The sequence below is a fragment of the Dasypus novemcinctus genome, chromosome 27 (genome assembly GCF_030445035.2).
Source record: "Dasypus novemcinctus isolate mDasNov1 chromosome 27, mDasNov1.1.hap2, whole genome shotgun sequence".
Classification (NCBI taxonomy): Eukaryota; Metazoa; Chordata; class Mammalia; order Cingulata; family Dasypodidae; genus Dasypus; species Dasypus novemcinctus.
The window spans coordinates 43,995,082-44,066,685 of NC_080699.1; the positions used below are offsets into that span (position 1 = coordinate 43,995,082).

Sequence of the window (71,604 nt, forward strand, 5' to 3'; positions counted from 1 at the left end):
ACAAATCCCCTTAATAAATTCAAAGAGATGGCTAAAGAGATTAAGGATATTAAGAAGACACTGGATGAGCACAAAGAAGAATTTGAAAGCATACATAGAAATACAGCAGATCTTATGGCAATGAAAGGTGCAATAAATGAAATTTCAAAACATTGGAATCATATAATAACAGATTTGAGGAGGCAGAAGAAAGGATTGGTAAGTTTGAATATCTGGCCTCTGAAAGTGAACATACAAAAAAACAGATGAAGAAAAGAATGGAAAAAATTGAACAAGGTCTCAGGGAACTAAATGACAGCAAGAGACATGCAAACTTACATGTCATGGGTGTCCCAGAAGGAAAAGAGAAAGGAAGAGGGGCAGAAGGAATATTTGAAGAAATAATGGTAGAAAATTTCCCAACCCTATTGAAGAACATATATATCCATGCCCAAGAAGCACAATGTACTCCCATCCAAAAAAGTCTGGACACACCTACTCTGAGAGACATACTTATCAGAATGTCAAATGCCAAAGACAAAGAGACAATTATGGCAGCAGCAAGAGAAAAGCAATGCATAACATATAAGGGATACCCAATAAGATTAAATGCTAATTTCTCACCAGAAACCATGGAGGCAAGAAGACAGTGGTCTGATATATTAAAGATACTACAAGAGAAAAATTTCCAGCCAAGAATCTTATATCCAGCAAGACTATCTTTCAAAAATGAGGGCAAGATTAGAATATTCACAGATAAACAGAAACTGAAAGAATTTCTAAGCAAGAAACCAGATTTTCAGGAAATACTAAAGGGTATGCTAGAGCCTGCAAAGAAAAGACAGAAGAGAGAGACCTGGAAGAGAGTCTAGAAATGAAGATTATATCAATAAAAATAACTAAAAGTGTCAAAAGAATGGTGAAAATAAAATATGGCAGATAAAACTCAAATAGGAATAAACTTAACCAATGATGTAAAGTGCTTGTATTCAGAAAACTGTGGCTCAATATTAAAAGAAATCAAAAAAGTCATAAATACCTAGAAGAACATTCCATGCTCATGGATTGGAAGATTGTCATTAAGATGTCAATTCTACTCAAATTGATATACAGATTCAATGCAATCCCAATAAAAATTCCACCAGCATTAAAGAAAAAATTGAAAATATGATCACCAAATTTATCTGGAAGGGCAAGGGGTCCTGAATAGCCAGAAACATCATAAAAAGGAAAAGAAAACCCTCATCTCCAGACTTTAAATCATTTAGCCTAGCTATAGTGGTAAAAACAGCATGGTACTGGCCTAAAGACAGACACAATAGACCAATGGAACCAAATTTGTGATTCAGAAACAGACCCTCACGTGTATGGTCAAGTGATTTTTGACTAACCTTCAAACTCACACAGCTCAGGCAGAATAATCCATTCAACAAATAGTGCCGAAAGAATTGAATATCCATAGCTGAAAGAAGGAAAGAGAACCCTTATCTCATGCCTTACCCAAGAAATTAACTCAAAATGGATAAAAAAAACTAGAAATAAAAGCAAGAACCATAAAACGTCTAGAAGAAATTGTAGAAAAACATCTTCAAAACCTGATGGTAGGTGGTGGATTCTTAAAGGAGATAAGAGGAGGACTGAATGGACTACAGATGTTTAATGTATGTAGAAGTTTTAATTAACTTTACTGTAAAAGTGTGCAAATGTATAGAGTGGATGGTAACACACAGTGAGTAACAGCTAGTTTATAAATGGGAATGTGACTGAAAATGGTAGTCTATGTATGTAAATGCCAATTGACAGAATGCTAGAGAATAATCTAGGAACTGGATAGCACAGTAAACCAAGAGGTGAATGAGAATTGTTGTTGATGTTACAGATGCAAGAGTGTCCTTTGTGAGCTAGAGCAAATGTACATCACTACTGCAGGGTATTAGGAGTGTGGAGAAGCATGGGAAAAATACAGCTGGAGTGACCTATGGACTGTGGTTAATAGTAATAATATAATATTCTTACATCTATGTGAAAGATATACTGTGTTGAAAATGAGGCAGTATGGAAAATGTGAGCCAAATGTACACTATGGACATGGTAACAATCAGATGATATTATCTTATCTGTAGCAAATGTTCCTCCACATGTGGTGTGTTGATGGAGGGGTGTTGTTTGGGAATTCTGCATATGTGCATGATTGTTTTATAAGTTTACAACTTCTGTCGTAAAAAATATATTTAAAAAATAATAATAGGGTGGGTTGGGGGGAAAGCACACCAAATGTAAGATAAGGACTATGATTAGTACTAAGATTTTGACAATATTCTTTCATAATTTGTAATGAATGTCTCATGACAATGCAAGGTGCTGATGGAGGGTTGATGTATGGGAGCCCTATATGTAATGCATGTTTGCTCTTTAAGGTCACAACTTTTACTATGCACTTAATTGTTTATGTATTTTCATATATAAATGATATAAAAATAATAATAGGCTTGCTTGGGGGAAAAATACTTTGGTTAGTGGTAAGATTTTTCACAATGCTCTTTAATCATTAGTTAAAAAGGTTTAACAACAGTTCAAGTTATTAGTGGCAGGGTGAGTTATGAGAGTTCTGTATAATGTTATATATGTTTGTTTAGTAAGTTCACAACTATTATTATACACTTATTGCTTATGTATGTTTATGTATGAGGGATATACTTCAATAAATTAATTTTTTTAAAAAAGCATGGTTGGGGAAAAACACAACAAATGTAAGATACGGACTATAGTTAGTAGTAATATTTTGAAGATGCTCATGCATAGTTTGTAATAAATGTATCACAGCAATGCAAGGTATTGATGGAGGGGTGATGTATGGGACCTCTGTATGATGTTATGCATGTTTGTTTTGTAAGTTCACAATGTTTACTATACACTTGTTTATGTATGTTCATGTATGAATGATATACTTGAATAAAAATATTTTTTTAAAAAAGATAAGCAATCCAATTAAAAACTAGGCAAAAAACTTGAATAGACATTTTTAAAGAGGAAATACAAATGGCCTAAAGCATGTGAAAAAAGTTCAATGTCACCAGATATTAGTGAAATACAGATCAAAACTACAATGAGATATTTCACACCTTATAGAATGACCACTATTAAAGAAAAACAAAACAGAAAACTATAAATGCTGGAGAGGATGTGGAGAAATAGGAACACTCCTTCACTGTTGGTGGGAATGTGGAAAGATGCAGCCTCTGTGGAAGACAGTTTGGTGGTACCTTAAGAAGCTAAATATAGAACAGCCTTACAATCCAGCAATCATGTTACAAGTCTGTCAAAGGGATGCTGACGCAAATACCAGAAATCCATTTGGTTTTTATAAAATACATTTATTTGGGGTAAAAGCTTAGTTACAAGGCCCTAAGATTCCAACTCAAGGTTACTTCCTTACCAAACTCTATTGCCACATGTTGAAGCAAGATGGCGGGTGATGTCTGCAAGGGTTCAGCCTTCCTCTTCCCTCATAAAGCTCCGTAGGTCCAGTTTCTTCCAGTCTCAGCTGTAGGATGGCATAAGGCTCATCTCTCTTCCCAGGGCTTCTTTCTGTGCTCAGCTGCTCTGGTGTCTTCACAAGGTTAGTTGTAAACTATCAAGCAAATGACTCATTTCTCTTCCTGGGACCTCAGGATCGAAGTCTTCTTCTGTGTCTGAGGAGCACTCTATTCAAGAGTGTATCTTATTCTGTGTTTCTATTTCTGTGTATCCACCTCTGTGTGACAGTCTGTTTTATCAGCCCACCAGTGGGTGGGGACTCAACCCTGCACACCCTCATGATGTGGTCAAATCAAAGTCCTCATCTTGATTTAATCAAGTAAATGTAAAGTCGTTGAATTTACATCAATCAAAGGGTATCATGCCCAGAGAAATAGACCAGTTTACAAACATAATCAATATCTCTTTTTGGAATTCATAATCTCAAACTGCCACATTGGGTATATTTAGAAGAACTGAAAGCAAGAACATAAACTGGCATTTGCACAAGTTCATTGCAGCATTGTTCACAATTTCTAAAGTATGGAAACAGCCCAAGTGTCCATCAACCAATGAATAAATAACCAAAATGTGGTATATACACACAATGGGATGCTTTTCAGCTGTAAGAAGAAATGAAACCAGAATACATATGATAGTATGGGTTAACCTTGAGACCATTATGTTGAGTGAAATAAACCATACACAGAAGGACAAATATTGTACGATTTCACTAATTGGAACCAAATATGATGAATAAATTCACAAGGTAAACTCTAGAGTATAGGTTACTAGGAGATAGAATATTGGTTGAGAATAGGAGCTGGTGCTTAACGTATGCAAATTTTTAATAAGGTTATTGTAAAAGTGTGGAAATGAATAAAGTCAATGGTAACACATTATGGTGAATATAACTAACTGCTGATTTTTAAATGAGATTGTGGCTGAAAAGGGTAGTCTGTGGACATAAATAATCTAGGCCCTATAACATAGTGATTTCAGTGATGGTTAAAGACTGTCGTTAATAGTATAAATATAAGAATATTCTTCTTTTACAAAGTTTTAAGCATATGATAAAACATGGGAAAATTTCAACTAATGTAACTTATGGACGATAGTTAACAGTAATATTGTAGTTGGGCAACAGTGGCAAAGAAGATATTATATCAATTCTAAGGGACAATAAGGGGGTATAAGGGATATGGGATTTTTCCTTTGGGAGTAATGAAAACTTTCTAAAAATTGACTGAGATGATGACAGCACAGCTCTGTTATGAAAAAGAAAGCCACCGAGTATACACTTTGAGCAGATTGTACAAAGCATGGGACTGTATAACACAGGAAATCCAATGCTGGAAGATGGACTGTGGTTAACAGGAACAATATGAAAATGTTCTTTCAAGAACTATAACAAATATATCATACTAATTCAGGGTGTTTTAGGGGGAAAATCCACCAAATGTAAGATATGAGCTATAGTTAGTAGTAATATTTTGACAATGCTTTTTCATAGTTTGTAACAAATGTTTCACAGCAATGCAAGGTGTTGGTGGCAGGGTGATATCTGAGAGCTTGTATTATATTATGCATGTTTGCTTTTTTAAGTTCACAATCTACTATATACTTACTGTTTATGTATATTCATGTATGAGTTATATATTTCAATAAAATTTTTAAATTAAAAACGTATGAGATGCAACTAAAGTCATACTTGGAGATAAAAATAGAGCATTAAAATGAATTTACTGGCAAAGAAAAATGGAGAATACTTAAATATCAAGAAGGTAGAAAATTAGTAAGGAATATCCAAATAAAGTTTTTTTTAAAAAGAGGAAAAACTAAAAACAAATTAATAAAACAGAAAACAAAGAATTAGTAAGAAAGTTCAGCAAGTTTGTTACAGATATAATCAATTTATAAAAATCAACTCTGTTTTTATATACTACCAGAGATAGTTTGAAAATCATATCTTTAAATTTTAAAAGATCTACAAAATGGTAACTAAATATTAATACTATAGAGGAAAATTACAATAAAAGATATACATTCCTGAAAAAAAGAATAAAATTTTATTGAAAGACCTCAAAAAATATATAAATAAATAGAGAAGGCATGTGCGTAAGTGGGGAGACAATGTTATAAAACTGTCAATTCTCCTCAATTTGATCAATAAATTTTGTGTAATTCCAATTAAAGTCTGTCAAGAATATTCAAGAACCATGACAAACTGGTCAAATTCTAAAATGTGTATAGAAAATCAAAATAGCAAAAATTAACAAAACTTTGTGAAAAAGAACAGTAGTGACAATCATTATAACAGATATTGAGATATTATAAAGCTCTAGTTGATATAATGTGGCATTGCTGCAGAAATAGAGACAGAGAACAAAATAGAGGGCCCCGAGACAGAAGCTTGAATATGATGAGATGTAGTTAAGTGACAGAGAGGATTATATAAGTCAGCAGAGAAGGCCTGGGATAATGAATAAACGATGCTGGCACAACCAGGGGCTCATGTGGGAAAAAAAAAAAAAAAAGCAGAACTATATACCCCACTCTATGCCAGAAATATATTCCATATGGATTGAAAATCTAAATGTGAAAAGCAAATCTTTAAAAACCTTCAGAAGAAAATGCAAGTGAAGGTTAGGGAAGGATTTCTGAAGACACAAAAAGCACAAGCCATAAAGAAAATGGCTTAATAATTTCACAACATTCAAACTGATTAATGTATGAACATCAAAATTTATCATATACAAATTGAAAAGATAAATCAAGTAAGGAAAAGATATATGCAAGACATAAACAACAAAGAATTTATATCTAAAATTATGGAAAATACAGTTAAAATAAGCAAAAACAAATAACTTTGTAGAAAAAAATGGCTACTGGAAAACAGTGGAAATGGCCATTATACATATGAAAATATGCCTTACTTACCAGTAACAAAAAAGTGTAAATGACAATAGGGATATATACCATTTCCATGCATCTAACATCAGGGGTTAAACAGCCTGATGATAGCAAGTATTGATGAGAATATGGAACAATTAGTACTTTCAGCAACACAAAATTAGTAAAACCACTTTGGAAAACAATTTGGCTAAATCCAGTTGAGTTGAAGATGTAAATAACCTTAACATCTAGGAATTACAACACTTGGTATAGTCCCTAGGGAAATGTAGGTATGCATCAGTAGATATGTATGCATTATAACATTTTTTTATAATTGAAAAAATAAGGCAAAAAAACAATCTGAGAAGCGGATATGGCTCAAGCAGTTAAGCACCCACCTTCCACATGGGAGGTCCCGAGTTCAGTTCTCCAGTGCCTCCTGAAAAAACAAAAACAAACAACAAGCAAAACAAATGAAAAAAACAATTCAGGGAAGCCGATGTGGCTCAGTGGTTGAGCGCTGACTTCCCAGATACAGGGTCCCAGGTTCAATCCCCAGCCCTAGTACCTAAAAAAAAAAAAAAAAAGCCCTGAAAGCCCACAAATAGAAGAATGGATAAATTGTGATATATGCATGCAACATAATACTCTACAATAGTGAAAATGAAAAAGCTAGACCTACAGATACCCAACATGGATAAATATAATGTTGAGTGAAAAAAAAATCATAGATTTTTTTGCAGACTAAAATTAATTATGTAAAACCTAATACCAATAAAAACAATACTTTATAAAGTCAAAGGAACATTAAAAATAGTAAAATTATATTTTATAAACAACAAACTTAGAGCACTTTCTACCTCCGAGGGAAAGAAGGAAGAGAATGAAGCTGGGCAGAAGCATAGGAGACTTCAGATTACATGGCAGAGGGAAATTTCAAGGATCGATAATCTAATTAGTGAGTGCACAGATGTTCACTCCATGATTCTCTTTACTTGTCTGTGTACTCTGAAACATTTCATAAATAGGTTTCTAATTTTTAAATAAAAAGGTAGAAATAAAGAGTGGAAGCTTCATCTCCAGCTAGATCCTACATGAAGAGGTAAAATTCCCTTTTCTACAGGAAGAGGGAGGAAATGAGAGCTCTCTAATCCACTGAAATGGAGTGTGGTGGACTGCACAATTGGGGGCGCCCCCAAATAGTCTCTCATCTCTTCTTTTTGGCTATCTATTTCCTTTTTCTATCGCTTCACTTTGGATCTCCTACTCATTGTATTCTCATGGGGTCTCAAAGCACCTCAGTCCCAAGTTTATGTGAAACTTTCCAGTAGAAGCACTTAAATGGGCCATTTCTGTGTCTTATTTTCAGATTCTTGAGAGAGAGAATTTTACTGACCACTGCTAAACCCATGAGTGGCATCAGGTGTCCACTTGTAATGCACTCAGCTGTGGCTGGGGCAAAAGAAGTGATATAATCAATAAGCATCTCTTTAAGGGCCTTGTGGGCAGGACAGGCTCTCAAGAAAGGCTTGGATAAAGCAAACACATTTCCCCATACAGTCTATCGACCTGGTCGAAGTGTGTAGGAAGGCACATGGAATCAGGGCTCAGAAATGAACGGGCACGAGGCTGCAACACTCTTGCATTATCCTCCCCACACTACTTTTGGTGACCACCTGAAGATGTGAAAAAAGTAATAATTCCTCACACCAGATTCTTTGCAGAGATAACAGATTCAATGAGTGTGTGAGAGCCACATGGAAAGGTAGCGTTGTATGGAGTGGCAAAGCTCAGATTCTGTAAGAAGAGGTCTTACATGCAATGAACTGACATTGAAACCGACCATCATGGTAGCCAGGACTGAAACTGACTCTGTCTCTACTCTCAACCCATTGCTCTAGAATTCTCTACTCAATAAACAGCTCCACTATTCTTCCTGTTGTCCCTGCCGGACACCTGGGCATAGCCCTCTCCCTCTCCTCTTGTCCACTTCATCACAACACCCTGTCAATTTGCACCCACTTCTTTCCACCCATCCCTTGATCCCCCACCTGTTTCAACCAGATGGGTGTACCTCCAAAAAAAGCAACTCTCCACAATGTAGGCAAAGGAATCCCTAAAAATTATAAATCCAACTCATTTATTTATTCAATAAACGCTCATTACATTTCCACCACGTGTCAGCGACAGCAATAGCACTAGATATAGAGAAGTTAAAAAATCAGGATGGCCCTTGCCTATTAGTGACAGAGGGTGACAGGCATTTTAAAATGAGCATTAAAATAATTCTAATTACAAGTTGCCTAAGTGCTCCAGGGAAACCTAATTTAAATTGAGGTGTTAAATAAAGGCTCTCGAAGGAGGAGTGACTTTCAACCTGCAACCTGAGCAAATCACAGTCCCCTTATTAAACCCTTACTTCCCTTCCCATTTTTTTGGACAAAGGTAATCCATCACAAAGCTAGACATAATTCAGCTTCTGATTTCATTCCTGTCCAACTTCATCTTCATTTTCTCCCGAGCTTTCCACTCCACATCCACCCTGGCCACCTTTTTATTCCTTGAAATGCCCTTTCTTCACCTGCATCAGGACCATCCCGTGTCTAGGAAAGATCTTGCTGTCACCAGCTTTCTTTTAGCTTCCTTTACCTGCCCAGCACCCTTCAGGTGTCAGCCACATCACTTGCTCCAAGAAGCCATGCCTGGATGCCCCTGAGTGCAGGGTCTGTTCCATACATTGATTCTTCCTTACACCCAGTGTGCTTGTAACCTCGGTCAGGACTCTAAGAGTCATAGGCGCAGGACACTTCTGTCTCCTTTCTCTATGGCTTATTAAAGGTGCTTAGTAAAGAACGTCTGAATGCCTAAATTAAGGGGAAAATGGAAAGGACAAATGAGTTTATATGGCTGTGAGTCTCTAAAAAAGAGTCTGGAGGTTGTCAGAAGGATTGCCCTTGTGCACACCTGAGCAGAGTCTCAGAGACAGATAAAGTAGATACAACCCCAGGTATTGGTCCTTTTGAGGGCTAAAGAGACCCACAGGTTCTATGGTCATGGCAGATGGGGTTCACTGCCATGCCAGTTGACCCTTCTTTGGAGCTGGTGTTTCTGCATGATGGAGCTGGACTCAGATGGGATCTCTTTTCACAAGACTTTCATGCTACTTTACTGGAATTATAGTTGGTGCTGGGGCTTAAGATATATCTAGGGGATTTGAATCTCTGGACTGACAATATGATAGCCAGGCCCTGACCTCAACAGACTTCAGCTCCTACACTCTGATTTATTGGACTTACTCCACTCAGCTAACATGGAGTTGAAGAATGTCAACCACCACACCATGGAGCCTAGAGTGCCTACAACTGAAAGCAGGAGGATTGCATCCAGTATTCATGTGGACTCTAAGCCCCCTCTTGACATAGATGTGGAATGGACACAACCAAGCCAAGGTCCACAGGAAGGAGGAATACAGTAAGGATCAGAGTGGACTTAATGATATTCTATTCATGAACTATTGTGGTTAATAATCGAGAAAATGTGGCATTGATGTGGAAAAAGTGGTCATGGTGGCTGTTGGGTGCAGGGAAGGGGAGGAAGAGAAGAGATGTGGAGGCATTCTCGGGACTTGGAGTTGTCCTGGGTGGTACTCCAGGGACAATTGCCGGATGTTGTACGTCCTCCCATGGCCCACTGGATGGAACAAGGGAAAGTGTGGGCTATGGTATGGAATACGTCACATGGGGTGCAGCAATGCCCGGAGATGTACTCACCAGACGCAAAGTATGTGACATGATGATGGGGGAGAGTGTTATTGGGGGGGGAGTGGTGGGGTGGGAGCAGTGGGGGCGAATGGGGACCTCATATATTTTTAACGTAATATCTTTTTTAAAAAATGAATAAATTGAATAGAATTTGGAAAAAAAAAAAAAGAACTTCTAAATGAACAAACGAATGAATGTCTTGGCTTTGTAGAGACTCAGATCCTTGGGACTGGAAAGACCTCAGAAGTCATCTCCCAAGAAGTTGTACATAGCACAGAGCAGAGGAACCTGGCACTGGTCTCCCCGGCTCCTCAAAGGGCAAGGACAGCAGCTTATCATCCTGGTGTCTCCTCCCTCTATAGTACCAGTAACTGGGTTTTGATTCCAGAAGGTTCCAGAAGGATCATTATCTCCATGTACAGCCTAGAAACTCCATGAGGCAGAGCCAGCAGCTCTTGCCTTTACGCACAGATGTATTCATCCAAGCTCTTCCAGTTTAACAGCTTCATCTGCACAGATTCATTGAGGGTTATCCCAGACTCATCCCCGTCCTGCCCTGCATGTCAACCCACAGCACCCAAGATTCCCTCTCTGCAACGTTCCATTTTCTTACAAGAATCCACTCTACAGGCCGCTGGCCAAATGCCTGGCAAGCCCTGGGCTTCTTGGCACTGTGATCTCCATTACAGGGGATTACCAAGAGGCCCACGTACCCTCCCTGGCTTGGCCGGTAAGCCCCAGAAAGGGAGTTGGCTTCGTTTCCTCATCTTTAGGGCAGCCTCCAGCTTCTTTGTCCCCCACTCTTGGCAGCAGCCTGTGCCTTTGGGAGAAAGACAAGCAACTGTAGAGTGATATGAAAATCATCCCCACCCCCACATTTGTGAGCCTTGCAGGACTTGGACAGAGTCCCACAACAAATTCCACCAGCCCTTCCACCACTTGCTGGCTCCAGTTGAGACCCATCTCAGACAGTAGAGACCAGTGAATAAGGCACACACCTGATGAGCCCCAAGAGGCCCCAGCTCCACGGAGAAGCACCCAGAGGAAGGAGGAGCCGGGGAGAGAAGGAGATGGGCCAAGGCCTGGGACAGCTGCCACACTGAGCCTGCTTTTCACAGAGGCCTCTGCCGGCTCGAGAAGGACCGCCAGCTAAAAGGCAAATTTATACCCCAAGCAAGAGATCCTCCTGGATGCTGGGCTCCATTTCTGAGCTTTTAAATGCTGAAAATATCCAGCTTCTCAGACATCCCTAAATCTCCCTGGCTTGTCAGATTAATAAAAGATATTTGCACCTGGATGTTGTGATACTGGTATTTCACCCCATCTCTTATCCATAGAAACCTAACTGTAAAGGATTCGATCCTCTGATGAGACAATGAAATTTCAAAGGGCCCATAAAGAGAGGCTGAAGAAAGCCTTCTGCACACAGTCCTTTGTGCTCTGCAAAGACAATAATGCGTGTATTATTGTGTCTCGCCAGCAATAGAAGAACACAGAGAAAACCAAAAGGACAGGAGACAGAGCAATCTTGAGTTGCTGCAGGAGTAATTCCATAGGCCGACTAACCAGGGCAAAATTCCCATTGTTTGGCCGAATCCTTCTTAATATTGATAGTTAAACATCGTCCTCTCCAGGTGTCTCACCTTATGCACCCACTCACAGTCCCTGGTATCATCTAACCCAGTATTTCTCTAGCACGGCCCCACCAAATCCTTTTATTTCAAAATAACTATCAAAATAGTCAGGATTTGGATACCGTTAAGGGATTTCTCTGTCTCCAGGATGTCACAGTCTAACAGCCTAACCATCGTAAATCCAAGGGGATTTAGCAAATGGAAGGGTGGCTCCCCCCCCCATCACCACCAAAGTACAGGGTGAGAATGCTGTCCATCCTAGTCTTTGAGCATAGTCTTCGGGAGCTTGGTTTGGTTTGGAGTTGCCATCAATCCCGTGTTGGAGAAACAAAACCTCAGGACCCTGAATTTTAATTCAGGCTCTCCAGTCTTGAGCCTGAGACAAAAGCATTTACCTCCTTAGAGCCTTGTTCCCTGGAGTAGGCCTGGGGTAGGGGTGGCAACCATATCTACTTCTTTGCTTTGTTTTGAGACCGATAACAGTTGTCATTATCAATGACGGCTGTGATTTGTGAGAGCTGCTACAATTCATCCTAACGCCCCTGTGATATCCAAAAGATCTCAGAACTCCATCCTGCTCAGGGAAGGCAGATACATCGCTAGAACCGACAAAGTTACAAGAACATGAGAGCCAAATGTGCTAAGCCCTGGTGGTGAATGAAGCGAGATCTTCATGAATTATACAAGATGCCTCCTGTGTAAACAGATATCACTTAATGTAACAAAGTCATTTCTGAATCGTGCTTCAGTGACTTTGAGCCATGGATTCTTACTTAACTGCAACTTTAATTTCTGAAATAAATCCCCCATATCCCACAAAGAAGACTGAAGGCTCATCCTTGCCTCCCCTTGAGGATGGTCATCTCAGAGAATGGCTATTGAGGCTCCTAGAGAATCGGACAGGGCAGCTACAGCCATGCATTCTAATGACAGAGATGTTTCCCAAAATCAGTACGACTGATGAGGTCAAACTCATTTTCACCCTTCTGGGTCCCTTCTCCTGTACTCACCCCAGGATGCAGCTGTGTTTGGGCTAACATTTCTGCAGGGGGGAGAGAACATTGCTGCGAGGCAATAAGAGGATGATAATTAAAACAAACAATAAAGAGAAAATTTCATCAGCATTTTCAAAATATGAGTTTTCCACTAACAGCTTCTTACAAGGAGCTGGTTACAAATAGGGTAACAGACAACTATTCTGGCTGTCTGGTTCAAAAGTATAATTCCTTTGTGTTCTAAATACACAAAAACATGCTTACTGAGGGTACCTGAGATCTTAACTCCTGCATCAACGTTGCTGGATCTTTTTAAACTATTTTTATTTGTTTGGTTTTCTCAATTTCCTTTTCAGATGTATTATATATATAAAATCTTCTGATCTTTTCTGATTACCAGAGTTATATATATCCTTAATTTTTAAAAGGTTGAGGTTTAGAAATTACCTATTCCCCCCCCTTCCTGGGAAAACCATCATTTATATGTTGGCTTACATTCTGTATTCTTTGTCTATACATTGTTGTCATGAATTTAAGATCATAATGTTAAACCTATCTTTTCAATGCAATGAACATTCATGTTGCTTCTGTCACAGTCAATAGTAGTTTGCAATAAATGAAAACCACTAAAAGCTAGGTTAAGCCAAAGGGAATTTATTAAATGAATGAGGAATTACTCAGAGAACCCAAAAGAGGACAGCTGGGTCAAGAAGGGCCAGCCCCTGCCTCCGTCCTCTGCATGGTACATTTTCTCTGCTGACTTGCTTCCCTGCCTGTGTGTGCAGTAGCTAGCAACGGCTACCCAGTGCACCAGGATAATGGGACATCACTCATCCCTGATGCCCAACATCCCCGTACTAAGCTCCCAATTCCAAATGCCCCAGTAGGGGAAGTGGCTGACTCCGTATTTTATCTGTACACCCTTGAAGTAATCAGTCATAGCCAGTGAGTGAGAGGACAGGGGATCAGTGTGCCTGTCCATTAGAGAAACTGCTCTTATTAACAAATATTATTCAGTCTTTCTTCAAAGGATATGCCAGAAAAGTAGCTCATATTAGTCAGGGTCTGCAAAAGCCCCGAAACCTGTCCACCCTTGATCAGAGAGGATGGAGAGGGTGGGGGTCAGAAAGGGCACTCACTACCCCTTACCATCATTCGGACACCTGGTGTCCTTCCACCTGGGACTCCCCTAGCTCACAGGGCCTCGGGGTCCTTACTGAACCTTCTGAATGCAGTGGCAGACAGTGATGGCAGGGTCATACAGGAAGTTTTGGAGGCAAGCCTGGAGGTGGTCCATCCTTCCAGCCATAGCACAAGTCCCATGGCCTCATGTCATTATACGGAAGGCAGGAAAACGTAGCCTTAACGTGCCATGGGCCCACAGAGAGGGGCGGGCTCTGCCAAGCTCCAGCCAGTTTGTGCCACAGCCCACCTTCCTGTTCGCCAATTGTGCATCACCACTCTTCCTCCCAGGCGTGGAACACGTAGACCCTGCTCGAAGGGAGACAGCAGGTCCGGACCTGTCCCTGCATTCACAACCCTTTCCGTGTGGTCTGGGTGGGGCTCATTGTTGTCCAAGGATGATGAAATAAAAGGATGAGGTTTCTGCCACCCATGAGCCCAACTTACAATAATGGAACTGGGATGAGGAACTATGATGGCTAAAATAAGCATAATAAACACTCCCATTTGGAAAGTAAAAAAGGAGTGGGGGGACTAGATGTAGCTCAAGTGATTAAGAGCCCACTCCCTGGGAAGCGGACTTGGCCCAGTGGACAGGGCATCCGCCTACCACATGGGAGGTCCGCGGTTCAAACCCCGGGCCTCCTTGACCCGTGTGGAGCTGGCTCACATGCAGTGCTGATGCGCGCCAGGAGTGCCGTGCCACGCAAGGGTGTCCCCACATAGGGGAGCCCCACGTGCAAGGAGTGCACCCCATAAGGAGAGCTGCCCAGTGTGAAAGAAAGTGCAGCCTGCCCAGGAATGGCGCCACACACACAGAGAGCTGATGCAGCAAGATGACGCAACAAAAAGAAACACAGATTCCCATACCGCTAACAAAAGAAGTGGACAAAGAAGAACACGCAGCAAATGGACACAGAGAACAGACGAGAAATAAATAAAATAAATCTTTAAAACAAAAAAAATTGAGAGCCCACTCCCCATGTAAGGGACCCTGGGGATTGGAGACCAGTCTGAAGCATCATGACGTTCCTGCTTTTCCCGGGGAGTGAAGCCCTTGGTCAGGCTCTGATCCTGTCCTCTAGGAGGAACTCCCATGTCCACTACCATCCAGGAACCCCACTCTGCTCACTGGGAAGTTTTTTCCTGGTCCAGTATCCTTCTTGGTTCCATATTAAGTGGATGTAGGGCTTCATGCTTCCTTGCGGCCTTGGTGACAGTACAACATCCCCTGCTGATTCCTGTCCAAAAGTGGATTTAAGGATCATGGGTTTCACTGATTTGTTTGTTCCGTACAATTACCAAAACCCACATCCAGTGTTCTTTCCTAGACATAGTTCTACACTATGCTTTATTTCTTTGTTTCCTCCCTCCCAATCATTGTTCCCTTTTTCTCAACCTAATGATTGCTATATGAAAGGATAAAATTGGGTGTGACAGCCATACCCCAGTCTAACTTTTTGATAGAGGACCACGTTGCTTTGTTCAACTGAAAAAGTTTTAATAATTCCCTGTCTCTCACAAACTTTCTCAGTTGTATCTTTTCCTGTTTAGGAATTGATCAGCTCTTCCAACTGTTTTCCAGAAGACTATTTTCAAAATAAACCCAGCCTCGTGTGCTCTCCCAACTAAAGGCTCTAATTCCCTTCCTTCTGAGCTGGGTTGGCATTGTTGAATTGATGCTAAGGAGTGGCATGAGAGTATGGGCCATGATGTGGACCATTGACTATGAGGTGCAGAGGTGCCCAAAGATGTACTTACCAAATCCAATGGATGTGTCATGATGATGGGAACGAGTGTTGCTGGGGGGGGGGGGGGAGAGGTGGGGTGGGGGGGTGGGGTTGAATGGGACCTCACATATATATTTTTAATGTAATATTATTACAAAGTCAATAAAAAAAAAAAGGAGTGGCATGAGGCAGAAATGACAGTATAGGGCTCTGAGGCTGTGTCATAAAAGCCATACAGCTTCTGCTGTGAGGAAGCCCATGATAACCCTTACAGGGACTGAATGGAAAGGCCCAGAGACCCTCAGCCAAGAGCCAACATCAACAGGCAGGCATGTGAGCCCTCCAGATGACTCCAGTCTCCAGTTTCATATCTTTCAGAAGAGCCCCAAACATTGTGGAGCAGAAACAAGATGTCCTTGACATACAGAACATATGGGCATAGACTCATATGCCCAGACTGATACCTCTAATAATTGATACCTCTGTACTGATACCTCTGTAATTTGTTACAAGAGCTAATAGCTGGGATATGTATGATGCCCCAAATTCATGGATTCTTGCAAATCGACGAATTCTTTCCTAACCACCTTTGTTTCCTTGCAATAACTTGTCAAAGGCAAATGATAGAAGGCTGCCTTGCCTAACACACACACACAGCTAATATTCTCTTTCCCAAACTCTTCTCCTGACTTAATATTTCAGTAGGTAAATCGTCTACCTTCCAAGTTATCTCTGTAGAGTTTTATCAAATATTTGCTGTGTAAAACAGGGCTCCAGGGCTTCCAGCAACAAATTTGTGTTTCTTCAGCACCTGACTGTCAAGTCTATGCCCCATGTTTTAGACTTTTATGGAGGCATTCACTTCTGGGACCAATTCTTATATTATTCAGGGTAGGCTAACTGCTGTAATAAAGATATGCCAAAGGTGCCATAACAAATCATGAATCCCATAACTCAGTGGCTCAGCACTTTCAAGACATATTGATTGCTCATATCACAAGCTGATGCCTTTTTATGGTGGGAGAGGGGCCACCGCTCCTATCTAGTTCCTTCTCTACCACCAGTACTCAGCACCCTCCCTTGGGTCCCCTGCATCCTTCCAGCACAAAGAGCAAGGAGGACCATCCAGGTGGTCCCACAATCTAGAAAGAGCCACACCACTTCTGCCTGCATTCCATCAGGACACACCTCAGTCATATTTGCCCCCCTTAACTATTAGGAAAGCTAATGTGGTCCAGGCATGCTTCCAGGAAGAAGGAATGGGTTTGGTGAGTTTCCATGGCACCCAGAGAGAGGGAGAAAGTTCAGACCCAGCAGTCATGCTGCATCTATGTAGGGCCTTCCAGACCCCCTTACCAGAGTCCCTGCTCTACAAGGACCAGGCCTTATCAGCGGTGCCTTCTTAGGGACTTGCTAGAGACTCACCCAGGCTGCCCTGTGGTCAGCAGAGTTGTGGCCCCCACAGATGCCCACGTCTCACCCCTGGAAGCTGTGACTGTGCTATCTTACCTAGCAAAAGGACTTCGCAGAGGTGATTAGGGTGAGAACCTGGAGATGGGGAATTGTCCAGGGGCCCAGTTTATTCACATGGGTCCTTAAATTCAGATAAATCTTCCCAGCCACAATCAGAGAAGAATCTGAGAGTTCTAAGTTGCTGGCTTTGAAGATGGAGGAAGGAACCATGAGTCAAGGAATGTGGCTGGACTTTAGAAGCTCTAAAAAGCAAGGAAATGAATTCTTCCCTATTTCCTCCAGGAGAAACACAACCCTGATGACACCCTGATTGGATGACTATGCTCAAAAACATTGACAGCAAGGAGGTGAGTGTAGGAAGGGTAGGGTTTCTAATTTTCTCAGAATGTTCTAAGTAACCAACATGTTACCTTCCTATCTATAAACAAGATCTCATCCAGTCATCAAAATGTACACACTTTGGGTAAAGAGAAAGAATAATTTAGAGAGAAGGAAAGAGGTGAAATTTGAAGGCACAGCCATGGAACTGAATAATATTAAGTTTTGGAAATGAAGCTTATGGTGGCTAAAGGTTTATTTTAAAGCACATGGATGGGAAGAGATCAGAAAGACACCGGAGGCAGTATTGTGGATGGTCAGTGTTGAAGGTCTAGGCAACCTTGTTTGGCAAAGCTCTGGAGCACAGTTCCCTGAGCAGTCAGCAGAGGCAAATGAAACTAGCCCTCAGGCAGCACTTCCCTCTCAGAGACAGCAGCCCTGGCAGCCCCCTGTTCCCTTTGTGGGGCTTTTCTCCAATTTGGGGGCAACGTCTCCTCCAGCCAGCTCACCAGCAGGGCCAACTGTGTCTTCCCACAGCAAAAGAAGCTTCCCGACTCTTCCAAGTTCTTGGGATGTCTTCCAACAGCTCCCTGAGTCCTGGAACAACCTATCCAGAATCTCTGGGGAATTCTTGACATAGCCCAGCAGGGATTCCCTCTGATGAACCATAAAAATTGATTAGCATAATTGGATTAGACACACTGTGATGTCATTATACTCTACTCCGATGTCTTCTGCCTTCATTAACAAAACGCACACGGAATGTAATTGTTAAGTCCTTGTGTCCTGGCCTTGAATTGGTTCCTTGTGTAGAGAAGTAAGAGGGAGAGAGAATGTGATTAGTTGGCTACTTTCTCTCTTCTAACACTTGCCTTTCCTTCCATCTGCCGCTCTGCACCTGGGCTCACCACCCCTGCACCAAGGGGAGCCTGCTGGGCACTGGCTGCCCTGCACCAGGGGAACCTGCACGTCAAGTTGGAATGAAAGCTAGTCCTGTTGGTCAGGGTGGTTCATGGAAAGGCCATCAGGGGCCAAAAGAAAGACTAGCCTAGACAGCATCAGGTAAGTCAAGTCCAGGTAGGCAAGCTTATTAAGATTCAGAGCCCTAGAGAAGTGGGAAATTGAGACAGTAAATGTGAATAAATATTTCAATATCAAGAAAAGTTAGAACAAAGGGACTGTCTTAGTTTCGTAGGGTTGTCATAACCAAGTCCTATTAACGGGGTGAGTTGAATAAACTGAAATTTATCATCTCACAGTTCTGGAGGCCAGAAATCTGAAATCAAGTGTCAGCACTGAAGGGTCTAGAGGGGATCAGTTCCATGTCCTTCTCCCAGCTTCTGGGCATGTCTTGCTGGCAATCCATGGTGCTCTCTGCTTCAACTGTCACATGGCATTCTCCCCTCTGTCTCTCTCTGTGTCCAAATTTCCTCTGCTTATAATGACGCCACTCATATTGGACTAAGGGCTCACCCTACTCCAGTATGACCTCATTTGAACTCACCAACTTCCATCTGTAACTACCTGATTTCCAAATCAGGTCACATTCTGAGGTCCGTGGGGTTAGGACTTCAATGTGTCTTCTTGAATGACCCAACTCATCCCATATCAGGAACCTTGGAAAATATCCCACTCTTTCCATTTTACTGAGGATATTAATGGACCTTTTTTACTTCAATGACCCTTTCAGCATCAACTCTATTCCAACCCTGGAAAGCCACAAATTTCTGAACCATCTTCAAATATTCTCCCTAGAAGAAAATGCCTTTATTTCATGAATAAAGAAACTGAGGCAAGAGGCTTGATGAGATGGATGACTAGGGTCATCCAGATGGTTGGTAGTGGAAGCCAGAGGCCAAACTGTCTTCACAATCATGCAGGTAACATCAGGTGACCAGGGAGAAGAAATGGGAGCAAACCTCAGGTTTTTAGAGCAAAGGCCATCCTCCTCTTTTTACCTCTGGAGACTCATTTACATTTCTGCAGTGTGGTCAAACTTATAATACATCAACAGCAAGAAGGCATAAAGAAAAGGCAGATGTTTCTTTTGTGTGAATTAGTGTTAACAACAAGTAAAAGTTAACATTGATCGAGCACCCCAGCAAGTCATGCCACCCTTCTCAGCATTTTTTTCTTGTATTTCTAGTAGTCAATCCCCATAATGATCCTGTGTGGTAAGTACTGTCAGTGCCCCCATTTTACAGTGAAGAAACCAAAGAACAGGTAGATGACACTGCCCTCAGGTCACAGGGTTCATGATCACTAAGCTGGGATTCAGACCTGATCAGGGAACTTTCTAAGCCCATCTGCTTCACAACACCCATCCAGCCCTCAGATCCAATCTTACAGGTAGGACCTGCACACATTCAAGTCACGCTTCGACAGGTGTTACTGAGTGCATGCCCCATGCCCAGCACTCTCCCAGGCACTGAGAGTCCTTCAGGAAACAAAGCAGGCAGAATCCCTCTTTATAAGCATATATTGTAGTGCTGAGAGACCGACAATAAATGGGAAAATTAGTAAATTATATCCTCTGCCAGCAGGTGGAAAGGAAAAGAGAGATGGGGGAAATAGAGCAGGAGCACAGAGATCAGAAATGCTGGAGTGGTATCACTTTAAACAGAGTGTTCAGGGAAGGCCTCACCTAGGAAACTGATATCTGAACTTGAGAAGGAAGGCAGCGGGCACCTGGTTTGGAGGTGTTTCATGACAAAGCACTCTCCTCCCAAAGGTGGAAGACCCTGACTTCACAGAATCCCTATGTGTGGTAGCTAAAAGAGACACAAGATACCTCGTAGTACCAGACACATATTAACTAATAGGTATCCCGCATATGCTAATTTCCTCTCCTTTTCCTCTTAAGGCACATTGGCATTCTTTCCAGGTAGAACATTTGAAGAGAGTTCCGAAATTTAGAGCATCAAAGGGTTGGAGAAGAGATGACACAGAAAAGGGCTTTGTTAAGATCCATTAATAATTCTCAGTTAAACAGAGGGACGCAGACTTTTAGCAAAGATCACATTAAGGATGCTGCCTTTCCTTCCAAGTCTGTTTTCCAGTGGATGGTTAAAATGAGAGAAAGAGAGAGAAAGCCATGGGGGAAAAGAAGAAGAAAAAATTAAGCATACTTGAGAACAACATCTAGGAAAGAACCTTGGTGCTGTCATCAGCCCTTCAGAACTCATTAGAAGCCAATAGTTTAAGTCTACTAAGTATTTAAGGGAATGGAATACCAAGGAAACCCTTAGATGGCTAAAATATCCTGTCAGAAAGAAACTCATGGCAGTAGGAAGCAGCCTATGGAAGTTGGGAAGCACAAGGAGGACATTCTCTCCAGTGCACTGTAACAAGGGCCAGGGAAGACAGTGGACAAAAAGAATCTCCCAAGGATGGAGCCAGGAGCTTTGAAGAGCAAAGGAACATGGACATTTCTCCCAGAGAACAGAGCAGGGTCTAATCAAGGAGTGTCCCCCACTTCTGAGGTTGAACATTCTCAAATACACACCTTACAAGATTCCATCATTTTTACGGACCACAGGCCACGACATGTCTACCATCTAGCTCTGTCCAAATAGGTGTTTTTATTGCAGTTGTCCTGTCCTCCTGATAGCTGGAAAATGTGCTTATTGAAATGTCTTCACCTAAGCAGCTTTGAAAATTCTAAAACTAATTGTACTGGTTTTCTATTAGCCTAATTTTAGAAGTTTCCTCTTTGCACTTAGTTCCCTGAAGGGTATTAACCAGACCTTTGCAGTTTTGCTTACAGGAATAAGATAATGTCTCAAAGCAAAACCAAACAGAATGGTGTAAATCTATAACTTTTCCCAGAGACAGAAAGTTTGATAAACTTGAGCAGTAGTCTATGAAAGGAGCCATGAAGGCCTTGCACTTGCCTGACTATATCTAAACAGGTTTATTAGCCACTGAAATCAAGGACAAGTTGGATGTGCTTGAGACAACATAGGATTGAGAATCTGCACGTACCTGCCTCACAAGACCCCTGGCATCATTTGGTTTTGTTGTGGGTTTTTTAACTTGTTTTTCTTCTCAAACTACCTTTTTTTTTTTCTTTACCCTATAAAAAACCCTAGCTCCCATTTTCACTTTGAACTGGTTTTGGAAAGATTCTCCCAGTTCCTTGCTTGTACACTCACAATAAATCACCTTCTCACTAAAAGACATGTTTGTCCCTTGTAGTGTGGGATCAGGTGAGCCTGTCTATTGGAAATAGCCATCCTTATAGTAACACCCAGTCCCCCATTGCATACTGGGGTTCAGAGGGGTGTGGAGACAACTCATCTTTCTAGTTCATTGGTTGCCAGACCTTGAAGAGCCACATGGTGACTTGATAGAGAAGATTGCATCTTTTGAAGCCAGAGGGTGCATGTTTTAGCACAGAAGAAAGAGCACCAACAGATATTTGGCAAGCAGAGTGTGACCTGGGGCAGCTGTTCACCAACATCTGGTTCACTGTTCTCTTCTTTCTGGAAAAGATAAAATATTTCTATGGGTTGAATTGTGCCCACCAAAAAGAGATGTTGAAGTTCTAACCACCAATATCTCAGAATGTGATCCTATTTGGATATAGAGTCATTGCAAATGGAATTAGTTAAGTGGAAACGAGGTCATACTGGAGAAGGGTGAGCCCTTCAACCAACACAAGTGGTGCTCTTATTTTTTTTCCCCCTCATGGAATCATTTTTTTCTCTTTAATTTTAAATGTTACATTCAAAAAAATATAAGAGGTCCCTATATACCTCCCACCCCCTTCACACCACTCCTCCCACATCAACAACCTCTTTGGACACAGATTTCAAACAGACACAGGGAAAAAAGCCATCTGATGACTGAAGGACAGACTGAAGCACAAGGACTGCTGGAAACCACTGGAAACCAGAAACTAGGAAGAGGCAAGGAAGGATCCTTCCCTACAAAGTTTGGACTCCACGTCTCCAGAACTCTGAAGCAAGAAACTTCCATCTCTTTAAGCCACCCCATTTGTGGTGCTGGGTTACAGCCCCCAGGAAACTAAGACCCCACTCTTCCTCATCTCCCTTAGGTTTAAATGTGGCCACTGCATGAGCTCCTACAATGAAGCACAAGCAGAAGTAGTCAAGGGTGCCTTTCCCAGGCCAAAGCTTTGAAGAAGTACTTGTGACTTCTCCTCACTCTTGTCCTCTACCATTTGGATGAAGAGGCAGCAAATCCTGAGGGTGTCACAGAACTCCCTGGTGGAACTCATGTTCCTGAATCATCATGGGATGGAAAGCCATCTCCATGTCAGACTATTACATGAGCAGGAAATGGACTTCTAATGTATTAATACTAAGCTACTGGAACTGGGGAGTGTTTTGTTATAGCAACTAGTGCTTGCACTCCTAATATGTGTCTATCCAGTTCAAGTAGGGGTACCAAGAGCTCTTCTGCCAAGAGATACCATGGGTCATGAGTTAGGCCTGGATTAGAGTTGGATCTAGAACCAGCTATGCCTGAACAAGTCATATGACTTCCCTTAAGGCAGATAAGCCTTTCGTCGGTGGTTTTCAGACTGTTTTCCCTAGAACCTAGGGTTCCGCAGCAGAGCCTGAGGACTAAGTGGATATAGCCCCAGATGGCATCGTCCACCAATAAATAGAATTGCCCTGCTTTATTTGTTACCTATCTTTGGACTTCCAAGTAAGACTTCTGTCTGAAGAAATAAGAAGATACGAGCATGCTAATAAAACTGAAGTCTGGAGCTGCAGCCCTGGGTGCCCCTGGAGGCCTCTGCTTCTGCCTTGGGCATTTGAATGTGGCACCTCTCCCAAGCCCACGAACAGCGTGCTCCACCCGTTACTCAGAGCTCAGAATCAGAATGCCAAGCACCTTCCCAGAAGACCCGATGGGAACTCCACAGAAAGACACGTCCCAGTTCAGAAAGTCCATGTGGGTCAGGTGCCCCGATGCTGCCAGGGTGGTATTCCTTTTAATCCCCATGAAAACCCTATGAGGCGGGCATCACCTTCCCTCTGACACAGACAATAAACTGAGGCCAGGAGAGATTTAGCACTTCCTGGGCATCCCACTGCTGGTAGGTGGCGCAGCCTGAGGTCCAGCCCAGAGCCAAGGCCTTTCCACTGGGACCCACCTGGGCGAGCTGGTGAGACCCGGTACTGCCTCGCTGTCCCTTCAGGTCATCGTCGTGCACTGCCCTGCGGCCTTGGAACAGGCAAGAGCATCCTTCCCACAGTTAGGCAGGGCTGGCCTGGGAGCAGGGGACATGGTGGGGCAGGAAGGGCCCTTTGAGTCTGCAGAGAGGCTGCCCTCAGAGGCCCTCTCTCCCTGGTCAGCAGTGGAGGCATCAGGCAGGCCACTGCCCCTTCGACCGCAGCTCTGCCTGCCCGGAACAGTGTTGGCAACTCCACCTCTTACAGACCATAGACATCCCGTTCAGCGGGATTCAGAGAGAATGGGCATTTCCACATCTTGGTATGCAGCCATTTCAAACATTATCCAAGGAATCTGGGTAAACCTCCCTCTCTGCCTCTCTCTCTGTCTCTCTCTGTCTCTCTGTCTCTCTGCCTCTCTCTCTGTCTCTCTCTGTCTCTCTGTCTCTCTGCCTCTCTCTCTGTCTCTCTCTGTCTCTGTCTCTGTCTCTCTTCTCTGTCTCTCACTGTGTGTCTATCTCTCTCTGTCTCTCTCTCTGTCTCTCTCTGTCTCTGTCTCTGTCTCTCTTCTCTGTCTCTCACTGTGTGTCTATCTCTGTCTCTCTCTGTGTCTCTCTCTGTCTCTGTCTCTCTGTCTCTCTCTCTGTCTCTCTGTGTCTCTCTGTCTCCCTCTCTCTCTCATCATGTCAGCCTAAACCCCTTCCGATAACAGTCTGTCTAAGTGCTCAGGCAATGTAAACTAATTATAGTAGTAAATTTCCTAGATAAAGAAAATAAAAAAATCATTTCAAAGTCAAATAAAAATTACTTTTATTATCCTCTGTTTTACATTGCCCATGCCCTGTTCTCTTTCAACAGCAATTACAAATCAAGATTTAACTGAGCAGTAATGCCTGATGTTAATGAAGAGCTTTACAGCTGATGAAACACATTCACCTCCCAGATTTTTTGTGAGATGTGCAGCTATGGATAAGTGGACAGGGCAGCTGTTGTTACCCCCATTTAACTGATAAGGAAGCTGAGGGTGAAAAGTAGCTGGAGAGAAAAAAAAAAAAAAAAGGACTATTTCCCAGGGCCCTGCTGGGCCCCAGGCTCAGTGGACAAAGTCTCAGGTTGGTAAGGGGTTCCCAGGCTAGACCAAGGGTTTTCCACCCTGCCCAGCTGGAAAGCTGGCCCAGGCTGGCTGTTCTCTGGGCTCTTTTTAACCCCCCTCTCACTTCCCACTTAGCTGATTGAAAGTGAAATTAGAGGTATTCATTTTAGTAACTTTAATAAAGATCAATTCTGTGCCCATTCCCATTTGACAAGCTGGAAAAATGATAACACAGAAAAGTAAGTGACTTTTTTCCTAAGACTTGTCAATGAATTATCCCAAGGGCAGAGAGTCACATAGTCTTGAAAGGACATTTTATTTGTCTCCCACTTCCCTCCAAACTAGCCCTCAGCCTTCTCTACAAATCCAGGCACCTCCTCACCCCACTCCCCTCACCTGTTCTGAGCGTGCACTGCCCACCCCTGCTCCCCACACATCCCTGCCCACAGTCACGCCCACCTCCCAAGTCTGGAGGAAGATTTTTTTTTAAAGCTTTAGCAGCAAAAACAGAGGCTCACTCTTCATTTGAATGGCAGCAGGTGGCATGAAGACGAATTTCGGAATCTGGGGCCAAAGATTGAACTTAGAAGTGAGCTTGTGTTGGAATATTAATGTCAAAGGTGAGAATGAAGGGGACGAGGCAGAGGAAGCCAGAGAGAAGAGAGCTGTCTGCTTCTGTCAGGCACCAACTCTAGAGCAATAGAGATATGGTGGGAGTTCAATTTCTGTTTGCTCGAGCCAGGGAGAAAAATCTAATTAAATATGGTGTCTGAGTTTGGAGAAGCTGGGATGGGGCTGGAATATAAAGTATGGCAGCTACCCATAGATCAGAGGGCAATATTAATAAACCCACAGAAAGGGACAGCAAGATCTGCTGGTGGTATTGATAAAATGCAAAGCAAAGACAAAGCAGGCTGAGAATATTGCATGATAATGATGATAAAAGCTCACGAGGGAGGCAGCCCCAGAGCCAGGACCCCCTACTGCTCTCCACGGAAGCTGGGGTCCCTGCCCCCTCTTCTCTTTCTCCTCCTTCTCACCCTGAATCTGAGCATCACTTTCACTTCCCCAGAGCATGCCAACTCAGCATCAATGAGATTGTCTGGGATGGTCCAAAGCCAGGCAGGCAATGAAGAATGATCAAGAGGAATAAGTGAGCCCCCATTTCAGCAGAGACCATGAGAGTAAGAAATAGTGTATACCCCAGAGCTCCTTTCTCTGAGATCTCCAGGGATGGGCTAGTTGCCCGTTTGGCTCAAGTAGAGACAAATCTAGCTTGGAGACCGAGGGCTGCCTTAAAGTGACCTCTACGGAAATGTTCTTTGCAGGCTTCCCATAATCTCTTGGGCACTTGCAGAAGCAGGAGCCATAAGGACTTACAGTTTTCAAAGAATACCAGGAACTCCTTGGACATGCTAGTGTATAGACCGATAGGGTTTCAGGGTGAAATTTAAATTAATTGAACCCCCTGCCAGAAATTCCTGGCAGCTAGCTGCCAGACTTCCTAAGAACTGCTTCTGTGTAAGAGGGCGCCTTTCCTGGAGGATGGAATTCTCGTCCCCTGCTCTCCTCTCCAATGTCGGACGAGACTCCTCTCAGGGGCTGCTGCCAGGCTCGTGGATCTATGTTGAACTATGTTGTTCTTTTGTCATCTACACTGAATTGCCATCAGCTGTTTTGTTATGCCTTATTTTCCTGAGCTTTCTGTGTTAGAGCTAACATCTGCCTGGACTTTATTTGGCAATTTTTGATTAGGAAAGTGGTAGGTTTACATAGATATCATGCATAAAATAAGGTTCCCATATACTACCCTATGATTAACACCTAGCATTAGTGTCATGTATTTGTCATAATTGATGGAAGAACATTTTTATAATTAACTATTCACTATAGCCCATGGTTTACTTTAGGGTTCACTCTTAATTTTGTATTGTCCTATAGGTCTTTTTAAAATTTTTATTCTAGTACAAATATACAATCTAGAATTTCCCCTTTTAACCACATTCAACTATGCAGTCAGTAATTGGTATTGTGTATTCATCAATATTGTATATAAAGTTGCATTTTTTCCAGGAATTACTTGCATGGCCATAACAACATAAGAGCAAATGCCATTATTCTAAATAGGTCCGTTTCAACTCCACACCTTAACATCTTCCCTCCACTTCCCCACATCACGCCTCCACAAACACCTAGCCCCTTCTTTCCAGGGACTCAATTTCAAATCTGAAGGTTTGAGCTAACATCCCTTCTCCATCACTCTCTAGTAGTGTGTTTTAGCTTTTCTGACTTTCTGAGCCTCAATTTCCTTTTCTGTAAGGTGAAAGTATTTGCATTTCCATCCACTCTGGACTGGATGTGAGGATTAAGCAGAATAATCCACGAGAAGAGCATCCTCAAGGTTGGAAACTATTATCTGGCCACTAGCCTGGAGAAATGGGAGTTCACTCAACAATTAGGAAAAGGCCTAATTATTGTAACAGCAGCTTGCATTTGTGTTATGCATCCGAGCTTTAAGTGGCCCTTTATCAAGCATTTCATTTGATCTTGACAATATCGTATGAAGTTTGCGGCATAGCTTACAGTCCTCGCTTTGTAGAGACAGCCAAGAAACTTTGCAAGATGCAAAACTGATCATGACACTCTGCTGCTGCCTTAAACCTTTACAGCTGGAAAGCCAACTCCTAACCAGGCACCCTGCTGGCTTCCCCTGGGCCATTTGCCCTCTCTCTCCGTGTTCCAGGTGTCCTTTCACTTCATCAAAGGTGCCACGCTCTTTCTATTTCAGGGTCTTTTTTCCTTCTGCCTGGACCACTCTTTCCAGCACGCCTTGTGCCCCATCACCCGTTTACTCCTCGGTATCCTTTGTGCCTCCACATGGGTGGTGGTTCCTCCAAGACCCTAATCTAGACAAGGTCTATAATTGCAAGAACCCAGAGTTCCCTGTTCTTCTTTTTGATGGCCCAAATTCACTGGAAATGCACCTTCTCTGTCACCCTCCCACCCATCCCCCCACATACACACAGCCTTTGCTTGAGGACCTATGAGCATAAAAACCCTGCACTGTGGATTATAAGTGTTAGAAAAATGTCAAATGAAAGAGTGAAGGGCTGAGGGCATGCATGCTGCTTGGCCTTGCCAACAAATATCTGAGCAGGGACTTGAACTGAGCTTGTCTTGCTCTAGACTTTTTTTTTTTAAGGTTTTTAAAATTGCATTTTTTTCCAAATTTTTAATTGTGCAATATAGAAAACTGACAAACACAAGAAGCAAAGAACACGAAGGCGTCCAGAATCACAAGCAGTTTAGTTCAACATAACCGTCTAGGTTCTGTGTGGATATACACACAACTGAGCATACATTTTTATCTGGTCAAGATCTCACAGAATGTATCATGCTTTTTCACACATCATGGATACTTACCAATTCAAAGTCCCAAAGCCATGATGTATAACCAAGAATACATGACACATCTCAGGAGAGGGAGGAAATATATTCCTTTCTCAGGGACAAAAATATCCTAAGACAAAAATGGCAACAGGCCTCTATAGGTATTGGCAGAGTTACAAATACTGTGCTCCCGTAATAATGCTCAATTTAAAATGAGACAGAGAGCAATAGAGTACAATAAATATAATGCTTCTGAGAAAATTCATTATCAGATCTATACTGAATTATTAGCAAGAACGTTTCTATTGAACTAAATCTTGATGCATGTCTTTCCTAAATCACATGGGGTCTACGGCTGGACCAGTAGAGCATTACCTACAAGAGCCACTGGCTCTCCAAACAAAGCAAAGCCCATCATCTGAGTGGAGGTGGGAACTCGTTCCTATGTCTAGAATTACACACCAGAAATGGTTCTGCTTCCCTCAGGCAGTGACTCGGCTTTCAAGCCTCTTTCCCACCTATGGGCTGTGGATCTGCACCTGCCTGGGCTGGACCCGAGCTCCACCTCCACTTGGTGTGTGGCCTCGTCCAAGCTCTCTCAGTTCAGCCTGCAACTTCCAACCCCTCTCTCCTTGCTCACTTGGCTCGAGCCCCAACAGCTGTCTCTTGCAAGCCCACACGGTGCACGTCCTCCCTTCATTTGAGCCCCTCCTCAGGTGTCACCCCCTCAGCAAGGCTGTCCACGACCACCCAGAAGAAAAGAGCAACTCCCAGCCTTTCCCTCTCTCCTTTCTGTTTCACTGTTCATCGAAGCGTTTAGTACTACCATTCTATATTCTATCCATCTATTTGACTTTCTATCTATATATCTACCTACCTAATCTATTTATCTCTCTGTCTATTGCTATCATCTATCATTTACAGCTATCACCCATCACCTATATCTATCATCTATGATCCCTCTATCTTTTCATCTATCCATCTGTGAAGTTGCTTGTTGTCTACCCTCTCTCCCTACTACAATGTAAAAGCAGGAGCTTCCCTTATTCACTGCTGTAATGTCAGATCCTAGAAGAGTGCCCAGGAAATGACAGATGCTCAACACATGGCTGCAGGAATTACTACTGTTATTCTATTTGATCCTCACAACAACCTCAGATGCTGAGAGGCAGTATGTTTAATGGTTAGGCACACAGGTTAGGAGCCAGGTAATCTAAGCCAAATTCTTGGTCCCTCCGTTTATGACCTATATGATCTGGTAACAGTTTCTTAACCTTTCCATGCTCAGCAACGACTTCTCTAAAGAGTGGTAAGGATAGCACCAACCTCAGAAGGTGGTTCTGAGAATTAAATGAGAAAATCGAGCCCTTCGTCAATGCTAAGTAAATGTTAGCTATTATATTATTATAATTATAGTGATCATCATGAGCCCTATGAGTTAGGTCCAACAAATATAATGACCCTTAAAAGTTCCTTTAAAAAGATTTATAAAAATTAATAGACTGGTGGCGGATGTGGCCCAGTGGATAGGGCTTCCATCTACCACATGGGAGGTCTGCAGTTCAAACCCCGGGCCTCCTTGACCCGTGTGCAGCTGGCCCACGCGCAGTGCTGATGCGCGCAAGGAGTGCCGTGCCGCACAGGGAATGTCCCCCGCGTAGGGGAGCCCCTCGCTCAAGGAGTGCGCCCCGTAAGGAGAGCCGCCCAGCATGAAAGAAAGCGCAGCCTGCCCAGGAATGGCACCACACACACGGAGAGCTAACACAACAAGATGACGCAACAAAAAGAAACACAGATTCCCATGCTGCGGACAACAACAGGAGTGGACAAAGAAGACCCAGCAAATAGACACAGAGAACAGACAACCAGGGTAGGGGGTGGGGAGAGGGGAGAGAAATAAATAAATCTTTGTTTTTTAAAAATTAATAGACTGAAGTCGCAAATTAGGTGTCTGCCCCAGCTGGAACTGGAATCCAGTTCTGCTCATGGTTAATTAACATCCGCATGGCTGGCACAGCACCCTTTAATTTCCCTTTGGCAGAGGCTGATTAAAGGGAAGTGGAATGTAGAGCCTCCGAATGGGACAGTGAGCAGACACCACTCCTAAGCTGTTCCCACTGCACAGAACAGCCACTGCCCAGCCATATAAAGTCCCTCCTCCCAGTCCCAGCAGCAGACAGGTGGCTGCCTGCCCAGCAGCCATTTCCCCTTTTTCCTTGAAGCAGCATCCCACTGCCCCAGGATGCATCATCGCTGGTCCAGGCTGATCACGGAAACCGCAACTTTCCTTTCCCACTTCTGACCAGTGAGCTGAAAAGGGACTCTGCTGAGGCCTCCAGGGGAATATTTTCTCCTAGATGAAAAGAAACAACTGCCCCAAGATAAGATCTTTTCCCCTTCTCCCTCTACCTCTGTGCATGGGCTGCCATGGTATTTCGTGCAGCACCTGGGGCTGAGCAGCTGGCTTGCTGCCTCAGCCCGCACACCTGAGGAGGCAGAGTGGGCATTCTAAAGATTCAGGAAGCAGGAAAAGAGTCCAGCCCCCCCTGTCATCGCTGGACCACCAGCCAAACCTGGAAGCTGAGATGTGAGATGGTCGTGTTCCTTGCTTGTTAAGAACTGTTCTTCGTGTGACGTTATGAGCCACCGAAGCATCCCAACTGATCCTCTCCCTCCTTGGAAGCCTCATTCTTCCTCCAGCATCATCCTTTGTGGTTTACCTGGTTTTCTGTCTGTTCTTTGTCATGCCAACCTGCACTGGCACAGACGCAGGGACTGAGTCAATTTTAGTGATTTGCATGTCTCCCAACAACTGTTTGCCACAACCAAGTTGGCTCAACATCTCCTGGAATAAAAAGTCTCTAAGGCTCTCTCCTTGTCATCATCACTCACCCTTCCCCATAAACTGGCATTCGGCGAGGACCCTTCCCAGGGGCCCTCATTTGCTCATCTGTAAATGCCCATGTGTGCCTCTTCCTGGAGGTGCAGTCGTAAACAAGTTACTCATAGTTCTTGTCCCTAGGGCATGGTTTTATACTGTGCTCTACAGTTTATAGAGCCTATCCTGAGTCTTTACTTCACACAATCTGCCACTCATGCTATACGACAGGCAGGGAATCAAATGTTCATACACACATATATAAATATATTAACTACAGATATATACACATGAACTATACATATATGAGCTATATGTACATGAAATATTTGTAAAATACATATTTTTATATCTGTGTGTTTTAATGAAGCTCAGAGATACTAAGCAACTTGTCCTTGATTATACAACTAGGAAGTAACAGAGCTGAGACTCCAAGTTTGACCTACTTTCTACCATATCAAAACCTAACTCTTGGGGAGCAGATGTAGCTCAGTGGTTGAGTCCCTGGCTTCCATGTACAAGGTTCCAGGTTCAATCCCCCACACTCCTGAAAAAATAAAAAATAAAAACCTAACTCTGAGTAGGTACATTTTATTTTTTTCCTTTTTTAGTTTTTTTATTCTTTAATTGTATTTTTAATGAAAAATTTTTTATCTTTTAAAAATGCATTCTTATAATTATGACCCAATGTACAACCTTGGAAACATGCCAATTTCCAAATACCTCATTGCTCTTTCCTGTTTCTTCAACAGTGGTGCTGTGAAGCATGAAAGGAAACATGAAGCAAAAGTCAGTTTTTAACATGGTAGCTAACTTCTGTTAGAATTTTTAATTTTCCCTGGCTTTGGCAGAATTTAAAAAACATAGACATCTTAGTCAAGGAAGTAGACAAAACAGATTTTTATCTGCATTATTTTAAGTATCCTTTCTTTTCCTTTTAATCTAAGTACAACATCTTTTAGAAAACGTTTAGGGTATCCCTAGACTATATTAGGGATTTTTATTTTATATTTTTTGAAGATACATTCATCACAAAAATGATACATTAAAAAATATGAGGTTCCCATATACCTCACACTCCTCCTCCCCCCCCACTCCTCCCACATCAACAAATGCTTTCATCATTGTGGCACATTCATTTCATTTAGTGAATACATTTTGGAGCACTGCCGCACAGCATGGATAATAGTTTTCATAGTAATTTACACTCTCCCCAGTCCATTCAGTGGGTTATGGCAGAATATGTAAAGTCCAGCATCTGTCCCTGCAATATCACTTAGGACAACTCCAAGTCCCAGAAATGCCCCCACATCACATCTCTTCTTCCCTCTCCCTGCCCTCAGCAACTACCATGGCCCCTTTCTCCAGATCAATGCTACAATTTCTTCCATTACTAGTCACTATATTTCTATAGTAGAATACCAGTAAGTCCACTCTAATACATATTTTATTCCTCCATCCCGTGTACCCTAGGATGGTGATGTTTCCTCCACCTCTATATTGAGAGGGGGCTTAGATCTCACATGATTGATGGATACGATTCTCCTGCTTGCAGTTGTAGACACTCTTGGTTCCCTGGTATGGTGGTTGACCATCTTCACCTCCCTGTTAGTTGACCTGGGTAAGTCCAATGAACCAGAGAGTATGAGTTGTAACTCTGCTGAGGCTCAGGCCCAGCTGGCACATGGCCAGTCCAGAGTTCAAGTCTCCTGAGTATACAACAACCCCAGCGCCAAACACAGGTTCAGTAAAAGTGACAAAAGAAGCATGTGTAGAAAGGTCACATCTGAGTCCAATTCCATCACACTCAGGAACACAAATTCCAAAGTAGGGCCCAATGACAATGCACTGAACTCCACAGCCATCTGCTATGACCGTAGAACCTGCATGTCTCCATAGCCCTGAGGAGCACCAGTACCTGGGGTTGAATCTACTTTGGCTGTCTCTGGGATTCTGCTGAGGTATGCGTTAAATGCAACCCCTCTGATGGCCTCCTCATTTTTGAAGACTCTTAGCCATATAAACTCATTTGTCTTTATAATTTCCCCCTTTTATTCAAGGTCTCTTTCTAGTTGCATCACCAGTTAGTGATTGGTAGTAATCCCTCAGTGCCAGGAAGACTCATCCCCAGGAGTCATGTCCTGCTAGGTCCTGCTAGGGGAAAGGTAGTGCATTTACGTGCTGAGTTTTGCTTAGAGAGTGGCCACATTTGAGCAAGATGGTGGCTCTCAGGAGGTAACTCTTAGGCACCCTGCAGCTCTAGGCCTAGTTGAAATTTCAGGCACACAGGCTCATAAGCATAGTCATCAGTATCAGGGGCTCATTATTGGAGTATCCTTCTTCACTGTTCTTTGCCCTTGCTCTTGGGGGATTGTTGCTATTCCATTGGGGAATGTGACAGAGCTCCCCTGGCTGGGAACTCAGCACTCCCTCAGTTGTCGTTCGTAACTGTAACTACTATGAAAATACCCAATGAATATCTGAACATTTTTATATACCCTATATACATGCTCTGGAGAACTCCCTCCCAACCATGTGACCCCCATCAAAAACACCCACACCAGTGTCCCTCTGCTGCTATAGTTGAACCCCGCTGTGCTTCGAAACTTCTTCAAAAATGAAACCTAATAAATGGCCAAAATCAACTGGTAGGAAAATGAAATAGTGATGATAGGTTTAATGACTAGAAATAGAATAAGTACTAATTTAGAAAATCTAAAATAAAGTAAAAAATAAATTGGGGTATTAAAAAATGAAAATATCATAAAACTTTGTTTTTGACGTTTTGCCTTTCACCACTAGAATAGGTGTTGCCCTGTATGTACAGTGGCAAGGCAATTTCTTTCATTCCTTGCTCAGTGTCTACATTTTAGGATGACCACAATACAAAAAGGGCTGCAGTGGTCAAAGACAGCAGCAATTGGCTCCTGCAGTGACCATGGAAGCCATCTCCCTACAGTCATTGCTCAGGCCCCAGCAGCATGGCAGGAAAACTTAGGGCTGGGAGAGTAGGCGGGAGCTCCACCTTACTGAAGCAGCCATGACCAAGTGGCCACCTTACCATGCAACCTTGTAGGAGGACCTTCCTCAAGGGATTCTTTCTCCCCTTTTGTCAATCACAGCTGCAGAAGTGGTAGCTGCACTAACATCGCTCTCTTTGTGCTATTCTCATGATGAGTGTGTGAGGGTTTACTCCTAGCAACAGAGGAAGCATCTGTAATGCTGACTATGAGATTTGTCAAAGGCAAGTAGGAAGGTAGGTAGGTAGATAGAGCGGCAGGTCTGAATTACCCCAGAAAAACATGTTCTTCATCTGAATCCCATTCTTGGGAGTGTGAACCCATCGTAAATAGGGCCTCTTAAAGATGTTATTAAAATGTGTTTTTAATCTGAACCCCATTCTTGTGTGTGTGAAACCATTTTAAATAGGGCCTCCTGAAGACATTCTTGTCACCTGGGTGACACCTCAGTTATGGACTTGCCCTGACCTCAAAACCATGAACCAATAAATTCCCATTGTTTAAGCTCATTTATAATATTTGTTTTAGCAGCTGGGAAACTAAGAACAATAGAGATAACATAGATAAATAGATCACTGATAGATGGACAGATAGATGTAGAGATAGATATGATAGGTGATGATAGAAAGATAGAACTAGATGATAGAGATAGATGGGTCAATGGAGATGATAGACAGATGTGATATATGATGATAATAGAATGATAAAGATAGATGAAATGTAGAGATAGATAGATGGAGATAGATGATTGATGATGATGATGACAGATATGATAGAGATAGATTGGTAGGTAGATATAGATAGATGTGTTCTGTGATGATAATAGAAAAATAGAGATAGATAGAGATAGATCAATGGAGATAGATGATAGATGATGATGATGATGAAGATAGATCTGATAGAGATAGGTAGATGATGACAGATGATGACGATAGAATGACAGAGAGAGAGAGATAGCAGAGACCCCAAGAGTAGGAAGTCTGTGACAGCTGCTTTAGGCTTGTCCTTTCTCCCAATCTTCTTGTTCCCTTGAAGTCCATTTTGTGCTCAGTAATAGGGATAACAGCAATCCCAAGCATATGGTCCCTGGAGCTGTTAATCGCTATAGGAATCACCCCTAGAGTAATCTTTGAAGAGATGCTTCCTGCAGCCAGGGTTGCGTTCAGAGGCACCTTGTCCCACCCATGACGCAGTTCCTTCCCAGGAAGGACACACACAACTTGCCGCAGGAGCTTGGGTGTTGATCAAGCGTGGGAAGGGGAGGCCAAGAAAAGACATAAGTATTAGGAAGACACATACGGGGTTACATTAGCCTGAGTCCGAGAACACAATGAATTTCAAAGAGGTGGTTTGGCTACACTGAATCAGTTCAAATGTATTCAGCACCCACTAAGGATGAACAAGACATGGATCTTGCCCTAAAGCATCTTCTAGTGAGTTTGACAGACCCACACAAGAAAAAAAGAAAAAACATTTAAAAGCACAATGTGAAAAGAAAATATGTTAAAGAAAGACACAGAAAGTAAGCTGTGGAAATGAAAATTATTCCTGCTGGAGAGCTGGGACCAAGAGGAAAAGAGGAAAACCTGCCCAGAGGCTGTGGCTTTGCAGCCAGGCCTTAAAGGTGAATGGGAGTTCAAGCAGAGGACGGGGCAGGAAGTTCCAGCCTGAACAGGCATGAGCTGTGAGAAAGGGATAGCCCCAGGAGAGGCCCAGGAATGTGTCAGAGAAACCAGTCTGCACCTACCTGAGATGTAGGTGTGGCCTGCAGGAGGTGGGGCACGGACAGGTGAGTCTGGAGAGGCTTCTTCATCTAAAATAACTCTAGCAAGTAGAGAAATGCACAAACGTTCCAAAAAGGATTGCATACGTGCCATCCCCACTGCTAGTTGCTTACAGAGTAAGGAAATCTATCAGTTATCCAAACTGAATTTCCTTTCAATTGACATTTATGTCTCTAGACTACCCCTTTCAGCCATAATCACTCTTATAAATCAATAGTTTAGTGATACTATAATGTGTTACCATCAACTCTATTCATGTCCATATTTTTACAATAAACCTTATTAAAGCTTCTACATACAGTAAGCATCAGCTCCCATTCTCAACCTATGTTCCACATCCTAGGTGGGCTGATGTATGGGCACCCGTATGCCATGCATGATTGTTTTGGAGGCTCACAACTTCTACTATACACTTATTGTTTATGTATGTTCAAGTATGACTGATATACTTCAATAAGATCAATTTTAATGAGAAAAGCCTAAGTTTCCTTGAGACTCCAAGGTTGGAACTGGAAGGAATCTCAGGTTTCAGGGCTTGGCAGGAAAGGCTGCTAAAAGGAAAAGCATGCATTGTCCATCAGGTATTTAAGTTTCTTCATTGACAACATTCTCTCCGAGCCTCTTCCCTTCTCCTTCAAAGCAGATGGTGGATGCCTAAATTGAAATGTATTTATTCTGATGAAAAAGTCTAAGAGTTGGAGGAAAGAAAAATCTATCCTCCCTTCAGAGATGTGTGTTTACGGGGCTCTTAGCAAGTATGCAGCCTGCTGCTAGGAGCTATAGGAACCATTTCTCTGTCTCTTAAGAAGAGCCTGCCATACAGATCATCTCATTCCTGTCTTGCTATGAGCTCAGAGAGGTGAAGCAACTTGCCCAAGGCCACATAGCCAAGCTTGAGCTATTCAACACAACCTATCCATACCTCCTATTGCAGGCTCTGGTGACTTTCAAGCTCAGCCACCCATGACCTGCTGCTCAAACCCAACAGAGTGATGCAAGGCAAGGCAGAGCTCCAAGGACTGGACAGAGCGAAGGAAAATGGCACTTCCAGGACCTGGCCAGGCCCCAGAGCAGAGCAGAGGGGAGTAGAAGTGTCAGTCAGGGAAGCAGATGTGGCTCTATGGATAGTGTCCACTTACCATATGGGAGGTCCAGGGTTTGAACCCAGGGTCTCCTGGCCTGTCTGGTGAGCTGGCCCATGCACACTGCTGCTGTGCACAAGGAGTGCCATGCCATGCAAGGGTGTCTCCACATAAGGGAGCCCCACACGCAAGGAGTGCACCCCGCAAGGAGAGCCACCCCTCGTGAAAAAAGCGCAGCCCACCTAGGAGTGGCGCCGCAGGCATGGAGAGCCGACACAGCAAGATGATGCAACAAAAAGAGACGCAGATTTCTGGTGCCACCTACAACAAGAATGCAGATGGACGCAGAAGAACACACAGCGAATGGACACCGAGAGCAGACAACGCGGGGGCGGTGGGGGGATAAATAAATAAATAAATCTTAAAAAAGAAAAAAGGAAGTGTCAGTCAGATCCTACCCTTCCTCCCTGTTCCAGCCCCTCCCACCAAGGTGGCCAAGACCAGGTTAGGGTGAGGGGGTCAACAATCTCATCTTCGGGGGGGGGGGGGGGGGCGGTAAACTGGAGTCCAGACACCTTAAATGACTCCCCCAAGACCTGTCTCTTCTCTTTAGAGAAAAGGGGCGTGGGTGGGGCTGGAGTTAGTTAACCCCCATGGGACGTGGCTCTGCCCCTGGCGCCACCCAGAGACAGCACACATAGCTCACCTAGTGTCCCAGCAGCACTGCGAGAAGGCTGTCACTCACCACGGTGAAAGGGAACTCGGCAGAGCCAAGGGCACAGAGCTCGGAGAAGGCAGCGCACCGCCGGACCCTCTGCTGCCTCCAGCTGCCCAGAGGGTTGGTCAAGATCCTGACAAAAGGATCTAAAGCTGTCCCAATGCAAGGCATAGCGTGCCTCTCTCTTCTTTCTCTCCACATGGCATTACTTGACCCTGGTGCAGGATGCCCAGGTCACAGGACGCCCCCACATCCTGCCCCCACTCCTCCCAGGCATGTTTCTGCAAGGCACACGTGGAAGCCATCCTGTCCAGAGTCCAGGGAAGGGCCAAGCCCAGGCTGGAGAGAGGGTCTCTCCCCCAAGGGCAGCAAAACCAACCCGGTCCAGGGAAGACGGAAAACGCTGATGGGGAAGGGAAGGGAGGGGGTTAGATGAGTTGAACGAGAGTGTGGGGTACCTGCTACACCAAATTACCTGCAGGCTCCCTTCCCTCTCTGCCTCTCTCCCTCTTTAACTTTTTGGGCCAAACCAGAAACAGGACACCCAGACGTGGCCTCAGGTGTAACTGGCAGGAGGTGCTCCCACATGCCAGGTGAGCAGGTGAGTGGGGCTGCTGAAGGCAGCAGAAAGTTCTCTCAAGAGCTGACCCTGCACTGCCAAGGTCTTTTCTTCACAAAGGCGGCATTTCTTCGTCCCTGCACACCTCACTACGTAGCCTGCAGACTCTCAGTCTCTGAACCACCTGGAAGGAAGTATAAAAGGGCAGGCTCCTGGGCTCCGTCCCAAGCCTCCCAGTCAAAAGGCGTGGCTGGTGGCCCGGGCCTCCCCAGCAGAGCCTTCCCGGGAAGGTGCACGCCCGGGAATGCCGAGGGGCCCGGCTTGGCGCCCTGGGCTGCACTCAGAGGACGCAGCCCGTGGGTCTCCACAGAGTTGCCGAAGTCCCAGGCCCGATTCCCAGCTGCCCAGGCAGGCCCTGCGTGCCCGCCCACCTCCGCCCGCCCCTCACGGAGCTGCTAGCCGGCTGGGGAAGCCCGAAGGCGTGCAGGGAAGCAACGCCCCTCTGCGGGGTGGCCTCTGCCCGGCCTCTGGTCCCCACAAAGGCCTGCCCACCGCTCGCTCCCAAACCAGGAGGCAGTTCTGCCTTGGGGGAGCGGAAAGCTTGCCCCACGGGGAGGACTTGCACAAGAGCGAACGGCAGACGCTAATCGGAGCGTGCTGGCGGCTTGTCGGCAGCGTATGTGACGAAAAACATCTGAGAAATCAACCAACAGCTTGGGGCTGGGGAATGGGGGCGCCAGCCCGGGCGGCTGCCGCAGCGCTGGGCCGACAGCACCATCTGCTGCCCACACGGTGCCACGCCACCCTCGCCCGCGGCCGGCCCTCGGGGCCCCTCGCCCCAAGGAGCTGGGAGCCAGAGGGCGCAGAGCCTTTCCTCAGCGCTGGCACGCAAGTCCAGAGAGGCCCCTCCCCAAGCCTGCCTTTCTGTGGGGCCGGCAGGGGCGATCCGGGGTGTGCGGGAAGCCGGGGAGTCCAGCCGTGCGCTCAGGAGGAGCCCCCTTCCAAGCCCACAGAGCTGGGACTCGGGTTCCTGCAGGCTCGCGCTCAGCTGCCTCGCCGAGGTGCAGCGCGCTTGACTAAGCACACCTGAAATCTGGGGGCTCCCGTCATCTTCGCTTGTTGCCCCGGCGTCCTCACAGGCGTCCGGTCTAGCATAAGCCCCCAGAGGGGCGGCCGAGTGTGTCTTTAGGGAGTGACGAGACCACCAGCTCACACTGCCAAGCTCACCGGAGAATGAAAAGAGTCAAGGCCACCCGCCCGGCACCGTCAGGTTTCGGCGTGGCTGGCACCTCTCGCTGGGTGGACATTTAGCACAGGCGCACCCTGCGCAATTTACAGGGGTCATCTCACCCGATCTCACAAGGACACCAGGAAAGTGGTCCACAGAGAAGTTAAGCCACTTGCCCAAGGTCACACAACCACTAGCCGGTGGAGCCAGGATTCCAGCCCCAGCAAGGTAATGCAGAACCTGCGGTCTTCGCATTTATTTTACCTCTCGGAAAAAGCGCACGCGTGAACGCGCATGCTCGCACTCCTGCTAAGTTCAGCCTCTCTGCCATCTACATTTTCTTGCTGAGCCTTCGGGCATCCAGCTCTAAAGGCAGGGCCGGCTGTGACCTGCCCTTCGCTAGGCCCCCGCTGCTCGCGCCCCAGGCCTTCCCTCCCCACCCATTCGGCCTTCACTCCCCGGGGCCTCCAGGCCCACCCCCAAGCAGGCGCCATCCAGAAGTCCCCAGCGGGCAGCGAGGACCCAGAACTGAGGTGCGCACCAGGAAAACCAGACCCCGGACTCGGCCCCTGAGACGTCTATTGAGCGCCTGTGCCAGGCTCCGTGTTAGGCCCGGGAAACAGAGTGAGCAAGAGGGCCGGGCCTGCCTTCCAGGGGCGCTCGTTCTAACAGTGGGGACAGTAAATGGAGAAGGATGTTGAGCGACCACAGATGCCGGCTGAGCCGGTCGGCTTCCGCGAGCCGCGCCGCGAGCCTGCTCTTTCCCTCAAAGCTCCGCCCCTCGTGGGACCTCCTGGCCGCAGGGCTTGGGCTCCACCTTCCTTCAGAGAACTGGAATGCATCCCCCCTTTGTCTTCACGGCCCCGGGATCCCCAGGTGCAATCTCCCCCAAAATGAGCAGGTAGGAAGGGGGAACAGGAGGAAGGGCACACTGGAGGGGCGGGGAGAGGAGCTGGAGGGGGCCCCGGAGGAACCCCCGATTCCCCACGTCGCCCCGCCCCACCCTAACCCCGGTTCTTCTTGTCTGCCTTGGGGCAAAGTTCCCCAAACTTGCAGAGAACCACCGCCTTCTCCTGCATTTGTGTTTCACCTCTCAGGATGGAAAATGAATTTCGAGCATCGCTCTGGAGCCAGCCAAGTAATTGGAAAACATGTTGAACAATTTGTTTGGTCGGTTGGCGGAGGCTGGGTCGCTTTCTTCCTCTCATGTTTTTCCTTCCTCCGGCTGTCGGGGAAATATCAATCCAGCCTCGCCGCTTTCCCGCCGAAGTTAATCAGCTCCGCGCCCAAGAGCCCGGCCGGGTCCTGGTTTCCAACCGCCCAGGTGCCCCGCGCGCCGAGGTGTCCGGCCGCGCAGATGTCGGCGCGCCCAGGTGCCCGCCCGCCCAGGTGCCCCGCGCGCCCAGGTGCCCGCCCGCCCAGGTGCCTGGCCCCGCCCAGGTGTCCGCCCCCCCAGCCGTCCGCCGCCCAGGTACCACGCCCGCCCAGGTATCCCGCCCGCCCGTCAACCTTGGCGCCGCCATCCCTCTTTGATCGCATCTGGTTGCACCTTGATGGGCTCCCTTGCGACCCCCGAGGCGGTGCCCCCCACGCGGCCTCAGGGTCCGGGAATCGCCGGCTCCGTCCACGGCCCCCCACTCCCATCCCCAGCTTGCAGGGGATCCGTAAAAGCAGCTCGATGCGGAGGGGCGAGGGGGCCTTCTCATGCACACAATAAATAAAATACACGGGATTTCAGAGCTGCTGGCGCAATGGCGCAATGGTTTAAAGATGCTCGCAGCTGTTGGATCCCTGCGTTCAAGCGCGCCCGGGGGCCAGCTCTGGAGAGGGAAGCCGGGACGCGCGGTCCCGGGCAGGCCCCGGGCTTGTGCTTTAGACCGCAGGCCCCACCTTACCCCGACCCGCGCGAGGCCGCCTGATTGAGAGCCTCAGAGCTGGGAGAACCTTCACTTGGGAGAAGGCAGAGGCCCAGCGAGACGCAGCGGTACAGAGTCACCCAGCAAGGGCTGCGGGGGCTAGCGCTCCGCTCCTGCTCCGCGGGCGGTCCTTGCCAAACCTCGCCCCCACCCAGCCGGCCTGCAGTGCTCCAGGACATGCCCAGGGTGCTGGGTGGGAACGGCCGCGCTCCCAGGCTTCTCCTCCCAGCCCTGCCCTGAAACCTTCCTGCCTTGACCACGGACCCGGGAGACTTGGCAGCGACCCCACCCACACACACCTGCCGCCGCCAGCAGCCGCAGGCCCCGAAGGCTCCTCCGCCCAGGGTTTCCCACGCATTTGGTCCAGTTTGACAGAGCGGCGTCTAAGTCCCCACTGCCCCAGGCTCCCAGGTGAAAACCTCAAAAGGGCCTGCTCGCCCAGTGATGTGGTCAAACCTCCTCTCCTGTGACCGTCCTGTGCGAGTGACTATCTAGAATTAACACAGTCCTGGGCGGGAAATCACATGCGCCTGGATGGGGAGAGCAGGTGGGCCCCCTCCACCCCCAAAGCCACCACCAGCCCCCAGAAGTCCTGGGGAAACCCCGAAATGCCTGGCGCCAGGGCCAGCTCTCCATCCGCCTGGCCCACACCTGCACCCTCCCCTCACAGAGGGAGCCGTGACCCAGGACGCCTTCATTAGTTCTTTCAGCTTCATTTAACTACACAAATGGCTTGGTCACAGCCGACTGGTCCCAAATTTGCCAGTGATTTTCTTGCAATTTACCGTGGCTCGGCCCCCTGTACTACAGGTAGAGACGGCATATTTGTTCCCAAACTCCCCTCGTGGGGTTAATCAGGCACAGAACAAAACTCCATTTGAGCCATTTAATGATTTCATTTTCACCCTCTGCTTGAAGGCGCTGTGGCCGTAATGTTGATCTAGGTAATATTAACTCCAGATGTTTGTGGTGAAAAAGGGTTTGGGGGCTGTCCCAGGGAAGAGCAGAGACAGGCAGGCTCCTTTACTTGCTGAGCATAGTGGGTGCCCCCTCTTTTCCAAATGCCTGAAGCTTAAACCCTAGGTGCCCCCACCCTGGAAAGCCTTTGCTCTTGGGCTCTGCCTTCTCTGACCTTCCTTTCCTCCCAGTCGAGCCTCACACAGAGGCTCTCCACCTGTCCACCTCTCAGCCTCACCTGCCACCAGCCCCCCCCCCCCCCACACACACACACACACTGCCTTCCAGACATTCAAAGCCATGCCCAGTTCCCACATCCTCCCTGTCTTCCTATCTGGGCATTCTCTTTGCCTAGAATCCCTTTTCTTTGTCAGAGCCTGGCAATGCCTCTGAAACTCTGCTTCAGCATCACCTCCTCTGGGAAGGCGGCTGGCACTTTTTCTCTCAAGCAGAGAAAAATTGCTTCCTTCTCTGTCCTTCCATGTATGGGCTTTGGCTTTATTTTCCATACAGTATTGCATGATTTGCATGTCAGTCCCCTGTACCACTCTTAGCCTCCTGAAGAAAGGACAGAATATTCACCTGGGGGTCTCCATTCTCTGGCACAGAGCTGGGCGTGGGCTCAGAACACTGTATTTGAATGACTACCCCCAACGTATTTTATGTACGTGCCTGGAAATGAATTCCGCATTGAACTAAGATTCTCAAAGGCCTTCCATCTGTCTAGGCTTCCTAAATGGCGCTGAAATCTATACCTGGCCCTGCAAACAAGATCTGACTCAAAAAAAAAAAAAAAAAAAAAAGGTCCAGCTCACCTGCAGGAAAGGCGCTTCCGCGTGGAGATGGCGCCATCTGGTGGGGGCTGGTCGTGTGCAGCGTGGAGGGAGCGTCCTCTCCTGCCTCTCCCACCTCCGCCAGGCGACCGGGTCAAGTGCTCCTGCAGCAGCGCGGGGGACTCTGCAAAGCTCAGCGCCACTCCTCATCAACCCAAGAGGCCTGATCAAGGCCCTGGGAAGGGAAGGTGACCTCCAGGGCTGCCGGTGAAGGCCCACGGACCCTCTCTGCACCTGTCATGCCACTGAGAGCGCGCCCGGAGCTGGCCAGGCCAGCCCTGGCCTTTGCACGTGCATTTCTGCACCGTGCACGTTCTCCCAGCTTCCACCACAGCTGCCCACCCTGGCTGGCACCCACCGATGTCTCACAGACACCGAAACTCAAGCCTCGGCCTCTGTAGCTTGGTCAGGGGCTGTACCCCTGCCAGTTACACACCCCTGGAGCATTTGCCTCCTTCGCTCTCCCTGCGCCACAATCATCGCCATCTCTACCTCAATCCCACCCTTGTCTCTCCATCCTCCTCCCCCCCAGGCCACCAACACCTTGGATCTGAATCTTCCCCCTCTGGGGCCCCCTGCATCCACCCTTTACGCTCCCCGGGCCACGCCCTCCCCCACACCATGCCGCGCTCAGCCCCAGGCATCTGCCCTCGGCCGGGAGCACAGTGGAGAGCACACCTTTAGACTCCCTCTGCCCCTGTCTCTGTGCTCTTCTGACACAGACCATCCTTCCGCGGGTCTCCAGTCCCGGCAGTGCCTGGCCTCGGCTTCCCCAGCCCCTGTCCCTCCCACCCTCCTCCCTACCCCTGGAGCCCTTTCTGGAACTCCAGCAGCTCAGCCTTGCCACCCCCAGTTCTTCTCTCCTCTGCCCCGGCTGGTGGGCTCCAGCCCTCTTCTCCTGCCTCTGGTTGCCCCCAGGGTTGCCAGCAAGGGCAGCTGGAAGGGACCGGCAGATGGAGAGGAGGGGGCAGGCAGGCATTCCTGACCTCCGGGAACGGGGCAGAGGGCCAAGAGTTGGCCCACCTCTACCTCTCTCCCTCCCTCCAGCAGTATGCCAGCACCACCACTGCCATCAACCAAAATGACCGCTGGCCCCAGCTCAGCTGCTCAGGGGGTGGTTGAAGACCTTGGCTTTGGTGTGGGACTGCCCAGATCAAACCCCAGCTCTGAAAGGCTGTGTGACATCAGGGACTCTACTTAACCTCTCTGGACTTGCAGTTCTTTGTCTGTAAAATGGGGGTGAAGATTAAAAAATAATATCTCTCCCAAGTTTTCTTTTCTCTGATTAGGGCAAGTCCCATTCACTAGATGAACGCACTGCCCCTTATAGTAGTCACAAAGAGTGTGGTTCATAATTAGCTTGCTTGATATTGGTCTTCCCTGTTGAAACCAAAGTTCAACCAGGGCAAGCACCAAGGGGGTCTTATTTACTGCTGTCTCCCCCTGAGCCTAGCCCAAGACCTAGTATAAAGGGAGAGGCGAGAAAGGTTTTGGAGCCAGAAGGTCAGGATTCTAATTGTGGTTCAACTACCCCTACATTGACAGTGTCGAGGTTCCTTCTCCTTGCTCCTCTCTAAAATGGGGTGAAATCATAATAATAATGATAATATCTACCTCCAAAGGCTGCTTGGGTTCTGTGCACAGATACATGCCAAGTCCTAGCCCACTCCTGACATGTAGGAGGCGCTCAGGAAACATTAGCTGTTATTAATAGTAGACACTCAGTAAATGCTTGGAAGAAACACAAGCAAGTTCACCAGTGGGAAGTCCTCCCTGCCGCAGTGCAGGGAGCTCCCATCTCTACCTGAACCACACAGCCTTGCTCTGGTCTGCCGTCTGCCCCTCTAACACATACACAGGATTGTAGGCTCTGTCCTGTTGGTCACCCCACCTCCCAAGCCAGACCATAATTATCTACAATGAAGGGATGTGTTATGGATGGATGGATGGATGGATGGATGGATGGATGGATGGATGGATGGATGGATGGGTGGATGGGTGGATGGATGGATGGATGGACAGACGGATGGATGGACTGATGGCTAAGGCCCATACCAGAGACCCAGGGAGGGTCTTAAATGGCATGTCTCTTTATTAGCAATTTAGCGCGAAGCTCTCAGGGCTCCTGCCACTGCCATAGTGAAGAGTGCACCTTTAGATTCTCTCTGCCCAAGTCTCTATGTTCTGGTCACTCATCAGGTCAAGGGGAAAGTGGATGCTCTTCTGACACAGGCAGCTCCTTGACCCTGAAGGACACCAACCTGGGAAACAGAGAAATGCCCAAGGGACCCAACACAGAGGCATAGGTGGGCTGAGACTCACCCCCAGCCTGCTGTCCCTGATGTCACCAAGCTGGTCTGGAAAGCAAGAACCCATGAAAGGTGAAGGTGGGGTGTGCCAGGCAGACCCAGATGACTCCACATCTCCTCGCTAAGTAACCCCTGGTAGGTCACTTACTGACCCAGAGCCTCAGGTTTCTCATGTCCATTGATGGTAGCAAACCATTAATGTGGCATTTACCATGAGCCTGACACGACTATCCTCAGAGCAATCCTCTGAGAGAGACGCTGTTCTCATCAAGGACACAACTGAGGCACAACAGTGTTACATAAGATGCAAATAGTGGAGCTGGATTGGAGCCCAGCCATCTGGTTCAGGGGCTTAGCTGACCTCCACCCTCTATAAAGTGGGCACAAACAACACCCACATTTAAAGGTTGGTTTTGGATGAAACGAGAAACCCTGAAAAAGTGTCTTGGATAGAAGTTGCCTATCGTTAGGGCCCAACGAATGCCAGCACCTCATCTCCAGGCCCAGCTCTGAGCATCTGGAGGGCCAGCTGTGTCTACATCACCGTCGACCACAGCAGCAGCACGGCCTTGTGTGCATGCAGGGGTGGGCAGTGTTTCCCACAGGCACAGTTCCTGTAGCTGGCTCCCTTCTCATTGGCCTTGGCTCCCAAGAACCATATGACCAGCCACTGCTGTGGCCGCTTGGTGCCAAGAGCACCCAGACCTCTCTTTCCCCACTCCTGACCAGCAGCACAGTTGTCGGGAGCTGACAGACACAGCGTTGTGGGCCCCACCACCGACGGACACCAGCAGGAGGTCCCAGACAACCCAGCCAAGCAAGCATTTGAGAGTCAGAGAGGCCTGTTGGAAACGCGATCTCAAGACCTTTCAGAACGTTGTGGCACCCCAGAGCCCAAGGCTGCTCCTTACTGGCCCCACGGGCAGGCCCCTCACCAACACCTAAACTTGTTATCGAATCTTCCACACTAGCACACCTTTTTGCTGCCCAGCATAGCCATCTTCTCTGCCCAGTTGCCCACTGGCCGGTTCTCTCACCTGTTGCTCTTAGCAGTCTAGGAAGGAAGGTCTGGTGTGTGGCTCCTGAGGTGAATCGACCATAAGATGGGATATGCTGCAGAGGGTAAAAGAGGGGAGCGAGGCAGAGCAGGGGCTGTGGGCAGAGAGCCCACACAGGGCCCAAGTCACAAGGGCAGCCAGGCTGGGGTGGGTAGGCCGTGGTGTGGAGACCTACAAAGAAGCTGTCAGCCTGGGAGGGCTTCGGGCTGGGTTGAGGGTACCCTAGACTCAGGCTGAAACAGAGGGAACCCCAGAAGAGAGGACAGCAGCCCTGGGAAAGTCCTGGGAAGTGCTTTTTTCTACCTTTGATGTCAGAGTATCAAAGAGAACATAGTTGGGTTTGGGCAGGAAACCCAGTGGCACGCCAGACCACATGCCTCCAGCAAGGAGCATGAGTCACCTTGTCCTAAATGGCTTACCTTCGTCTCACCTGCTCTATCCGATCCTGCATAGCTTCCTCTCTCACCTCACTTGGAACTTGGAAGATACGGGTATGGCTGCAAAATGCCAGTCAAATATTAGGATTCCTACCTTTTTTTTTTTAACCAGGCATTGGGGAAACCGCTAAAGCTGAGCTTGTACGAACAAGAGATCTACCTTACTCCAACATTTTGAACTTCTGAGTTGGGCCCTCACTATTCTTGCATAATGAGCACAAAGGTGTTTTTGTGTTGTTTCTTTTTACCAACCAACTACTCCTGAGCCACCAAAAGTCCTGAGCAGGTAACTAATGGTTCTCCCTCAAAGTCCAGGGAACAGAGGGGCCGATGCTGTGGGTGGGCTGAAGGGGATGCCGTGGGTTCTCTAGAGGGGGTGCTGTGGGAGGACGGGGAGGGGAAGCCCAGGGTGGACTGGAGGGGAAGCCTTAGATGGGCTTGGCTATGGATGGACTGCAAGGGAGGCCATGGATGGGCTTGGGGCGGGGAGCCATGGGTAGATTGGCAGGAAAGCTGTAGATGAGCTGGAAGAGAGCTGTGGATGGGCTTGACTATGGATGGTCTGGAAGGGAAGCCATGGATGGACTTGAGGGAAGCCATGAGTAGACTGGAGGGAAAGCTGAGATGGGCTGGAAAACGCTGTGGATGGGCTGGAGGGGGTGCCGTGGGTGGGCTGGAGGGGATGCCGTGGGTGGGCTGGAGGGGGTGCCGTGGGTGGGCTGGGTGTCTCATGAATGGGCTGGCAGGCCCTCGGGAGGCTGGCATAAACTGCCTGATGTGGAGATGAGCGTTGTAGCCCCAGGAACTGAGAAACCTCCCTTTCCTCTGTTGCAGAGGAGGGACTTGGCTTTTGCATTTTAAGACCTTATTTCTTTCCACTCTTTAAAGTGCAGCCATTCTGAACAATTCAAGTGTAAAAGTAACAGAAGTCTGAAATTTACGCAGAAGCATTTAGGAAATGGGAAGCAATTCCCTTGAGTCACTTAAAAATTTAGGAATCAGCTGGGCTTTCAAGACGACAAAATAGTCCCTTAAGATCCCAAAGTCAAGATGTAGCATGTTCTCACTGGATAAGAATAACGGTGGGTTTGCACTGACCAACTCCTGAACAGAGGGAGCTGTGCCTTCCCAGACTCTCCGTCCCCAGTCCTTGGCCAGGGCAAGTGTGTCATTTACCTCCATCTAATGAACTGGATTCTTGTTCTCTCCTCCAGAACCTCTTGACTCCGGTTTACTGACACATCAGATTTTGATAATTGATGCCTCACCTAGGAAATCCAGGTAAGGATGCTCATGATTACTGCTTACAGGGACAGTGTCTGGCGTGGAGTTGAGCCCCGGACTAGCTCCTTGCTGTGCCCAGAATGGCTGCAAGAGGCCCCTCACCCACACCCCCAGCAACGGGGCAGTTACCACGTCTCGGGTCACATGGATGTCTTGGCCGTGGGTGGGAGGGCTGTTGCTATTGGACATCTTCTCTTTTATGACCTGGGAAGCCTCTTCTTCTGTCTGAAAATGTAGTTTCCCTCTGAGCCAGCCTATCCCTCATCCTCCTTTTTTTCCCTTTCCCTTTTCTTCCTCTCATCACCAAATACATGCCCACATACCCACACCTCCACAGTCCAGGTCTCGCAGATTACACAGAGCCTTTGTCTGTTGCTGCCCTCCAGGGAAGTCCAGGGATGCTCACTCCGTCCCCATCCCCACCCCCATGGTACTCCTAGGACACCTCTGAGCGGGGGACAAAGCATCCGCATCCCTTCATCATTACATTCAAGAAGTAAAGCTAAGCTGGGGGTGACAGGAGCACCCCTCCTACAAGAGCCTAGCACCCTCCACACAGTTGAGTGAATTAGGCAGGTTGCTCAGCAAAGGCTAATACCAACTGAACAATGAACTTAAGTTCCCCAAAGCTATGGAGAGGGAAGTCTAGAACCCTGCCAGAGGCCGGCTCTCTCTAGAATGTTGGATTCCCTGTACCACAGAGGAATCTTACCTTTTTCAACCAGTGCTGTACCACAGACACAGCTTCGCTCTCCACAACTTCAATGTCCTGGAACAAATTGGGAAGTTGATACCCTCAGAATACCTAGAAATTATATTCTTACCCAAAGTCATATATTACAAGAACTTCTCCAGAAACGCAACAGGGAAAGAAGAGCCAGGAGAATCCATTCTGCGTAGTGGCCGCCAGCTTCACTTACTGAACTGGTGTTGGGTGGGAAGGGTAACCCCGAGCCTTTCCGGGCGAGAATGTACATAATCCACGTTGTGATGATCATCTCTGGACTTATACCAGGCCTCCTCCGTGGCCCCCTCCTGCCATTGAAACAGCCGGAGAACTCCTGTGGGCACGCGGGTCATCACAGGGAGGTGTCCACCTGATTGGCTGGCTCAGGATGATGTGACAATGACCTCCTTGATCTCCAGGGCCAGCGCAGAGATGGAGAAGAGAAGTCAGGAAGTGTCTGCCTCGTTGAAGGCCACAGGCCAGAAATGGAGGGATGGGGACATGGGATTTGGAGAAGGGCAGAAGCTGTAGCTATGATGAGCCGGAAGAAACAAGGGGAAGCTAAACAGGTCACAGAGAGAATCTCAGCAGGAAACAGTGGATGACTGGTCATCTGGCTTGAGCTATGTTGAAACGGAAAGATTTTGTAAATCAAAATGAACTTTAAGGGGAGCGGGTGTAGCTGAGTGGTTGCTTTCCATGTACAAGGTCCCATGTTCAGTCCCCATGTACCTTATTTTTTTTGCTTAAATCATCAAAAATTTATTTCACATGACAACTGATATTTTCTCATATTGAAAGAATAAATCCTTGAATTGACAGACATCTAACAGTAGGAGAGGAGGCTTGAGCTGACAGTTGCTTCCTCACACAGGCCTTTTTAAACAATATATATTTTTATTTTCAAAGAAGCTTCAGATTACATATTACATCAAAAATATAGGGGATCCCCTTATATCCTACCCTCTACCCCTTCCACACTTTCCCACATTAATATCTTCCATTAGTGTGGTACATTTTTTACAACTGATGAGCACATAATGATACATTGTTACTAACCATGGACTATAGTTTATCTTATAGTTTACACTTTGCCCGGCACAATTTTATAGGTTTTGACAAAATGTATAACAGCCTGTATCCATCATTGCAATGTCATGTAGGACAATTCCAATGTCCAAAAAATGCCCCCATGGTGCACCTATTCTTCCCTCTCCCTCCCCTCAGAACCTCTGGTGGCCACTGCCTTTAAATCAGTGATACAAGTTCTAAATAGAATAATGATAGAATACTACTAAGTCTACTTTATCCATTGTTCATTCCCTAATCTAGAGTTTTTGGGGACAGCGATGTCCCCTCTGTCTCTGATTGAGAGGGGGCTTAGATCCTATGGGCCAGATGGATGGAACTATATTACTTGCAGTTGTAGTTATTCTCTGTTTTTTGGGATGGGCATTGTCCATCATCATCCTTTAGTTAGTTGTCCTGGGTGAGTTTAATGTCCCCATGTACCTCTTTTTAAAAAAAAAAAAGAAATTTGAGACAAAATGACCTGGACCCAGTATATGTTCATTCAAAACAATTCCATATTCACTTCATATTCTTATTCTTACAAATAAGGGTAAAAGGAGAGCTTGCTGCCCCTCCCCCTCAAAGGAAAAATTATTGAAGGTGCAGTAGTAAAAGTCTCAACAAGGACATTTTCTTCTTTTTTTTTTTTGTCTACTTTGTTCACCCAAGTGATTCAAAAAAAATAATGCAAACAATAAGAAATGAAGAGTAAAAAGTGAAAAGTGCCATTTCTTATAAAAGATGTTTTCTAATTATTCTATTTCAGAATAAGAGGATTCGCTTGTTGGTAGGCAGTAAAGTGAAAATGGGATGCAGAATGCAGTGGGACTTCAGAGTTGGGGGAGGGTGGTAGAGGCTCAGGTAGCTACTGTATCCATCCACAACCTTCATCAGGAAATTGAAGGAATTCAGAATAACCTAAAGGACCCTAAGCAAACGTCCAGCTGCTCTCAAAAGTAATTTTAGTTCAACCCGGAGGCTACTCCCAAGATCTCAGAAACCAGGCTTGTAATCCTTTCTCTACCACTAACTTATTATATGAACTTGACCTAATCATCAGATTCTCTGGTCCTAGTTTCTATGTGTTCAAAATGAAAGGGATAGAATAATTTTCTTCTAGTTCTATATTCTATAAATATTCCCATCCTCATTCTTAGGGCTAAAGAAAACCTTTATTGCTCTCCGCACTCTCCTAACAAAGCCACTATGGTTCCTTACTCTCAAGAAATCAGTTCAACTTTATAGCCTTTAAAATCATCTAGGCCAGGTAGAGGCAACAAATAAACTCCTGCTTCACAAAAGTTTATTTCCTACTCTCAAAAATTCCAGTGCAAGTTGGGAAACTCCAGGGTAGCTGTAATCTATGTGGTGACTTGGCCATCCAGGAAACTTCCATCTCGCGGCTCTTCCATCTCAGGGCAAGTCCTCCACAATTGCAAGGGCACATGGAAAAATCAAATCAACTCTTCCTGGCCTCACTAGTTTTTCAACTAGTTTCTCCCAGTCTATGACTTGCCTTTCACTCTTTTAATATTGACTTTTGAAAAACAGAAACTGTTATTCTTTGAAATCAGTTTTATGGAGGTATAGTTTAAATACCAAACACTGACCCATTGTAGTGTATAATTCAATGAGTTTTACCAAATTTGTAAAATTATGCAACCATTACCCCAATCCAAAAATTCTGTCATGGCCACTGCAGTTAATCCCTGCTTCCATTCCCAGCCCCACCAATCTTACTTCTTCTCTATAGATTTGCTTTTTCTGAACATTTCATATGGAATAGCCTATTTCATTTAACATGATGTTTTTGAGGATCATTCATGCTGCAGTATATATTAGTAATTCACTCTTTTTTATTACAGAGTAGTATTCCATTGTATGAATAACCACATTTTGTTGATGTATTCATCAGTGGACATGGACATTTGGGTTGTTTCCATGTTTTGTCTGTTATGAATGTTGCTACTAAGAACACTTTTGTAGAAGTTTTTCATGGATGTATTATTTTATTTCTCTTGGATTTATGCTTGGTAGAAGAATCGCTGAGTGTATGGAAACTCTATTTTTAGCAATTGAGAAACTGACAAACCATTTTCCAAAGTAGTTGTACCATTATACATTCCCACCATCAGTGAATGAAGACCTCAATTTCTCCACCTCCTCACCAGCACTGTTATTATCTATCATTTAGATTTTGGCTGTCCTATGAAGTAGTGTCTCATTGTGGTTTTGATTTGTATTTTCCTAATGACTAATCATGCTGAGCATCTTTTCATGTGTTTGCTGGTCATCTGTATATCTTCTTTGGAGAAATATCTATTTAAATCCTTTGCCATTTTATAATTGGATTATTTGTCTTTTTATTGCTAAGTTTTAAGAGTCCTTTATACATCCTAATACAAATTCCTTATCAGAAAAAAATTATTAAAAATATTTTCTCCCATTCTTCGGGCTGTACTTTCACTTTGTTGATCATAACATTTGAAACATGTAAGTTTTTAATTTTGAAGAAATCCAATCTTTTTTTACCTACTTTTTCTCTTGTTACTTTTGCTGCTGGTGTCATATGTAAGAAATCATGGCCTAGCCGACAGTCATGAAGATTTGCTTCTATGTTGCTTTTTCTCCTACGAGTAGTATATTTTTAAAAATCGATGCACTGCTTACATTTAAGTCTGTGGTGCATTTTGAGTTAATTTTTATATATGATGTGAGATATGGAGTCCAACTTCATTCCTTTGCATAAAGATAGCCAGTTGTCCCTGCACTATTTGTTGAAGAAAGTATTCTTTCTCCATTGAATTTTCTTAACACCCTTGTCAAAAATCAATTGGCAAATGTTATAAGGGAAGATGGTAGAGTAAGGAGCTCCAGAACTCATTCTTTCCTCTAGAACTATTCAAGCAGGAACTGTCTGAAACAACTGTTTTGAAACTCTGGAGGCCAGAAGAGCACTATACAGCATCCAGGGAAGGGCAGAAGGAAGAGGTGGATAAATTATGATAAAGAACAGTAAATTGTTCTCTCCACATGGTAACTACTGGTGCTCCCCACCCACTCTCATGGCAGGCCACCATGGGATCCAGCCCCTGGCTAGCTCACTGGTGACAGGTGAGGTGGCCACAGCCTATCAGTGATAACTGCTTTCAATTAGTGACTTTGGATTACTGGGGGCACAGCTCTGAAGGCAGCCATTGTTTCCACCTACACCAGACAAAGGGTGTGATGGAGGAGACTTAAAGGTCCTACACTTCTTCGGGGCTGAGGGGGACAGTTAGTTAAAGGATTGCATTTGGTGGGCACATCAAGAAAGCCCAGCTCTGGGAATGTGCCCTTTCTGATCCCCTACCCAGGCAATTTGGGGCCTGTCTGCATCCCTTTTGTGGGTCCTTAGCCTTATTTTAGCTGGAAAAGATTAACTTGGGAAAGTTTTCTCTGGCATGTCTCTCTTCCCAGAATTTGCCCTCCCAGAAAAAGCATCTTGAGACAACAAAAGGAGTGAAAGAACTATACAGAGGAAGAGTCTAGGGCAAAGGTTTGCTAGCTTCAAACATCCAGAAGAGGGAGATCTTTCTCCTGGGAAACAGAGGAAGCATTCAAAGTCCTGTGAACAGGGGGACTCCAAAACTACTAACCAGCAATAGCCTATGGTGAGACACAGGCCCAGAAAGATAGGAAAAACCCTGCACACTGCATTTGCCTTGGGCAAAGCTGGGGTACAAGAAAATCCCTGTCTTATCACTAGCTGGTTTCAAAATCAAGAAACAGACCTCATAGGGAATAAATACCAGAGTCAACATTTTAAAATATTAAAATGTATAGTGCACATCAAAAAAGTACAAGACAAACAAAGAAACAGGCTATGATGGTCCATCCAATGGAAGAAGATAAAAATCCAGAAAACATAAATGAAGAAGACCAGAATGTGCACATACAGAACAAAGTCTCAAAAATATAATCTTAAAAATGCTCAAGGATATGAAGGAAAATACAGAGAAAAAACTAAAGGATATCAGGAAAACAAAGAATGAGCAATACAAGAATCTTAGTGAAGAGATAAACTTAAAAAGAAACCAAAGAGAACTACTAAAGTTGAATACTACAATAACAGAAATGAAAAATTCCCAGGAGGTTTCAAGAGCAGATTCGACCTGTCAGAAGAAAGTATCAGTCGAACTCAAAGAAAAGATGTTTGAGTGAGACTGAGGAGCAGAAAGAAAAAAATAATTATCAAAAGCAAATATAGCCTAAGACACCTCTAAGACACATCAAGTCTATCAATATATGCAGCAACGGAGTCCCAGGAGGATAAGAAAGAGAAAGGGGCAGATAGAATATTCAAAGAAATAATGACAAAGAATTTCCCAAACTTAGAAAAAGATATAAATATGTACTTCCAAAAATCCAGAGAACACCAAACAGGATAAGCAGGAAAATCATACACCCCCACATATATTGACCATACTATCCAATGCAAAGGATAAGGAGAAAGTTTTGAAAACTGCAAGAGAAAAGCAACATTTATGTACAAGGAAATTCCAATTGGAATTAGTGCCTATTTCTCGTCAGAAACTATGAAGGCAAGAAGGCAGTAGGTTGAAACACTTAAAGTTCTGAAAGAAAACAACTGCCAACCAAAAATTTTATATCTGGTGAGCCTTTCTTTCAAAAATGAGGAAGACATTAAGACTCCTCAGTTAAACAAAATCTGCCCTACAAGCAATGCTAAAGGGAGTTCTTCAGATTGAAAGGGAAGAACACTAGACAGTGTTCAAACCAGCATAAAGAAATAAAGACCTACAAAAAAAGGCAAACATTTGGGTAATTATATATGCCAATGTTATTGTACTGTAGTTTATTGTTTGGTATGTAATTCCATTTCTTACTTCCTTTCACTCAAATGCAAAATTATTTTTAAAATTATAAATTGACAGTTTTGAACATACAATGTACAAAGACATAAGTGGTAAACAAGTTCAAAAAAAGTAGGGGACACCTCCGTGTTGCTCAGATGTGGCCAGTCTCAAAACCAAACTCAGCATGTAAATGTGTTGCCTTCCCCCCAGTATGGGACATGACTCCCAGGGATGAGCCTCCCTAGCACTGAGGAATAACTACCAAGTACCAGCTGATGATGTAACTAGAAAATGACCTTGAATAAAAGGGCCAACTCGGACCAGCACAATATCTCAGTCTACATATAATACCAGGAGTTTAAAATGTTTTTTGACCTGAAGAAAAGGGGGAAATGAAAAGAACAAATGAGTTTATATGGTTATGAGTCTCCAAAAAGAGCCAGGAGATTATCAGAGGGGTTGCCCTTATGCACACCTGAGCAGAGTCCCAGAGACAGCTAAAGTAGATACAACCCCAGGTATTGGTTCTTCTGAAGGCACAGAGACCCACAGGTTCTATGGTCATGGTAGATGGAGTTCAGTGCCATGTCAGTTGGCCCTACTATGGAGTTTGTATTTCTTTTTTTTTTTTTTTTTTTTTAATTTATTTAATTTCCCCCCTCCCCTGGTTGTCTGTTCTTGGTGTCTGTTTTGCTGCGTCTTGTTTCTTTGTCCGCTTCTGTTGTCGTCAGCAGCACGGGAAGTGTGGGTGGCGTCATTCCTGGGCAGGCTGCTCTTTCTTTTCACGCTGGGCGGCTTTCCTCACGGGCGCACTCCTTGCGCGTGGGGCTCCCCCACGCGGGGGACACCCTTGTGTGGCACGGCACTCCTTGCGCGCATCAGCACTGCGCATGGCCAGCTCCACACGGGTCAAGGAGGCCCGGGGTTTGAACCGCGGACCTCCCATGTGGTAGACGGACGCCCTAACCACTGGGCCAAAGTCCGTTTCCCCTGGAGTTTGTATTTCTGTGTGATGGAGCTGGACTCAGATGTGATCTTTGTCCACAAGCCTCTCCTGTTACTTTTACCGGAACTGTAGTTGGTGCTGGGGTTTAGCATATACCCAGGGGACCTGAATCTCTGGACTGAAGATGTGATAGCCAGGCCCTGAGCCTCAACAGACTTGCAACTCCTACACTTTGGTTTATTGGACTTACCCCACTCAGCTAACATGGAGTTGAAGAAGGTCAACCACCACACCAGGGAGCCAAGAGTGCCTACAACAACTGAAAGCAGGAGAATTGCATCCAGCATCCATGTGGAATCTAAGCCCCCTCTTGATATAGATGTGGACACAACCATTCTAAGGTCCACAGGATGGAGGCATAGAGTATGGATTAGAGTGGACTTACTGATATTCTATTCATGAACTATTGTATTAGTAATTGAAGAAAATGTGGCATTGGTGTGGAGAAAGTGGCCCTGGTGGCTGCTGGGGGTAGGGAGTGAGAGAAAGAGATGTGATGTGGGGGCATTTTCACGACTTGGAGTTGCCCTGGGTGGTGCTGCAGAGAAAGTTACCAGACATTGTATGTCCTCCCATGGCCCACTGGGTGGACTGTGGGAGAGTGTGGGCTATGGTGTGGACCATTGACCATGAGGTGGAGCAGTGCTCAGAGATGTATTCACCAAATGCAATGAATGTCTCATGATGATGGAGGAGAGTGTTGTTATGGGGGAGGAGTGAGGTGAGGGGGGTGGGGAATATATTGGGACCTCATTTTTTTTTAAATAAATAAAGACAGTAAATAAAAAGACAAAATAAATAAATAAAGACAAAAAAAATTTTTTTTTAAAGTAGGGGACAGATTTTGTGGTTGTTTGAAGCTGTATGTACCTCAGAAAAAGGATGTTCTTAAAGTTATTCCTGTGGGTGTGGAACCATTGTAAAGAAAATCTTTTGATGAGGCTACTTCAGTTAAGGTGTAAACTATTGGGAAGTGGGTTTGGCCCAATGGATAGGGCATCCACCTACCACATGGGAAGTCCAGGGTTCAAACCCAGAGCCTCCTGACCCGTGTGTTGAGCTGGTCCATGTGCAGTGCTGATGCACACAAGGAGTGCCATGCCATGCAGGAGTGTCCCCTGCATAGGGGAGCCCCACGTGCAAGGAGTGCGCCCAATAAGGAGAGCTGCCCCACGTGAAAAAAAGTGCAACCTGCCCAGGAATGGTACTGCACTCACACGGAGAGCTGATGCAGCAAGATGACGCAACAAAAAGAGACACAGGTTCCCACAGAAGAACACGCAGCAAATGGACACAGAAAGCAGACAACTGGGAGGGGGAGGGGAGAGAAATAAATAAATAATAAGTCTTTTTAAAAAAACGTAAACTATCTCATTCAGGATGGGTTTAAATCCTATTACTAGAGTCCATTATAAATGGGATGAATACAGAGATATAAAGTAAAAGCCATAGAAGCCAGAAGATGAAAGCAGTGAAACTCAGAAGAGAAGGAGAGAGAAGCAGATACCATCATGTACTTTGCCATGTGACAGAGGAGCCAAGGATTCCCAGCAGCCAGTCTTCAGGGAGAAAGCATTATCTTGATGATGTCTTTATTTGGACATTCTCATAGCCTCAAATTATAAGCTAATAAATTCCCATTGTTTAAAGTCAGCCCATTTCAAGTGTTCTCTTTGAGCAGCCTAAGTAACAAACACAGATTTTGGTTTAGACCCAAGAGAGTGGGATGCTCTTATTGCAAACACCATAAATCTGGAAGTGTCTCTGGAATTCGTTAGTGGGGAGAGGCTGGAAGAATAGTGGGCTGTTTGATAGAAAACACTTAGATTGCTTTGAATAGAATGTTAGTAGATATATGGACACTAAAGGTTCTTCCAATGAGACCTTGAACAGAAATGATGAATGTGTTATTGGAAACCAGAAGAAAAGTTATTCTTTTCTTAAAGTGGTAGAGAATTTGTCAAAATTGAGTTCTGATGTCAGAAGGAAGGCAGAATTTGAAAGCAATGAGCTTGGGTGTTTAGCTGGGATTTCCCAGGTAATGTGGATAGTGCAGCTTGCTTTCTCCTAGAAGCATATAGTAAAATGTAAGAGAAAAGAGATAAATTGATAACTGAACTCATGGGCATGAAGAAATCAGAAATTGGTAGTTTGGGAAACTATCAGCTTCTGAAAAGCAAATCCCCGGAGAGTAGTGCTCCTTGTGAGGATTTAACTAACATGAACCCAGTCAACAATTTCAGTGCAAGTTAGGGTTGGAAATGCAGTTATCCAGAAAGGGTTGGTGAAAAGTACTCTCGTCTGATGGTTTGCAACTCTGTTGTCCTTCCAATTTCTGTCTATAGGAATGGGAATGTTTACCCTATACCTGTCCCTCCTTTGTATATTGAAGACAGATGAGTTGTTCTCTAGGTTCCACATGTCCACAGCCAGAGAGGAAGTGTGTCCCAGACCACACTAAATACCTATAACTGATATTGAAAAGACATTGTACTTAGCATTGTTACTGAAATGACTTAAGGCTTTTGGGATATTGTGATGGAATGGATGTATTTTGTATGTGGAAAGAACAATAATACAGACAGAGAATGAGAAAGTCAATGGGAAGCAAGAAGCTGAAAGCAACAAAACCTGGAAGAGAAGGGAGAGACCAGCAGATGCCACCATGTGCTGTGCTATGTAGCAGAGAAACCAAGGATCAAGGACTTCCAATCTTCAGGAAGAAAGCATCATCTTGAGGATGCCTTGATTTGGACATTCTCATAGTCTCAAACTGTAAGCTAATAAGTTCCCATTGGTTAAAATCAAGCTATTTGATAATATCTGCTTGCAGCAGCTTAGAAAACTAAAGCAAAGGTGTATAGGAAAAGTATATGTATAAGCTATTGAAGACAAGTTGGTATCAAACAAAATATGATTGTTACATATTTAGTATGTAAACTTTAACCGTATGATAACTACATGGAATATAGATGAAAGACATATCCAGACAGAAAAAAGAAGATACCCAATATGGTTTTTAAAAAAAGAAAAGAAAAGAAAGAAAGAAATATGAAAGATGGCATTAATGAAAGAAGTGAGGGACAAAAAAGGCATAAGACATAAAAGGCTAGATAGCAAAATGGCAAAAGGAAGTCCTGCATCATCAGTAGTGTCTTTTTAAAAAATATATTTTTTTATTTATTTTTAAAAGATACATAGATCACACAAAGTAGTACATCAAAAATATAGGAGGTTCCCATATGACCCACTCCCCACACCCTCTACTTTTCCCACATCAACAATTTATTTCATAAGTGTGGTACATTCATTGCAATTGATGAATACATTTTGGAGCACTGCTACACAGCAATAATTATAGTTTACATTGTAGTTTACAATCTCTCCAAGCCCATTCAGTGGGTTATGGCAGGATATATAATGTCCAGCATCTATCCCTGCAACATCATTCAGGACAACTCCAAGTTCTGAAAATGCCCCCATATCACACCTTCTTTTCCCTCTCCCTGCCTTCAGCAACTCCCTTGGCCACTGTCTCCACATCAATGATATAATTTCTTCCATTGCTAGAGTCACAATAATTCTATAGTAGAATACCAGTGTGTCCACTCTAATCCATATTTTATTCTTCCATCCTGAGGACCCTGGGGTGGCAATGCCCCACACTTCTCAATTGAGTGGGGGTTTCAGTCTCACATGGTTGGTAGATGGGACTCTTGTGCCCACAGCTGTAGACTCTCTCAGTTCCTTGGTGTGGTGGTTGTCCATCCTCACCTCTCTGACAGAGAAGTGTCTTGAAATATAGATGGGTTAAACTCTCTAGTCAAAAGGCAGAGATTGGCAGAATGGATGAAAAACATGACCCAACTATATGCTGTCTGAAATAGACTCATCTTAAATTCAAAAATACAAATAGGTTAAAAGTGAAAGTATGGGGGGGGAGATAGAATTTAAGTCAAAAACGGTTATGAGCAACAGAGACAGTCATTATATACTGATAAAAGAGACAACTCAACAAGAACATGTAACAATTATAAATATATATGCACCTAAGAGCAGAGCCCCAAAATATATGAAGCAAATACTGACATATTTGAAGGGAGAAATTGATGATTCTGTATTAATAGTAGGAGAATTTGATACACTACTTTCAATAATGGATAGAAACCAACTAGACCTATGTATTAGTCAAGGTTCTCTAGGGAAACAGACTCAACAAGAGATATCTGTCAATAGCATGTAATTTTATAATAGTCTCTCATGTGACTGTGGGGATGTGCAAGTCCAGGTTCTGCAGGCAGACTGCAACCAGGGGCTCCAATGAAAGTCCAATAAAGGTTCTTGATGAGTTCTGGGAGACCCTGGCTGTCCAAAGATGATCTGGGAAATTCTCACTCAATGCTGGAGTGAATTTCCCTTTTAAGGCATTCAACAGATTGGATAAAGCATCATTCATTCCTGATGGCAATCTCCCTGATTGATGTCATTGTAATCAGCTATCTATGATTTACCACTGCAGTAAAGTCAATGGTGACTAAAGTCCACAAATGCCCTTGTATTACAGTTAGCCCAGTGTTTGCTTGAACAAACTGGGCACAACTACTTGGCCAAGCTGACACAATACCCTAATCATCACAACCTAGTAGATACATATAGAACACTTCGCCCTTCGAAAACAGATAAAAACATTTTTCCCAAGTACACATGGATAATTCTCAGGATAGACCATGGTAGATCACAAAACAAATCTCAACAAATTCATAAATATTGAAATCATACCAAAACTTATGGGATGCAGTGAAGGCAATAGTAAAAGGAAACTTTATAGTTCTAAATGTTTACATTAAAAAGAAGAAAGACTTCAAATCAGAGACCTAACCTCAAAAATAGAACAACTAGAAAAAGAAGAGCAAACTGAAGAGTGCAGAAGGAAGGAAACAACAAAGATTAAGATCGGAGAAAAATGAAATAGTAAACAACAAAAAAGGGGACAAAATCAAGAAAACAAAAAGTTGATTCTTTGAAAAGTTCAATAAAATTGACAGACCCTCAGTTAAGCTGACAAAGAAAAAAGAGAGAGGATACAAATAATCAAAATCAGAGATGAAAAGAGGAACATTACTACCAACCTTTATGAAATAAAAAGGACTATAAAAGGATTCTATTAATAATGGTACAGCAATAAATTAGAAAACCTAGATGAAATGGACAAATTCTTAGAAACCCACAAACCACCTACATTGTATGAAGAAGAAATAGAAAATCTCAACAAAGTAATTACTAGTAAAGAGATTGAATTAGTAATCAAAAAATTCGCAAGAAAGAAAAGCCCAGGACCAGATGGCTCATGGGGGAATTCTACCAAACATTCCAAGAAGATTTAACTCTCATTTGACTCAAACTCTTGTGAAAAATTGAAGAAAAGGGAATACTCCCTAATTCATTCTACAAGACCAACATCACCCTCATCCCAAAACAAGAAAACTACAGACTAATTTCTTATGAATATACATGCAAAAATCCTCAACAAAATACAAGCAAACTGAATCCAACAGCATTTTAAAAGAATTATACACCATGATCAAGTGGGATTTATCCCTGGTATGTAAGGTTGAATCAAAAATTAATGTAGGGAAGTGATCTTGGCCCAACGGATAGGGCGTTTGCCTACCACATGGGAGGTCTGCAGTTCAAACCCTGGGCCTCCTTGAGCCATGTGGAGCTAGCCCATGTGCAGTGCTGATGTGCACAAGGAGTGCCATGTCTCGCAGGGGTGTCCCCCATGTAGGGGAGCCCCACACGCAAGGATTACGCCCCATAAGGAGAGCTGCCCAGTGCGAAAGAAAGTGCAGTCTGCCCAAGAATGGCACCGCACATGGAGAGATGACACAAGATGCCGCAACAAAAAGAAACACAGATTCCCAGTGCTGCTGATAAGGATAGAAGCAGTCACAGAAAAACACAGCAAATGCACATAGAGAGTAGATAACTGGGGGGTGGGGGGGGAGAGAAATAAATAAAAATAAATCTTAAAAAAAATGTAATACACCACGTTAACACAATGAAGGGGAAAAGAATCCTGAACATCTTAATTAATGCAGAAAAGGGATTTAACAAAATATAGTACCCTGTCTTCATAAAAACATTCGGAAAAATAAGAATAGAAGGAAATTCCTCAATATGATAAGGAGCATATCTGAAAAGCCCACAGCTAACATCCTTCTTAATGAAGAAACTGAAAGTTTTCCTTCTAAGATCAAGAACAAGAAGTATGTCCACAGTCACCATTATTATACTGGAATTTCTTTCCAGAACAATTAAGCAAGAAAAAGAAATAAAACGAAATTGGAAAGGAAGAAGTAAAACCTTCCCTATTTGTAGATTACATGATCCTATAACAGAAAATCCTGTAAAATCCACAAAAAGCTCCTAGAGTTAATGAATTCTGTGAAATGGTGGGGTACAAGATCAACACCTAAAAATCAGTACTTTTTATATGCACAAGCAATAAAGAATCAGAAGAAGAAATCAATAAAAAGGTCTATTCACAGTAGCAATTAAAAGAATCTAATATCTAGGAATAAATCTAATCAAGGATGTAAAGGAGTTATACAGAAAAAACTACAAAGCATTGCTACAAGAAATCAAAGAAGGCCTAAATAAATGGAAGTACATTCCATGTTCATGGATTGGAAGGCTAAATATCATTAGGATGTCAACCATACCAAAAGCAATTTACACATGCAACTCAATCCCAATCAAAATCCCAACAATCCTCTTTGCAGAAATGGAAGGGTACCGGCTCCAAATACCTAATACCATCTTGAAAAGGAAGATTGATATTGGAAGACTCATACTTCCCCATCTTAAAACTTATTACAAAGCCACTAATCAAATGGCATGGTACTGGCACAAGAACAGACATATAGACTAATGGAATCAAACTGAGACCTCAGAAATCAACCCTCATATTTATGGCCAACTGATTTTTTACAAAGGGTCAAAAATGACTCAGTTTGAAAGGTTGTGGCAACAAATGGTGCTGGAAAAACTGAATATCCATTTGCAAAAAAAAAAGACCCTTACCTCACACCATATACAAAAACCAACTCTAAATGGATCAAAGACTTAAATATTTGACCTACAACTATCAAACTCCTAGAAGTTAACATAGGGAAGTATCTAAGGACCTTGTGTTTGGCAATGTTTCTTAGAGTTACACCCAAAGCACAAGCAACAAAAGAAAAAATAGAACTTCATCAAAATAAAAATATTTTGTTCCTTCAAAGGACTTTATCATGAATGTAAAAGATCAACTACACAACAGGAGAAAATATTTGAAAACCATATATCAACTTAACAATAAAAATCAGACAACCCAATTTAAAAATTGGCAAAATATTTAAATAGACATTTCTCCAAGGAAGATATGCAAATAGACAGAAAGGACATGAAAAGATGTTTAACATCATTACCCATCAGGGAATGCAAATCTCAACAACAAGGAGACACTATTTCACCATTTCACAATAGAATGGCTCCTATTTATTTTTTTTAAAAAAAGAAAAAGGAAAATAACCAGTGTTGGACAGGATGAAGAGAAATAGAAACATTCATTCATTGCTGGTAGGTTATCTCATTGCTTAGCTCAGAAAGCTACGTACCACACTACCATATGACCCAGCAATCACACTACTAACTATATACCCAAAAGAACTGAAAGCAGGGATTTGAACAGATATTTACACACCATTGCTCACAAAAGTATTATTCATGATTGACGAAAGATGGAAGCAACCCAAGTGTCCATTAACCTATGAATGGGCAAATAATATGTGGTGTACACATACAATAGAATGTTTTTCAAATGTAAAAAGATTGAAGCTCTGATACATGCAACAACATGGATGACCCTTGCAGACATCATGTTGAGTAAAATAAGCCAAATACAAAAGGAAAAAATACTCTATGGTCTCACTAATATGAAGTAATTTGAATAAGCAAACTCATGGAGTCAGAATCTGGAATATATATTACCAAGGAATTGGGGTGGGGATAGGGGATAGGGAATGGGAAGTTAAGGCTTAAAATATATAGGGCTCCTGCTTGAAATGATGAAGTGTTTTGGTGATGGATGGTGGTGATGGTAGCACAACATTATGAAGATAATTAACAGCACTGAAATATATGTCTGAATGTAATTAAAATGAGAAATGTCTTATTGTATATATGGGGACAGAAATGTTATATTGTATATATGGCAACATAATAAAAATCCATGGAACTACACCGCACAGTGTGCCCTAAATTAAGCCATGGACTATAGTTATTAGTAGAATTATAAAAATGCGCTATCATTTGTAACAAATATTCTATACCAATGTAAGGTATTTATAATAGGGTTCTATCTGGGAATCTTTTCCATTAATAAATGCCTGTCCTTATGCCAGTACCCCAGGGCCTTGATTATTGTAGCATTATAGTATGTTTTAAAAGCAGGAAATGTGAATTTTCTTGTTTGTTTTTGGTTTTTTTTAATTTATTATTATTATTTTTGAAATAATGGAAATGATTTAATAATGATTAAAGTGATGAAAGCACAACTATGTGATTATAGCAAGTACCACTGATTGTACACCTTGGAGGAATTGTATGTTTTATATAATATGTATCAATGAAATTGATTTTTTTAAAAAAGCAGGAAGTGTGAGTTACCCAGCTTTTTTCTCTTTTTCAAGATGTTTTGGATATTGTGGTTTCCTTGAATTTCTGTATGAATTTGGGGATCTGCTTGTCGATTTCTTCACACAGAAAAAGATCCTGCTGGCATTTCTGCTCATCAGTTGGGTGAGAACTGTCATCCTGACAGTACTGTTTTCCAGAACTTGAACATGAAGTGCCCTCCTATTAGTTTAGATTTTCTTTGATTTCTCTCAAGGAAGTTTTATAGTTTTAACATGCAAATCTTTTCACTTCATTTGGTAACTGTATTCCTATTTTATTATTTTTAGATGTTATTTAAATGGAATTGTTCTCTTAATTTCATTTTTAGACTGTTCATTGCTGGTGTATTCAAATTAAATTGATTTTTTGTATATTGATCTCACATCTAGCAACTTTGCTGAACTCAGTTATTCATATTAGATTTCTAGAGCTTTCCTTGGAATTTTCTATATACAATACTGTGTTATTTTGAATACAGGTAGCTTTCCAATCGGGATGTCTTTAATTTCCTTTTCTTGCCTAATTGCCCTGACTAAACAATGTTGAGTAGATCTGGTGAGAGCAAACACATTGTCTTGCCCCTGATTTTAGGAGGAAAACACTCAGTCTTTCACTATTGCTTTTATTAGATGTGATTTTATGTAGATGTCCTTTATCAGGTTGAGAAAGTTTCCTTCCTATTCCTGGTTTTATGAGTATTTTTATCACCAAAAATTGTTAGGTTTTGTCAAGTACTTTTTTATGCACCTATTGAGGTGATCATGTGGTTTTTGCCTTTTATTGTATTAATACGGTGATGAAATTCATTTTTATTTTAGTTGTTAAACCAATCTTGCACTCCTGGGATAAATTACACTTGGTCCTGGTGCATAATCCTCTTTATGTTGCCAGATTCAGTATGCTAGCATTTTGTTCAAGATTTTTACATCTATATTTGTAAGAGATTTTGGTCGGTAGTTTTCTGTTCTTGTGATATTTTTTGTCTGGTTTTGGTATCAGGATAATAATGAACTTATAAAATGAGTTGGCAGAAGGTGGAGACCCACAAAACAACCAAAAGAATATTGAATTCCATTCCTGGGGAGTCCTGCTACATTCTCTAATAGAGTGGCAAGAATCTTAGAGTACATGGACAGTGCCTTGTAAAGGAGAACAGACCAATACACCAGGTCCTTGATATTGATGCTTATACTTATAACCTCATTCTTGTGAAAGTGATACTTAGCCTAGCATTATATATTGCCTAAGAATTACCTCCTGAAAGCCTCCTTGTTGCTCAAATATGGTCTCTCTCAAAGCCAAACTCAGCATATAAACTCACTACCTTTCCCACCCCACCCCACCCCACAGTTTGGGACATGCTTCCCAGGGAGGAGCCTCTCTGGTGCCAAGAGATTATTACCAAGCACCAACTAGTGATGCATTTCAAAAAAGACCTTGACCAAAAGGGGGAAATATTAAATACAAAAGAGTTTTATGGCTAAGAGATTTCAAAGTGAGTTGGGAGGTCATTCCACAGGTTACACTTATGCACATCTTAGGAGGATCTCACTGACTGCCACAGTGAACAGTCCCTCATGAAGAGGTGCTCCTGAGGGTTCTAGAAACATCTAGACATCATAGGCAGGGCAGACAACCCCAGGAATTCAGCACCCTGTCAGTGCACCTTACCTTGGAATATATGATAACCTGTCCCCCCAATGTATCAGAGTTAGATTCATTTATAATTTTCCTACACATGGTTCTTATGCCCCTTTTATTTGAACCTATAATTAGCACTGTGATGGTTAGACTAATCTGTCAACATGGGCAGGTAATTGTGCCCAGTTGTCTGGTTAAGCAAGCACTGAGCTAACTGTAATATAAAGACATTTATGGACTTTAGTCACCAGTGAGTTTATTGCATAGGTGACTGATTACATCTACAATCAACCAGGGAGATTGCCCTCAGCAATGAGTGATGTTGAATGCCTTAAAAGGGGAATTGATTTCAGCATTCAGGGAGAATTTTCCAGCTTAACTTCATACAGCCAACATCTCCTGTGAACTCATCAAGGACCTTCACTGGAACCCCTGGTTTGCAGCCTGCCTGCAGAATTTGGACTTGTGCATCCCCATGGTTAAATGAGAGAACTTTATAAAATCTTATACTATTTATAGATATCTCCTATTGATTGTTTCCCTAGAGAACCCTGACTAATACAAACACTATACCCATTAAATATGTCCCAGAGACTTAAATCTTCAGTCTGTTCATATATGGTTGAGCCCTGAATTGAGGCAGTTGCAGTCAACACCTATTCTCCAGTTCATCAGACTCACCCAGGAAAACTAACAAAAGCATCATGATGGACAATGCCTGTCCCATAAACCAGAGAGTATCTAAAACTGCAAGAAAGACAATTCCATCCATCTGCCCCATGGGATCTAAGCCTCCTCTCAATCAGAAACACATTAGGCATCACCATCCCCAAAGCCTCAAGATTGAGGAATGAACAAACATAAGGGGGGAATGCAACTATGAACTAAAGTAGACATTATTTTTCTTGTAGTGGAAGAAAACACTTTGTAACATTGATATAAAGGCAGTGGACACCGGAGGTTCTGAGGGGAAGAAGAGGGGAGAATAGGTGTAACATGCAGCTTTTGTAGGACACTGGAATTGTTCTGCATGATATTGCAATAATGGATACAGGTCATTATAGATTTTGTCAAAACCTATAAAATTTTGCAGTTGCAAAGTGTAAACCATAATGTAAACTGTAGACCATGGTTAGTTGCAATATTTCAATATGTGTTCATCAATTGTAACAAATGTACCACACTAAAAGATGTTGTTAATGGAGAAAAGTGTGAGAGGGAGAGGGGTTTGGTATTTGGGAATTCCCTATGTTTTTGATGTAACATATATGTAATCTAAAGCTTCTTTAAAAATAATATTAAGTTAAATTAAAAACAAAAAATAGAAAATAAAATAAGTTGGGAAATTTTTCCATTTTTGGAAGAGTTTGTGAAGGATTGGTAGGAGTTCTTCAAACATTTACCATATATTTAGCTTTTTTAAAAACTGCCAAACTGATTTTACAAAGTGGCTGTAACATTTTACATTCCAAACAACAATAAATAAATGTTCAAGTTTCTACACTTCTTCACAACACTTGTCTAGTCTGCCTTTTTATATTATAGCCATTCTGGAGAGTGTGTGTAGAGAAATGTCATTTGTTTTAAATTTGCACTCCCCTAATGACTAATAATTTTGATAGTCTTTCCATGTGCTTATTAGCTTATATGTTGAGTTGGCATTATGCCTATTCAAATCTTTGAAAAATTATGTTGCTTAACATCTTATTATTAACTTGTAAAAGGTCTTTATCTATTCTGAATGCAAGCCTTTTATCAGATACACAACTTATAAATATTTTCTCCCAATCTGTGTCTTGTCTTTTCATTACCTTAATGGCTTAATGGTGACTTTTGAAAGGCAAACAGTTTTAATTTGATTAAGTTAAGTCCTATATATGTTTTTCTTTTATGGAGTATGCTTTTTGTAACATTTTTAAGAACTCTTTGCTTAATCCAAGTTCACAAAATTTTTTCCTATGTTTTCTTCTAGAAGATATATACTTTTAGCCCTCACGTTTAGGTCTGTGCTCCATCTCAAATTATTTTTGTGTGTATAACATTAGTGAGGATCTAAATATATCTTTTTGCATATAAATATATAATTTTATCTGTATCATTTGTTGAGAAGATTATCCTTTCCCTCATTGAATTGCTTAATACCTTTGCTGAAAAATTAATTGGCCATAGAGTTTGTTTCTCTACTCTCATTCTATTTAATTGGCACATATGTTTATCCTTACACCAATAAATACCAAATTGTCTTGATAAGTATAGCTTTATTTGAGATTGGGTAGTATAAGTCCTCTCCTTTAAATTTTTCAAAATCTTTCTGGCTATCCTGGCTCTTTTGCATTTTCATGTAAATTTTAAGGTTAACTTGCCAATTGCTTTCCCACAAAAAAACAGCCTGCTGGAATTTTGATAGGCCTTGTTTTGAAGCTATAGCTCAATTTTACTTAAATTGTCTAATTTGTTGGCATAAAGTTGTTCATAGTATTCCCACAGAATCTCTTTAATATCTGTAGGGTCGGTAGTGATACCCACTCTTTTAGGATGAGGAAGAATTGGGAATTTGTGACTTCTCTCTTTTTTCTTTTCCTGTTCAGCTTAACTAAATATTTGTTCATTTTAAAAATATTTTCCTGGGCCAATTTTTGTTTCCATTGATTTTTCTTTTTTCTCCCTCTGTGATTTTCTGATTTTCATTTCATTGATTTCTAATCTCACTTTCATTATTTCCTTTCTTTTACTTCCTGTGGATTTAGTTTGCTCTTCTTTTTCTAGTTTTTTAACATTGAGGTTTAGAGAATTGATTTGAGCTCTTTATTCTCTTCTAATATAGAAAAGCTAAAAATTTTCCTCTGAATATAGCATTACTTTTATTCTAAAAGTTGTGTATTCATTTTCATTCATTTCAAAATATGCTCTAACTTCCTTTATTGAGAAGTCTACTTTTAAATTTTCAAATATTTAGGGCTTTCCCAAATTTCTGTTAATGATTTCTAATTTAATTTTTGTGATCCGAGAATATACTTCATTTGACTCCAAACCTTTTAAGTGTATTGAACATTGTTTTATGGTGTAGCATATGACCTGTCTTAAAGAAAGAATTTGTATGCTGTTGACATTGTTTGGAGTGTTCTCTTGTTATTTAGGACTGGTTGATCAATAGTGCTTTTTAAGACTTCTTTACCCTTGTTGACTCCTGTCTGGTTGTTCTATCAATTAGTGAGTTGCATTATTCTTTCTCCTTTCAATTCTGTCAGTTTTTGGCTCAAGTATTTTAGACCTCTCCTGTTTTGTGCATAAACATTGGTAATTATTATAACTTCCTGGTGAATTCACTTTTTTTGTCACTATCAAATGTCCCTTATTATCTCTGGTAATATTTTTGTCTTAAAGTCTATTGTATCTCATAAAAATATAATCACTCCAGCTCTCTCATGGTTATTGTATGCATGATATTTTTTAACTCTTTATTTTCAATCTTTAGTGCTTTTGAATCTAAAATGTGTCTCTTAGGCAAAGCATAGAGTAGTATCTTAATTTTAATAGAGTCTAAAAATTTTTATCTTTTTATTGGAATGTTTAGTCCGTTCACATAAAATGCAATTATTGATACCGTTGAATTCACATCTGTCATTTTGCTGTTTTCTATGTCTAATGTGTATTTTGTTATTCTGTTCTTCATTTACTGTCCTCTTTTGTGTTAAATAGATATTTTAGTGCACCATTTACTTCTTGGTTTTTTTTACTACATTTCTATGTTATTTTCTTATAGTAGCTCTAGAAACTGCAATTGCATCTTAATTTATCACAAAATACTTGTAACTTAATTCTGTTAAACTATAGAAACGTTGTTCCAGTACAGGTCCATCTCCTCCTCCCTCCTTTGTGCAATTATTCCATATGTGTTAAATCTATATATGTTGCCAGCCCAACATTGCAGTGTTATATGTTACATTGCTGTATGTAAATGTAGGTCTTCTAAAGAAGTTAAAAGAACAAAAGTGAGATATATAGTTGTTTCTGTTACCACATATTTACCTTATTACTTACCTTATTATTTCCTTTCAGCCTAAAGGAATTCCTTTAATATGTCTTAAGTCAAGGCTGGCAGTAACAAATTTTCTCAGTCTTTGTTTACTTGATGGATGTCTTTCATCTTTTTATTTTTTGAAGGATAACTTTGCTATATATAAAATTAATGGCTGACTTTTTTTTAATATGACATTTCATTGCTCTCTGGCCTTCATTGTTTCTGATAGGAAATCAGCTGTTCATTGTATCTTTGATCCCCTGTTAAGTTTCTATTTTTCTAGTCTGTTGCTTTTCCTATGGGGAATGGCATACTCTATTGATTTGCCACTGAGATCATTACAATGCTGTTGGCTACCAGGCTTTTCATACTCTTCTCCAAACTGCACAGAACTACTGTGCTAACTGAAATGACAACAGGGGTTGGAGTGGGAGCAGACCAGGTAGGAGTGCCATCTAATCCCACTGTTCTTACCTTAGTTATTTTTATGAACAAATATTCCTCAATTTCTTGTATACCTATAGTTGGTTTCCAGAGCCCTTAAAATTTGACAGTTTTGTCTAATTTTATCACTGCTTTTGGGAAGCAGATTTGCTGAACTCCTCACTCTGTTATACTATAAGCCCTATCTCCAGAAGTTCTTAATTTGTCTGCAGTCCAATTTATCAATCTTTCATTTATATTATGTTTTTTTTTTCATGCTTAAGGAAAAAAATGCTTAAATAAATAAAATATAAGGGTATTCTCTTATATTTTCTTCCAGAAGCTTTGTTGTTCCAGAAGATTTTATGTTTAGATCTAGCATTCATGTGAAATCATTTCAGTGTGTTGTGTGAGGAGTTAGAGATAAAGAACCATTTCTCTTTTCCATTCAGATATTGTGATTAATCCAGCACCATTTATTACAAATACCACCACTGAGTGGAAGTGGTGACTTTGTCATATATACGTGGAGCTGTTTCTAAGCTCTCTTTTTATTCTATTGGTCTATTTTTCTATTTTTTCATCACCACCACCCTTTCTTAGTACTTTATTTTATTGTTAGTCTTAATATCTGGCATTATAAATTCTCCTACTTTTTTATTCTTCTTTATGAGTGTTTTGGCTATTCTACCTCTTTTCCATTTCTATATATATTTAGAATCTGATTGTCAATTTCCAAAAAAGTTTCTGGAATTTTGATTAGTAGTTTATTGAATCTACAGGTCAAATTAAGGATAACTGACTCTTTTTCAATGACATTTCCATCCTTGAACATGGTATATCCTTCCATTTATTTAGGTCTTCTTGAGCTTTATCAACAACATTTTATAGATTTTAGTGTAGAGATTTTGCACATCTCTCATTAGATTTATTCCTAAATGATATTTTAGTGCTATG

At 43.4% G+C, this 71,604-nt stretch overlaps 1 protein-coding gene across 2 annotated transcripts; it reads right to left on the reverse strand.

Annotated features, from left to right (window-relative positions):
* Window positions 1-45,161: 45,161 nt before the first annotated feature.
* SPATA19 (spermatogenesis associated 19) lies at window positions 45,162-49,232 on the reverse strand. 2 transcript variants are annotated; one of them, XM_004463902.3, is made up of 7 exons: window positions 49,096-49,232; window positions 48,888-48,944; window positions 48,305-48,400; window positions 48,068-48,159; window positions 46,874-46,951; window positions 46,434-46,509; window positions 45,162-45,348 (listed from the first exon to the last, which is right to left on the reverse strand). In XM_004463902.3, the coding sequence occupies exons 1-6, from the start codon at window positions 49,171-49,173 to the stop codon at window positions 46,443-46,445; spliced, it is 468 nt and encodes a 155-aa protein (XP_004463959.2). In that variant the 5' UTR covers window positions 49,174-49,232; the 3' UTR covers window positions 45,162-45,348; window positions 46,434-46,442. The 2 variants fall into 2 exon arrangements, with proteins under 2 accessions (XP_004463959.2, XP_058145085.1); XM_058289102.2 differs by lacking the exon at window positions 45,162-45,348 and adding an exon at window positions 45,377-45,444.
* Window positions 49,233-71,604: the final 22,372 nt, after the last annotated feature.

Bases quoted from the DNA above. Each gene is read 5' to 3' on its own strand.
- SPATA19 (XM_004463902.3), bottom strand. From the start codon at position 49,173: ATGATCATCACAACGTGGATTATGTACATTCTCGCCCGGAAAGGCTCG. The intron at 48,945-49,095 runs GTAAGTGAAGCT...AATTTGTTCCAG, and splicing joins TCCCACCCAACACCAGTTCA to GACATTGAAGTTGTGGAGAG. The intron at 48,401-48,887 runs GTAAGATTCCTC...CTACATTTTCAG, and splicing joins TACAGCACTGGTTGAAAAAG to ACAGAAGAAGAGGCTTCCCA.